We start from the raw sequence: 65,000 nt of genomic DNA on the forward strand, positions 1-65,000 counted from the left end.
ACAGAACGTGTGTGCTGCTTGTCCCCAGAACAAGGTATTGGTAGTCCATGACCAGATGGGGGACCTCACGGTGCTGGACCTAACCCACCCGGAGAAGGACACTCGGGACACTGCCACGGTCGTGCAACTCATCTGCAGAATTCCACCCACAGGCTATCTTAGCAATGTGGTCCAAGCTTGACCACCATGTTACTGGGTCACTGGACACGTGAAACAATGGGTTGATGTAGGTGTAGGGAAGGTGATGGTGGGGTGGTGTACACCTTGTTGTTGGTGGTGGTGATGACACGTAGATGTTGCTGGTACATACAGACACGCACACCCTTATCTGCAGATAGTTATAACAGGTGTGAGACGTTGTTACTCACGAGACACATTTGACGTTGTTACTGACAAGATGTGTTTTGTTGTTGTTGTTTTGTTATGAGATGTGTTTGAAGTGTTAGAACGTGTTCAAGTTTGTTAGATATTATAATATATATATATATATATATATATACACACATATATATATATACATATATATAAAACACCAAAAAATGTGAACTGAACAAACAATTAGGCATGGAGATGAAATGATTAACAAATAGTAAAGAGTGGTGACTCTCTCCATTCACAAGGTACACAACTTCAAGTCAGTGCTGCTTATGCTACCAGTTCAGCTAGCACACGGGTAAATAAAAGGTACATTGGAACAAACCCAGATACTTCCTCAAAAAGGAAGTGCCGGGCCTGTCCTTATACCGAACATCTGACATGTGCACACAGCAGCAAAGACAGCAGAAATGTGCAAACACAAATTAGCTTTTATTCAAGACTGGCATTGCCTCTTTAATCCTGAATAAACCGTCAGGGTTTGTTCCAATGTACCTTTTTATTTACTTGTGTGCAAGCTGAATTGGTAGCGTAAGCAGCACTGACTTGAAGTTGTGTACCTTGTGAATGGAGAGAGTTACCACTCTTTACTATTTGTTAACCAAAAAACGTGTTTAACGTTCTTAATTATGGGACGCGTTTAACGGTGTTAGTTATAGCATGTGTTTAGAGTTAGTAATGAGATGTGTTTAAGCATTGTTGGTTATAAGGCGTGTTTGACGTTAATAGACATGATACGTGTTTAACGTTGATAGTCAAAAGACGTGTCTGGCCAGCACAATCTGCTAGGGCTCTGAGCCATTCAGAAGTGAATTGAACTGGATATAATGAACTCATGATGATGATTACGGCGAGTACGATGAAGAAGATTATGCCGTTGATGATGAAAATGACGACCAGACAGTAGTGGTGATGATGAGGATTACGATAATAACGACTAAGAAGATAATGAGGAAAATCACGATAAAGCAGAAAATAACTAGTGATGATGACGGCGGTGACAATGATGATCACCATGACGAATATGATTATGTGTTGCACCAAGACCGTATCATCCAACAAGGAGAACACTGCTCTCTGATTGTCGCCCAGGTCATCTTGACGATGTACCGGGCAATCCATAAAGACTGGTTACTCGGCTCGGAGTATCACCCGAGTGCTTGTGGTTACAACAGTGGACGTGGCAATACCCTCAAAGGTGGGTGTATGCCCACAACGACAAGCGCTGAAGAAGAAATAATATCGAACAAGATAAGTAAAACACATTGATAGTCCGCATGTAAAAAGAAGAGTAAATTTCGAGTTTAGACTTCACTGTTTGGTGATAATAGTGATAGCATCCCACAATATAATATCAATATAAAATGTTGTTATGATGATTACTTTTACTATTATTGGAGAAGTTTAACAACCTATTAGCGTGTGATTAGTTTTGAACATGTACATCTATGAATGACAGCAGTGTTAAAAGTAATGACTAATGCATAGAGGAATAGAAAAAAAACAACCTGTGCTTTCAAGTTCACAATTCATAGTTTACCATCTGTATTTTCAACTAGAGAACAATGTGAACAATAATTATTTTGATTTTCACATGGCATTGCTGACGTTGATACATGAGTACATGTGATAAGTAACATTGCGAGAAACAAATAGTAAAGAGTGGTAACTCTCTCCACACACAAGGTACATAACTTCAAACCAATGCTGCTTACGCTACCAATTCAGCTAGCACACAGGTAAATAAAAGGTACGTTGGAACAAACCCAGACACTTCCACAAAAAAAGGAGGCGCCGGGCTTGCTCTTATACCGATCATTTGACATGTGCACACAGCAGCAATGACAGAAGAAATGTGCAAACACAAATTAGCTTTTATTCAAGACTGGCATAGCCTCTTTAATCCTGAACAAGCCACACAGAACACACGGACAATACCGAGAACAAACACATGGTTGCCTCGGTGGTTTTCAGTCAACTTGAAGTTAATAAACAATGAGGCCAGGAGGTGACATGATTATGATGATAATCATTTGATCTCCTGGCCTCATTGTTTATTAATATTAACATTGCGAGGTTTTGGCAAGAAGAAGCTGACACTCTTTCCAGCAAAAGAACATTGTGTAGATTACTAGTGCATGCCATCACTTTTTTTCGACAAGTGACATTACATTAATAGTTGCCGTTAAGAGAACATAACATTGAAAGCTGTCGTTATTAGAACACCATATTGATAGCTGTCGTTAACAGAACATCAAATTGATAACAATCGTTATTTCATAACTTTGACATTGACGACGTTTTGACTACATAAAATAAGTAACACAATGATAGCTTCAGGCACGAGCTGTCACACTTTTTTCTTTAAGAGGAACAACACAATTTTTTCTAAGACACTTTTGTGATGGGCAGGTGAGTGATCCCCCTTCCCTGGGCTTCCCTCCCCTGGCCACGTGAAGACGTCATGAGGATGATAACACAGATGAGAACTCTTCTCTGTTTGTTTCCCGAAGTCAGTTACTGCTTGTATTGTACCACGTAACTTGAGCACGTGTCACAAAAATACGCCCAGGTCACCCTTGGGCAGGAAGCTCAACCACATTTTTCCAATTGTTTCAAATGACGGACATGGACATAATGCATGTTTGCTGTTTCATATCGATGACATAATATGTCATCATTGTTTCATATGAAATCTCCATTTTGGTGTGTCATGTCAAAATACACACACACACACACACACACACACACACACACACACACACACACTTTACCAACTCCCCCACCTCAGTTTCACAGTCCCCCCCTCACCCCATTGAGGTTCTTTCCGGGGCCGTCTGATATCACTTAAAGTGGAAAGATGTTAAACTGACATTTCAGAACTCCCAAGAGGGAGACATTTTGACCGCTGAAAATGTCCGCAGGGGACATTATGAACAGTGGGAAAGTCCCCGGGGGACATTTCCAGCGATCAAATTGTCTTATGGGGACGTTTCCAGGTAGTTGACAATCTTGGATACTACACCGAGTGGCGATTGTGGAACTTATTTCTTTTTCAGGCTCAGTAGCCACAATCAGCATGCTGATCATTACTTTTATCTCATTCACACTGCTATTATGTAGGTTATACCCTTTTAAGCGATCCGATGAAATTTTGTTTTTACTGATATTTTGCTGTGATGAGAAGTTGGTAATGTTTCTCTGATTCTGCAGAATTCTGAAGAAAGAGAAACATCCGTAGGTGCTGGAGAGGACCCAGAGAAGCACCGTTGTCTCCACCCGCCCTTGGAACAATCCTGCACCACCCTTGGAGGCCTGCGTTGTGTTCACGATGGGGTCAGGCACGCACAGAACACTCCATTAAGAATTCAAGGGACATAACTGCTCCCGAACAGAGGCAAAAGAGACCACAGAATGCAACTCGCAACAGCCTTAAAAGACTGAAGTATCCCCATGGGTGTACCAGCCCGGCAGTCAGTGTTTCATGACTGCAGAGCCCACCGGCAAAAGACGCCACCCTCCAGCTGCTGAGCACACCCCACAGACCAAACTCAGTGCCCCCGCCCACAGACAGATGAAGACAGTGCCACTCCAGACACAGCCATACGGTCTTATGTGCCCTCAAGAGAGAATCCCAAGTTGTAGTCTTTCCCACTGTCAACAGGACTTTCCCTGTGGTCAGTGGGTCTTTCCTCACCGTCACTGGACCTTTCTTCAGGGTCAGCCTAGTCCAGGCAAAGAAGAAAGAGAAACACCCATAGGTGCTGGAGAGGACCCAGAGAAGCACTGTCTCCAACCGCCCTTGGAACAATCCTGCACCACTCTTGGAGGCCTGCGCCGGCTGTGTTCACTGTGGGTGCAGGCACGCACAGGACACTGACTCCATTAAGAATTCATGGGATATAACTGCTCCCGAACAGAGGCAAAAGAGACCACAGGATGCAACTCGCGACAGCCTTAAAATAAGTATCCCAATGGGTGTACCAGCCAGTATATGACTGCAGAGCCCACCGGCAAAAGACACCACCCTCCAGCTGCTGAGCACACCCCGGCCACAGACCAAACCGCTCCTGCCTGCAGACAGATGAAGACAGTGCCACTCCAGACACAACCATTCGGTCTTATGTGCCCTCAAGACAGAATCCAAAGTTGTAGTCTTTCCCACTGTCAACAGGACTTTCCCAGTGTTCAGTGGGTCTTTCCTCACCGTCACTGGACCTTTCTCTGCAGAATTCTGTAAATAGATAAAATAAACTTCGATTAAAAAAAAAAAATCGGGATTAACAGAAAGTGTTCAGTAGAAATACAATGTTTATTAAGATTAAGTAAATCTCAAACGAATTCAAGTGTAAATTGAATATCAGTCGTGACTAATTGACAATATAGAATTAATTGTCTTCAACAAAAGTTTGCGGAAATTACTTTTCGGAAATCATTATAGTTACGTCCCTTTGGTCAGCCATATTTGTCGTCGACTTACGTTTCGATTGACGGATGCACAGCCTGAAAGAATAAAATCATGCCGTCGATAGACGTTAATCCTCCACAGCAAACGGAAGAACCAAAAAATGAAGAAACAACAGCTCTTAGTAAACCTGCGATTGGGATAATTTATCCACCCCCGGAAGTAAGGAGTATCCTTTATCGTGATTTTTCAAACGTTGGTCAACCATGACGTCGGCACAGATGGTGAACGAGCAACTCAGTGATTTCAATTTTGCAATGGTAACGTGTAAAAGTTGTGTTAAAATGTTCATGGCGATTGTGCATTAGTTGTGATCAGAAGGTAGAAATATGAAAAAGGCTTGGCAAATCTGCCTGTATTATATGCCATGGCTGCGATACAGAAGACAATATAAACCAATGCAATACCTACGTTGTGTTTGTCAGTAGCAGTGAATGACTGAATAGGTTATCATCATCATTGTAAATGATTATTATTACATCCATAACATAATCTGATGATGACTTGTCAACTGTTGCAGCAACCCAAATCAGGGAACACATCTTCTGTAGATAGGAAGAGCAGGCTTTCAAAGTTTGAAGTAATTAATATCAGCACAGTCACTGAGTCAGGGACTGGAACAGCCTGCCAGCAGACACCGTCCTGTCCCCCCAGCCATGACACCTTTTCTTCAAAGGTGTCAGGCCTACACTAGACTCCCCCCTCGCCCCCCACCCCCCACACCCCCCGGCGCACTCCCTAAAAACGTCAATAATGATCAAAATGTTGACCATGGGTGTACATGGAAGAAGAAGAAGCAGCAGTTGACAATAATAAATATTTAAATGAGATGCCAGACAACTGGCAAGAGTACAAACGTGCTGATATGGAATATTCTAATATGTATTGAAATTTTGCATAAAGTTCACATGTACACATCATTGTCATATGCTAAGTTGCTATATGATTGTGAGACATGGACATTAATTTTTCATCTATTGTTTAATTAGTCTCTGAAATGTGACACCCCTCTCACACCCCCTCCAAGTCACACTCACAAAGAAAAAAAAAGAAAGTCAGAATCCCCTTTTTAAAATGGTTTTATTTAACCAGTCACAGAACTGATGCATGGAATGATGGATTAAATTACAATTGAACAAAGCACCATTATATATCATTATATGTGCATGCATATACATGTGTGAATGATTGCTTTGCTACACACCAAGATTACCAACATATTAAAGTACATATTATATAGGTAGCAGTGAGCTTTAAATATGTCATTTTTCTGTTTGTAGATTATTGAGATCCAACCCTGTTATAATTAAGTATAATCTCTGACTGTCCGTGTTTCTTGTATAACTGAAAAGTGTACATAATTTGCATAGGTATTTATTTTGTTCATAGGTTGATGTCAACATTACATGTATTTTTTTGTCTTTTCATGTGCAGATCCAGAAACACTTTTCTCCAGGGCTGTTTAGTAAGTTAGATAACTAATAAAATCAAATCTGTTTGAATTTTTGTTAATATATATCATATCTGTTTGTCATTGTCATTAGATTAATGCCTGACCAAATTATGGTGTTAAATGAGATGAGTGAGATAATTTCTCATGTATAGATTTGTGATAAGAGAGCTGTATTAGTGTGTCTGGACTGAAATGGGTGAAATTAAGATAAAAAACACTTAATAATTGAAATAGTATTTTGAAAAAATGAAAAAAAAAAAGTTTATCTTTAAATTCAGATTTGAATATCTGATATATTGGCCGTTGACAATAGATTGACTACTGTTATTTAGTACTTAACTACAAATTTAATTACTGCACTTTTTTGTTGCTGTTGATAGTCTTCTTAATTCGTGATACAGCAACTGAGCGATTGCCAGTTGCAAAGCCTCTGAGCTTCTTCAAGTTCTTGTCCTGATGCAAAGTCATTAATTGTCTGGAACTTTCCATATTATGATATCTACATAATATATCTACATAATGATATACCTGGTGCTTGTATTTTCGTCATGACTGATGCAGCTGCTTGTGCCTCACTGTTGGTGATATGTGTGTGAACCATTGACTTTTTTTATCATCTCTTTAACCTAGTCTTTTAGATATTGTCGACAAGACTGCCAGCTTTGTTGCCAGAAATGGGCCAGAGTTTGAACATCGTATCCGACAGAATGAAGTGAACAACCCCAAGTTCAACTTTCTGAACCCTGCTGATGCCTACCATGCTTACTATCAGCACAAGGTCAAAGAGTTCAAAGAGGGCAAAGGTCAGTTCTTGTAGACTTTTCATCACTTAGCTGTACATTTTTATTTCTCTAATTCTAAAACTGAAAGTAATTACTTGGAAATAATCCTGAATTGATGAATGTGTAAAATTGATGAATGTTATGACTGACAGTGAGTGGTAAAGGGGAAGAGAGGAGAAAGGAAATCAAAGTTGCTGTTTTTTTTTCTTTTTGTTTCTTCTGTTATACCTCTTTGTAGAACTTTTCCAACTCATGATTATCAATTCATTGTATTGAGCATTCTGTAAAGTGTAAGAAGCAAACAAGAAAAAAACAAACAATATCACAAGAAAACAACCACCATAGTACTTTTCCATTCTGTTTAGTATACAACTGGTGAGAGGAGGAAGAGCAGTATGTCATATTGGAATGGAGGAGAGGATATCCAATATGGTAGGCTTTACAGCCTCCATTTTTGCACTTCCCTGTCCAGGATGCTGAATAGCAAAAACTAAAATGCTTCATGAGCATTTTTCTTGGATTTTTTGTTTTGTTTTGGTCTCACATTGGATATGTTATATGATTTAAGTATTGCAAGGGATAGCAAACACTTCATTATTGAAAAATTGATGGATAGCACGGATGTTTCTGCTTGTCATGACCATATGTTGGTGGTCTAAGTCTATCACGACTGGAACAGAATAGACTGTTTAAGTTTCTGTGAATGTATATTCAATACAACTAAGCTTGGAAGACATGGAACACAATTTGAAGAGGTTTTTTTCCCCTATGTGATACTAATAGTACGATTTTTGGTGCAATATGCAGCATTTGAATAGATCTTCTAAAAGGCCCCAAAAGTCGCATTCTGTGACAAAGATGTTATGGATGCCATGATTGTGCGTTTGTCAAGGTCGTTTGTACTTGTAGTCAGAAAAACGAAACAACACAGAAATTTGATTCACGGTCTCACGTTATCTTCTGTTTCATGCTTTGGAGAATGGATAAATATGCATGTGCAGAGCACTCAACCATATTCGAGTCATTGCTTTTTTGATCTTGAATGAAACGAAGTGGGGTGAAGGTGTAAAATTGTGGAGACTAACCTTTTTTTTTGCTGAATACATTCTCTTAGGAACAGCAGCAAAGATCTATCTGCACTTCTCTTGATGGAATTTGAAGAATGCAACTTGAACTTTATTTTCAGGACTATTAGGTACTATGGTTGTTGTGCATGACATATGGAATATAGGATCAAAAACTGAAAAAGAAGAAAGGAATATGGAATATATTATTTTGTGACCCAGTGTTTACTGACTTTGGTGACAGATGAAGCTAGTAAATGTGCTTGTAAACTTCTTGAAATGTTTGTTGTTGGCGGTTGAAAAGTATGTATTTAATAATGTGTGATTCAGTTCCCCTCCCCCCCCCCCCCCCCCCCCCCCTTTTTTTTTTTTTCTTGAATTGTGTGTATGGAATAACTGCAAGTAATTGTTTGACTTCGGTTTAAGGCTTTTGTGGAATAGGGAAATGGTTTCCTTCTCTTTTCTCATGACCATTACATGATCATCACGTCTTAGGCAAATAAAACACTACATTTTGAAGAAATATTATGTATTCTGTTGTTTTATTTTTTATTTTTTTAAATTCACAGTTTAAAATATAGATTGTAAAACATACTCAAAATATATACAGAAACTCACAAGATTGATGCAACATCAATCAAGAGTTATCTTTGACTCAAATTCTGTGAAAACCTGCCATATTATCTTATTTTTCAATGTGAATTGCAAACAGAATTATAACTTGTACGCCTCTCTCTCTTTTTTTTCATTCAGGTCAAGAACCTTTGGCTCCTAAAGTGAGTATTGTTTTCTATACTTAGATTGACTGAGGGTGAGGGTGGAGGGGAGAGTGGACCGAGAGTTGGGAAAGAGATACTACAGTGTGTGTGTGTGTGTGTGTGTGTGTGTGTGTGTGTGTGTGTGTGATTGTGAAAGAGAGATTATACATGAAAATGACTAAGAATGTACATATATAAATTTCTCAAGTAAAACAAGTAGTTTGATAACTCTGCTTAGTTAAAAGCTGTTGTCAGTTGCAGTCAGGTTCTTTCTTTTTGTGTGTGTCAGAGTGTGTTGGGCACAAGTACCTGTTTGTTATTTTACTTCCACTGTGTGTGTGTGTTTCACTGTGTAAGTGTGTGTGATATGTGTGGCTGTATGTGTGTGCAGGCTCCATTTATTCTTCAGCGTCCCCAGCAGGAGCCGGTGAAGATTCCCGAAGTGTTCATCCCCAAAGACCCTCCTGCTGAGTTTGAGTTCATCGTGGACCCACCTTCCATTTCAGCCTATGAGTTGTCAGTGCTTGGGGACTCCTTTTTTTGTTGTTGTTTATATTAAGTGTTTTGTCAGAAAGTTCTTAGAAGATCGAGGAAAATCAATAAATTAAACGTGAATTACTCTTTTGCAATACACAAGCATTCATAGATACACACACACATATATGCACACCATAAGCACACGTGGTTAACACTCACTTTTAAACAAACTAATGCGTAGCATTTATGTTCAGTAGTGCATTGTCTTGGAAATTTACAGAACTAATTTAAAGAAACAAAAAGACTTTTGTCAAAAAGTACTTTCTTTTTTTTTTTATCACTGAGCAGTTCATCTGGAAGTGGTTAAGATGCTTGTGTGCCAATACAGAGTCTGTGATGGTCTGGGTTTGATACCCGCTCTCACCCTTTCTCTGAAGTTTGGAAAATCGAAATGAGCGTCTTGTCATTCAGATGAGATGATAAACAGAGGTCCTGTATGCAGCACGTACGCACTGAAAAGAAGAACACATGGATTCGAGAGTGTTGTCCTCTGGCAAACTGATTCTGTGGAAAAAATCCACTCTGATTGGTACACAAATATACATGCATGCACTCAAGGCCTGACAAAGCATGCTGGGTTATGCTGCTGGTCAGGTATCTGCCCAAAAGATGTGTGGTGTATATGGATTTGTCCGACTCAGTGATGCTTCCTTGAGAAACTGAAACTCAAGTTCAGCTTCAAGTTTGGAGATATTTTATCACACTCCATCCTAAATTTCCTGTTCTGGAGGGATTCGTTTTGCATGAAATGTCTGTATATGTTGCTGTTAAACAAAGAATGATGCAAGTGTCATCATGCTTAGAACAGGTGGAAGCAGTATTTGAACTTTAAGTGGAAATTACACATTCCAGTGTAGAGTGGATGATGGTTCAGCTCTCTGACTGTACACACTTGTTGCCCCTTGACTGTTGGTCACTATGAAAAAAACAACAAATAGAACATAGTGGTGGCTGTCAGTATAACAGTGAAATTACAGTAGGTGTGTCGTTACCTTCTGCTGAGATAGGGTGTGAATAGAACTGATGGCTAAACACTCCAGTTAGTCAACATTGTAGGTGAATGGTAAATGAATCAACCAAGAATGTTGAGTTAGTAAAAGCTGAGATCAACCGAAGGTGCTTCATGTCTTCTAACAATGCATTAAGCGTGAAACTCCTGCTTAGATGAAGGGAGGTAGTACTCGAGTCTGAATTGAAATAAAACGGCATATTTCGTGGCAGCTGACTATGGACTATTTACATCAGACCAACACATGACGTCTCCATCTTCTAAGCAGTGATCAAAACAGTGAGACAAAGGAGTATTGCCAACCTACATTGAAACCTGATCAAACTATTTTGCCTAAAATGACAAATGGGTTTTAGAAATGAGTGCAAGTCAATAATTTTATGAATGATGTAAGATTACAAGTATGCAGAATTATTGAAGAAAACCAGACTTACTGTGTGTGAAAAGTTATGTACAAAAAATAAGATTACAAATGTCAGTGATATATTAAAATTTTTTTTCCTGTTTTGTGAAAAGTTATGTACATGTATTATACAAGGTTACGAACATATTAATGTGACTTATAAAAATAAAAAGTCTTCCCTTTGTGTAAAGAGCTATGCTACACATTGTGTGTTCTCAGGGATGTGGTGAAGCTGACAGCTCAGTTTGTGGCCTGTAACAACATGTTATGTGAAAAGTTATGCACATGTATAAAGTTACAAACATATCAATGTGAATTACTTAAAAAAAAAAAGTCTCCCCGTTGTGTAAAGAACATGTTGTGTGTTTTCAGGGATGTGGTGAAGCTGACAGCTCAGTTTGTGGCCCGTAACGGGCGGCAGTTCCTGACGACAGTGATGCAGCGAGAACAGCGCAACTACCTGTTTGACTTCCTCCGTCCCCAGCACAGTCTGTTCAACTACTTCACCAAGCTGGTGGAGCAGTACACAAAGGTGGGCGGTGGTGTGTTTTGTGGACACTTAGAAAACTGGCAGAGTAGTCTCTCCTGTACTGGAGACAGCAAGTTTAAGAGTTATTTCATTAGTGTCAATTTGTATCATGTATATATATCTTATTAGTCTCTTCAACAACAGTTCTTTTAAAGCAAACAAAAACATTCAACATATTTCACATGACAAAAAGGTTATGATACAATCTTCCAAGGACAAGGGTCGGATTAAGCACCTTTTGAAAGCGGGTCATATGGGAATTCTGAATTGCTTTGATTCTGAATTGATTTTGCAACTTTGCCATGATTAACAAGATAAGTTTCATATGCAGAAACCACATATGATTGTGACTGATTGAATGCAGAACTATAAGTACCTTTTTAAATCCCAGACACACCAGCTAAATACATCTTTGGATACTTATGCACATTGGTTGAGACTTTGTTGTTGACAAAATGGATGGCCTTCTTCATTCTGTGTGCAGATTCTGATTCCACCCAAAAATCTGAAAGAGAAACTGGCAGCAGAGTCTCAGGGATACAAAAAGGTGAGTGCATCAGAGGGCTTCTGCCATTGTGTGTGTGTGTGTGATTGTGTGTTTATGTGTGTGTGTGTACATGTTTGTGATGAGTGTTTGCTGACTTTCAGTCATGTAGACAGTGATAACATTTTGTGTGACTTCATTATGATGGTAGGATACATCGTGTGCATGTACCCACATACACACACACATACACACACACATTTTACACACATTGCCGACACAATCAGACACAGTGACACACAGACACCAAACACAAACACACACACACACACACACACACACACACACACAGATTCAACACACAGATAAATGCACAGCCTAGCAATCACATATCCCTCTCTTACATATACATAGACAAGCGTACGCACACATACACCGCATGCACTAACACATGCCACACACACACACTCACACACATGCACAGGGACACGCATGCGGTGTGTGCGCGATCTCCATTTCTGTCAAGTCACTTTTCACAGCAGTCACTTTGTACTGAGCACTGAAGTGCAACACAAAAAAGCGTTAAGCTGGACGTACATCAGCTGATGATGTGGCAAGAATGAATGGTTGCAGTTAACACAATTGCCGTTGTTGAAGACACATGCTTACGTACGCGGGCATACACACACAGTCTCCCTCTTCCTCTCTCTCTTTCTTATACATACAGAATTGAATTTTAAACACACACACACACACACACACAGACAGACAGAGAGGCTTGCATTGAATACGGATGCATGCAGTGATGCACATATAAACTCTTTCTTTGCTCCCTCTCTCAGGTTCTCTCCCTCTCTTTTGTTATGGATATAGCATAACCAATCCAGTGATTCACCACTGCTGATGAACCTACTGTTTACTTTTTCAGATAAAATTTTCTGTTTTCGATGGCAGGGGAGCATTCCAAATGTCCAAGTGTAGAATTTTGGTTGCTTTATGGGTTCAAGTGGTTTTATTTATATTGTGTGTTAGCTTGTCATTTTCTTAACATATCAAAACCAGCAGAGATGCTGCCTGAGTGAAGGCAAGTGACAGTGAAGGTTATGATTCTGTTTGAACAGAGAGACTAACGGTGTGGCTGAGATAAAGTGATAGTTGACAATGAGAAATAATGATAGTTCATGTACAGTGGAAACCAAGAGCAGGCTGACAGAGCAAGGAAAGTCTTTGACTTTATAAGGCATTAACATTGTCCCTGTGTTTGTTTTCTTGTGCATGCATGTGTGATTGTTGAAGTTATTCATAATTGAACATGGGGACCCTTAAAAATCCTGGAAGGACCCCCCAAACTTACACAGACAGTCCATGGGACCCTTACATTTGATCTTAATGGGAAACACTGGTAACAAAAGAAATCTTTTATAAACTCACTTGAGATGATGGGGCCCAAGCGGTAAGTATGTTATTCAAACGTAATTTTAGATAGAAAATTTCCTATAAACTCACTTGAGATGATGGGGCTCCAGCTGAGGCCCTACTGCTTACAACTGTTTCAGTTGAAGGAGCCTGGTTGGGGCTTTAAAAAGTTTTGAATCTTTGGAGTTTCTGATTGGCACTTAATTTGCATCATGACTTTATGAGCTAAGAATATATGATAACTGACCGTTCCTCTCTCCACTGTGACCAATGAATATTGAGTGTGTTGCTGTGCTTGCAAGCAGGAGAGTTATTTTCTGGCTGACTGGTTTATGTGAACAGTGCGTGTCAACAGTATCATCTGACCCAGTTTCTTCTCAGTCATAAGGCAGACAACAGAATTAGATGAAGGGGCCCTATCGTGGCTATATAACGTTCTGAATTCAATCTGTTTCAAACTCTTTGCGCCTTCATGGCTTCATTTACAAGTCATCAGTGTGTGCAAATTTTGAACAAAAATTATGGATACCTTTCATCATCTCTCTGGATGATAGCATTAGACGGGAAGACATTGTGTATTTTGTCGCCAACCAACTTGTTAAGTTACTGATCAGTTTGGAAATTTTCAGTTCATTTGTTTTTTTTTGGCAAATTTATTTCGTCTGTGTGGAAAGTCAGAGGAAAGAACTGGCAGAACTGAGTTAGTGTGTGATTTCCGGAAAGAAATTGGGTAGTGGGCTGAGGGAACTTTGATAGATTCATTGGAAAGTTGTAGTATTTAAGCCCATGGTCTGCCATGATAAGAACATTTTAGTCACTGCTTCAGGAAAACTGTACACTGTAAATATTGCCATGAGGTTTTCAAATAGATTGATAGAAAATCATGGTCAAGTATGTTCTCCAGTGTGACTCAACAGCATTGTCATTCTCCTCCAAAACAGGCCATTTTGTAATAACGTGTCAAAAGTGTTCCTGAGAATGCTTCATGGACTGAAGCCAGTTAATGTTAATGACAAATGTGAAAATTTAAACTTTTTTTGTTTTGTTTTGTTTTTGTTGTGCAAGTGGTGTGTTGCAGTGTTTGCATATTCTTTTTCTTCCTCGTTTGTGGGCTGCAACTCCCACATTCACTCGTATGTACACGAGTGGACTTTTACTTGTATGACTTTTTATCCTGCAGTGTTGGCAGCCATACTCCGTTTTTGGGGTGTGTACATGCTGGGTGTTTTCTTGTTTCCATAACCCACCGAACGCTGACATTGATTACAGGATCTTTAATGTGCATATTTGATCTTCTGCTTGTGTATACACATGAAGGGGGTTCAGGCAATAGCAGGTCTGCACATATGTTGACCTGGGAGATTAGAAAAACCTCCACCCTTTACCCACCAGGCGCCGTTACCGAGATTTGAACCTGGGACCCTCAGCTTGAAAGTCCAGCGCTTTAACCACTCGGCTGTTGCGCCCGTCTCTTTGCATTTTAACATTAAACATGTTGGTGCAAAAAAGGTATTTGGCAGCAGCAGCAGATAAATTAATACTGTGGTATGTGTGTGTCAGGTTCTCAACGATATCAATTATAGGGTGGAATGGCTCAAGTTCCAAGACCGGGAGAAGAAGAAGGAAGAGGATGCTGCTGAAAGGGAGAGAGGTAGGCTGTGTGTCAGTGTGAACATAGTTTTTGTGGGGGTAAAAAAGGTAAAAAAAAAAAAAAAGAAAAAAGAAAAAGAAGACTTGTCTAGAAATCTGTGGTTTGGAACAAATGACATTGATTTTATCATGTTTTGATATGAATGTGTGAAATGAGTTACGTCCAGATTGAAATGTGAATGAAATGTTGTTTCTGTTATTGTCTGCCATTGATTCTGTGTGTTGACAATGGTGGTATGTGTTGAACAGTGGTGTGTGTTGGCAATGATGGTATGTGTTGAACAGTGGTGTGTGTTGACAATGGTGGTATGTGTTGAACAGTGGTGTGTGTTGACAATGGTGGTATGTGTCGAACAGTTGTGTGTGTTGACAATGATGGTATGTGTTGAACAGTGGTGTGTGTTGACAATGGTGGTATGTGTCGAACAGTGGTGTGTGTTGACAATGGTGGTATGTGTTGAACAGTGGTGTGTGTTGACAGTGGTGGTATGTGTTGAACAGTGGTGTGTGTTGACAATGGTGGTATGTGTTGAACAGTGGTGTGTGTTGACAATGGTGGTATGTGTTGAACAGTGGTGTGTGTTGACAGTGGTGGTATGTGTTAAACAGTGGTGTGTGTTGACAATGGTGGTACGTATTGAACAGTGGTGTGTGTTGGCAATGATGGTATGTGTTGAACAGTGGTGTGTGTTGACAGAGGTGGTATGTGTTGAACAGTGGTGTGTGTTGACAGAGGTGGTATGTGTTGAAAAGTGGTGTGTGTTGGCAATGGTGGTATGTGTTGAACAGTGGTGTGTGTTGACAGTGGTATGTGTTGAACAGTGGTGTGTGTTGACAATGGTGGTATGTGTCAAACAGTGGTGTGTGTTGACAATGGTGGTATGTGTTGAACAGTGGTGTGTGTTGACAGTATGTGTTGAACAGTGGTGTGTGTTGACAATGGTGGTATGTGTTGAACAGTGGTGTGTGTTGACAATGGTGGTATGTGTTGAACAGTGGTGTGTGTTGACAATGGTGGTATGTGTTGAACAGTGGTGTGTGTTGACAATGGTGGTATGTGTTGAACAGTTGTGTGTTTTGACAGTGGTGGTATGTTTTGAACAGTGGTGTGTGTTGACAATGGTGGTTGTGTTGAACAGTGGTGTGTGTTGACAATGGTGGTATGTGTTGAACAGTGGTGTGTGTTGACAATGGTGGTATGTGTTGAACAGTGGTGTGTGTTGACAATGGTGGTATGTGTTGAACAGTGGTGTGTGTTGACAGTGGTATGTGTTGAACAGTGGTATGTGTTGAACAGTGGTGTGTGTTGACAATGGTGGTATGTGTTGAACAGTGGTGTGTGTTGACAGTGGTGGTATGTGTTGAACAGTGGCCTATGCACAGATCGACTGGCACGACTTTGTGGTGGTGGAGACTGTGGACTTCCAACAGAATGAAACAGGTGGGTGTTATTTCAATCTCTTCTTGACACTCTTCTGATGAGGATGTTACTGTGTCTGCGTTGATTTGTCCTGTGTTGTCAGCACTGATTTTCTCTTTTCTTCTTTTTTTTTGGTCATAAAAATGTGTGTGATAGAAAATGAGCAGCTAGGTTCAAAGTATGTTTTCGCTTTTCTTTGCAAAAAAAGAAAGGTGTAAGTGTAGGCTTCACTGAAAACAGATTGAGGGAGGAGTGTGCATGCATATTTAAGCATACATGTATGAGTGTGTGTGTGTGTGTGTGTGTGTGTGTGTGCATGGTGTATTATGTGTGTGTTTGTGTGTGTGTGTGTGTGTACAGTTTTTATTTATTTATTTATTTTTTCGTGTGTATATGCATGTTGCTTTGTGATTGTGACTATCATTCTGTATTTTATTTAGCAAAATCAGAGAGAACTTTTATTTGTTTCCTTGTCTTTGTTTACTTCTGGTAGTATGTCATGTTGGTTGTTGCTTGTGGGTTTAAAAAAAATTTTTTTGTTTGTTTGTCACTATTTATTTTAAATAGGAATACGGATAAAGGTTGCTCTTCTATATATGTATGTGTATTGAACAACAGGGTTCAGGTTTTGAGTCCTTCTTCTGTTCTGCACCAGGTGTTCTTTGGCCATCCTCTTTTGCACCTGCCCTCTTATATATTTTTTTTCTTTCCTTTTTTTTCATTGTCAAGCATATATATTCAAATAATGCTCATTTACATATGCACATCTACACATACACATACATTGTCAAACACATGTATTCACACAATGCTCATTTGCACATGCAAATGCACTGTCTAAATCATGTGTCCATACAGTGCACCATTGCTAATTGTGGAAGGAAGGAAGGTTGTTGTTTGTGTTGTGATGGTGTGTAGTTTTTATTAGTATTGTTATTCTCATCACTGGTATTTTATTATTGCCTTACTCTCCTTGAGTGTTAGAGCAACAGGGTAGTCTTGCTATTGTGTTTGTAGTAATATTTTGTTGGTATGTGTGGATGCTTGCTTGTGTGTGTGTATGTGTTAGGGTCATTGTGTGTGTGTGTAAGGGAAAGGGGGTGGGGTGGGGGGAGCATGTGAGAGCATGCAAGAACCATCATTGTTTTCTGTGGTTTTTAGATGTGGAGTGTCTGACCAAATTCTGCTGTTTGAGGCCAGTAAAGAGATGAAGTCTTGACCTGTGACGACGCAGCAATGGTTATATCTTTTGCTGTGACTGTGTGATGCAGTGTGATAGAATTGCGCTATGTGACGGTCGCATTAGCCGATTGGTTAAAGTGTTGGACTTTCAATCTTAGGGTCCTGGGTTCGAATCTAGGTAACGGTGCCTGGTGGGTAAAGGGTGAAGATTTTTCTGATCTCCCAGGTAAACATATATGCAGACCTGCTAGTGCCTGAACCCCCTTTGTGTGTGTACACAAGCAGAAGATCAAATATGCATGTTAAAGATCCTGTAATCTGTGTCAGCGTTCAATGGGTTATGGAAACAAGAACATAAGGTATACGCAGTATGCACACCCCTGAAAACGGAGTATGGCTGCTTACATGGCGGGGTAAATAAACAAAATGGTCATACACATAAAATGTTACATGTCTGTCCGAGTGTGTACGTGTGTCTGAAATCTAATTGAATAACACAGGAAACGAATGATGAATGCCCAATGGCAGCCGTCTTGTCGGCTCTACCCAGGTAGGCAGCCTGTTGTTTGTGGATTGCTTAGAGCTTGGTCTCTGACCGAGGATAGGCGCTATATAATTATCCATATCAGATTAAAAAAAAAAAAGAGACAAAGTCTTGACGTATGACAGTGCTGCAGTGGTAACATCTTTGTTGTGACTGTGTGATGCAGGGAACCTGCCCCCGCCCACCACGCCGGACGAAGTGGGGGCCCGCATGCTGAACCAGGAGCGCTACGAGCGAGGAGAGATAGCGGTGAGTCAGCTGACTGATGGTCCTCGGCCTGTATCACTGATGTTGTGTGTGTGTGTGTGTGTGTGTGTGTGTGTGTGTGTGTGTGTGTGTGTGTGTGTTAGTGATTGTGCGCATGCACAGGAACTGGTACATGTATGTATGTATGTATGTGTGTGTATATATATATATATATATATATATATATATATATATATATATATATATATATATATATATATGTGTGTGTGTGTGTGTGTGTGTGTCTAAAGTCTGACTGTGTATATGATTTTCTGATTCATGTTTGCACCTTTTATGTACTGTCCTCCCCCAGTATTCCTTGTGATCCTGGTACACTTGGTAAAAGACGCATCAAATTGAAAGTTAAAGGCTGAACCACTGAGCCGTGGTGTGCCTGTCATGTCAGTGTTCGGCGATGTGGTGTTGCAGATTGATGACGCTGTGTTGTGCCTGTCATGTCAGTGTTTGGCGATGTGGTGTTGCAGATTGATGACGCTGTGTTGTGCCTGTCATGTCAGTGTTCGGCGATGTGTTGTTGCAGATTGATGACGCTGTGTTGTGCCTGTCATGTCAGTGTTCGGCGATGTGGTGTTGCAGATTGATGATGCTGTGTTGTGCCTGTCATGTCAGTGTTCGGCGATGTGTTGTTGCAGATTGATGATGCTGTGTTGTGCCTGTCATATCGGTGTTCGGCGATGTGTTGTTGCAGATTGATGACGCTGTGTTGTGCCTGTCATGTCAGTGTTTGGTGATGTGTTGTTGCAGATTGATGACGCTGTGTTGTGCCTGTCATGTCAGTGTTCGGCGATGTGTTGTTGCAGATTGATGATGCTGTGTTGTGCCTTTCATGTCAGTGTTCGGTGATGTGTTGTTGCAGATTGATGACGCTGTGTTGTGCCTGTCATGTCAGTGTTCAGCGATGTGGTGTTGCAGATTGATGACACTGTGTTGTGCCTGTCATTTCAGTGTTTGGCAGTGTGGCGTTGCAGATTGATGACGCTGTGTTGTGCCTGTCATGTCAGTGTTCGGCGATGTGGTGTTGCAGATTGATGACGCTGTGTTGTGCCTGTCATGTCAGTGTTCGGCGATGTGGTGTTGCAGATTGATGACGCTGTGCTGTGCCTGTAATGTCAGTGTTTGGCGATGTGGCGTTGCAGATTGATGATGCTGTGTTGTGCCTGTCATGTCAGTGTTCGGCGATGTGGTGTTGCAGATTGATGATGCTGTGTTGTGCCTGTCATGTCAGTGTTTAGCGATGTGTTGTTGCAGATTGATGACGCTGTGTTGTGCCTGTCATGTCAGTGTTTGGCGATGTGTTGTTGCAGATTGATGACGCTGTGGAGATGGAGGTGGAATCGGACGAGGAGCCAGAGGAAGAGGAAGAGGAGGAGGAGGAGGAGAGCGAGGAGGAGAAGGAGGGACCCATGGTGCCCCCACTGCCCCCTCCCCCCAAACCCGCCCAGCCTCTGGAGGACAGAGAGCCCCAGGTAATCTTGAACACGTCCTTCAGGAAAGGGGGTTCCATTCATTGATTGGTTGATTGAAATTTCCATGTTTCAGTTTCAGTTTCTCAAAGAGGTGTCACTGCGTTTGGACAAATCCATGCATGCGCTACACCACATCTACAAGCAGCATAACCCAACATGCTTAGTCAAGCCTTGAGTGCATGCATAATATAGTTGTGTGCCTATCAGCTTGGATTTTTCTACAGAATTTTGCCAGAGGACAACACTCTAGTTGCCATGGGTTCTTTTTCAGAGTGTCAAGCGCGTGTTGCACACGGGACCTTGGTTTAACATCTCATCGGAATGACTAGACGCTCAGTTTGATTTTTCGGTCAGACTTGGGAGTAAGGGTGAGAACGCGAGATTTGAATCCAGATCCTCACAGACTCTGTATTGCCAGATGGCATCTTAATCATTCTTCCTTCCACCTTCCTCCATTTCCATGTAAAACTAGAAAATATCATAAAAGTGACCATTGTCATACGTGGAGATTTTTTCGTCTGCTTGATCTAGACGATTCTGCCGACAGGGATTCTGATGACTCTTTCACTCCAAGAAAGTGAATATAAAGCTGTAAAGAGTGATGAAGAAGATGGGTGTGGAAACTGTGTCAGTGTCAGATTTTGCTGTTGTCACAATGTGTACAAATGAGCAGACTGAATGAGGTAGGGTCAGTGTACAGCACTCGTCCCATACTCTAAATCATTCCCAGTTTCCCAAAACTGTTGGCTACAAACCATTCGTGCACTAAACTTAAAAAGAGCACAGCTAAACTCGGCATCCTTTTTTCATTCAGTACACAAAATTCATTGATGACTGGACTCCTTTGAGGACTTATTATTATTATTATTATTATTATTATTATTAATTTTCTTTTACAAATTGTGGTTTTCTTGCAATTGCTTGGCAGCAGGCTTTGGCTGGCAGGCAGAGAAGGTTGAGGCACAGCCAGACACAATAGTGATAATAAGCTTGTAATGCACATATTTTATAAGCTCCATGTGTGTGTGTGTGTGTGTGTGTGTGTGCGTGCGTGCGCACGCGTGCCTGAATTGTGGATGTATACATTTGAAAGAAAAAGTCTTCTAATTTATTTTTTGTTTTTTGTGGTTCCTGTTGTGGTTTTGTTGTTGTTTCTTCCTGTTGTCCTTATCATGAAGATAATGGAAACCAGTATTGTAAATGAGGGTGGATTACGTTGTTACATTCATTGTCTATCTGATCAGGACATGGACGAGGACTCCGACGAGGAAGACAGGCCGCCCATCCCTCCACCTCCCCCACGACCCAAGGTGGCCCCTCCTCCCGCACCTCCCCCACCCCCACCCCCTCCCCCCACAGAGGCCCCACCCCTTCCCCCTACCCCCGACCAGGTGGTCATCCGAAAAGACTACAATCCTAAAGGTGGGTGTGTTTTGTCAGGATGATGATTTGTTTTGTGTGTGTGTGTGTGTTGTCAGGATGAGGATGTGTGTTATGTGTTGTGTGTGTTGTCAGGATAGTGATGTATTGTGTGTGTATTGTCAGAATGGTGATATGCGTTGTGTATGTTGTCAGGATGATGATGATGATGATGTGTGTGTGTGTTGTCAGGACAATGATGTGTGTTGTGTGTGTGTGTTGTCAGGATGGTGATGTGGGTTGTGTGTGTGTGTTTGTGTTGTCAGGATGGTGATGTGTGTGTGTTGTCAGGACGATGATATGTGTTGTGTGTGTTGTCAGGATGGTGATGTGTGTTAGGTGTGTGTGTTGTCAGGACGATGATGTGTGTTGTGTGTGTTGTCAGGATGATGATGATGATGCTTGTGTTGTCAGGATGATGTGTGTTGTGTGTGTTGTCAGGATGATGATATGTTTTGTGTGTGTTGTCAGGATGATGATGATGATGTTGATGTGTGTTGTCAGGATGATGTGTGCTGTGTGTGTTGTCAGGATGATGATGATGATGATGTGTGTGTTGTCAGGATGATGATGTGTGTTGTGTGTGTTGTCACGATGATTATGTGTTGTGTGTGTTATCAGAACGATGATTATGTGTTGTGTGTGATGTCAAGATGATGATATGTGTTGTGTGTGTTGTCAGGATGATGATGATGATGTGTGTGTTGTTAGGATGGTGATGTGTTTGTGTGTGTGTGTGTTGTCAGGATGATGATATGTTGTATGTGTGTGTTGTCATGGCGGTAATATATGTTGTGTGTGTTGTCAGGATGATGATGATGATGATGTGTGTGTTGTCAGGATGGTGATGTGTTTTGTGCGTTTGTTGTCATGATGGTGATGTGTTGATGTGTTTTGTGCGTTTGTTGTCAGGATGGTGATGTGTTGTGTGCGTTTGTTGTCAGGATGATGATGTGTGTTGTGTGTGTTGTCAGGATGATTATGGTGATGATGATGATGTGTGTGTGTGTGTGTTGTCAGGATGGTGATGTGTGTCAGTGTGTTGTCAGGATGATGATTATGTGTGTGTGTTGTCAGGATGATAATGTGTGTTGTGTGTGTTGTGAGGATGATTATGTGTTGTGTGTTTTGTCAGGATGATTATGTGTTGTGTGTGTTATCAGAATGATGTGTGTTGTATGTGTTGTCAGGACAATGATGTGTGTTGTGTGAGTGGTCAGGATGATTATGTGTTGTGTGTGTTGTCAGGATGATGATATGTTGTGGGTGTGTGTTGTCAGGATATGATGTGTGTGTTGTCGGGATGATGATGTATGATATGTATGTGTTTGTGTTGTCAGTACGATGATGTGTTTTGTGTTGTGTGTATGTTTGTTGTCAGGACGATGATGTGTTGTGTGTGTTGTTAGGATGATGATGTGTGTTATGTATGTGTATGTGTTGTCATGACAATGACGTGTGTTCTGTGTTGTCAGCCAAGGCTGTGGGTCAGGACGAGGCCCCCGACCAGTACATGATTTCGCCCATCACCAAGGAGAAGATCCCCGCCAACAAGGTGCAAGAACACATGAGGATAGGTGGGTACCCACTGTCTGCTTCGTCCCTTTGTGTCTGTCAATGTGGGATCAGAGGGTGGTTTATGGGGGGGGTGTGTGTGTTGCACAGTGGCATGTGAGGATGTTGTGGCTGATGGGCGCGGTTTATTACGTATGACAGAGAGCCAGTATGAGGTGGAAAGAGTCAGCAAGATGTATACCAATACATTACACAAAGAGAGAAAGGAGGAGGAGAGAGAGAAAGACAGAGTGAGTGATCATCATCCTTTGGGTCATAAATTCGTACTTATACCAGATAATTACAGGATTGAATGTTTAAGTCACTCTTGGAGACAGAGAGGATTTATTTAGAGAGAGGGAGGAGGGGAGGAGAGATGATTCCAAGTGCAAAAGTTTTCTGCCAGAATATTGTAGGGATGGATGTAAAAGTCACAGGAAGAGGACAGAGTGAGGGGGGGTGGGATGGGGTGTAGGGAAAGATAGAGGGAATGTAATTATACATGTGTATTTGTGCATTTCATATTTACTTTCACTGTGGGATGATGCTCACAGATTTGTTAGGAAAAAAAAAGGAGTGAATTGTTATTTGCATGGGAGTTAGAATTCTCTTTTCTCTGACATTTTTTTTTTTTTTTGCTGCCTCATCATCTGCGCTGTTTCAGTAGCATTACTTCCATGCCACTCATTTCGAGTGCCCCATACACAGCCACACCTGCGTTCGTCTGTCGCGGTCCCAGTGACAGTGTTTTTAAGAGAGAGAGAAAAAAAGAGTTAATGATTATTTGCACAGGAGATAGAATTTTCTTTTCTCTGATGGTGGTGTTCATGCCCTGATGAACTGTGACCATTGTGTGCCGATATCTGATGATGGCTGTCAGGACTGCTGTTTTCTCTGAACACTGTGTGCAGATATCTGATGATGGCTGTCAGGACTGCTGTTTTCTCTGAACACTGTGTGCTGATATCTGATGATGATTGTCAGGACTGCTGTTTTCTCTGAACACTGTGTGCTGATATCTGATGATGATTGTCAGGACTGCTGTTTTTTCTGAACACTGTGTGCTGATATCTGATGATGGTTGTCAGGACTGCTGTTTTCTCTGAACACTGTGTGCTGATATCTGATGATGGCTGTCAGGACTGCTGTTTTCTCTGAACACTGTGTGCTGATATCTGATGATGGCTGTCAGGACTGCTGTTTTCTCTGAACACTGTGTGCTGATATCTGATGATGGCTGTCAGGACTGCTGTTTTCTCTGACGGGTTTGTCAGGACGATGATGTGCGCTGACTGTGAGAACCGATTTTCCATGCTGTAGGAAGGAAGGGGGGTGTTGAATTCTCTGCTGCATGTGTGATGGTGGTGGTGCGCATGTGTGACCCCAGAGTCTGAAGTGTGAGGCTGTGTTGCAGGCCTGCTGGACCCCAAGTGGATGGAGGAGAGGCAGCGGTCCATCGCCGAGCGGCAGGACCAGGAGGAGGTTCTGGCAGCTGGCTCCGACATTGACGTCAGTCTCAAACAGCTTGCTGAGCGACGTACAGACATCTTCGGTATTGGCACTGAGGAAACTCAGATTGGTAAAAAGGTGAGGGGGTGAACAGGTGGTGTGTCTGAGGTCAGACTGGTGAAGAAGAGTGATGAACTGTGTGTGTGTGTGTGTGTGTGTGTGTGTGTGCGTGCGTGTGTGTGATGTCAGATGGGTGAAGAAGAGTGATGAAGTGTGTGTGTGTGTGTATGTGTGTGTTTGTGTGTGTGTTTGTGTGTGTATTTTCAGATGAGTGAAGAAGAGTGATGAAGTGTGTGTGTGTGTGAGTGTGTGTGATGTCAGATTGGTAAAGAAGAGTGATGAAGTTGTGTGTGCGTGTTTGTGTGTGTGTGTGTGTGTGTGTGTGTTAACAAATGGGTGAAGAAGAGTGATGAAGTGTGTGTGATGTCAGATTGGTAAAGAAGAGTGATGAAGTGTGTGTGATGTCAGATTGGTAAAGAAGAGTGATAAAGTGTGTGTGATGTCAGATTGGTAAAGAAGAGTGATGAAGTGTGTGTGATGTCAGATTGGTAAAGAAGAGTGATGAAGTGTGTGTGATGTCAGATTGATAAAGAAGAGTGATGAAGTGTGTGTGATATCAGATTGGTGAAGAAGAGTGTTGAAGTGTATGTGATGTCAGATTGATAAAGAAGAGTGATGAAGTGTGTGTGATGTCAGATTGATAAAGAAGAGTAATGAAGTGTGTGTGATGTCAGATTGATAAAGAAGAGTGATGAAGTGTGTGTGATGTCAGATTGGTAAAGAAGAGTGATGAAGTGTGTGTGATGTCAGATTGATAAAGAAGAGTGATGAAGTGTGTGTGATGTCAGATTGATAAAGAAGAGTGATGAAGTGTGTGTGATGTCAGATTGATAAAGAAGAGTGATGAAGTGTGTGTGATGTCAGATTGATAAAGAAGAGTGATGAAGTGTGTGTGATGTCAGATTGATAAAGAAGAGTGATGAAGTGTGTGTGATTGATAAAGAAGAGTGATGAAGTGTGTGAGACTGGTAAAGAAGAGTGATGAAGTGTGTGATGTCAGATTGGTAAAGAAGAGTGATGAAGTGTGTGTGATGTCAGATTGATAAAGAAGAGTGATGAAGTGTGTGTGATGTCAGATTGATAAAGAAGAGTGATGAAGTGTGTGTGATGTCAGATTGGTAAAGAAGAGTGATGAAGTGTGTGTGATGTCAGATTGGTAAAGAAGAGTGATGAAGTGTGTGATGTCAGATTGGTAAAGAAGAGTGATGAAGTGTGTGATGTCAGATTGGTGAAGAAGAGTGATGAAGTGTGTGATGTCAGATTGGTAAAGAAGAGTGATGAAGTGTGTGATGTCAGATTGGTGAAGAAGAGTGATGAAGTGTGTGATGTCAGATTGGTAAAGAAGAGTGATGAAGTGTGTGATGTCAGATTGGTAAAGAAGAGTGATGAAGTGTGTGTGATGTCAGATTGGTAAAGAAGAGTGATGAAGTGTGTGTGATGTCAGGTGGGTAAAGAAGAGTGATGAAGTGTGTGTGATGTCAGATTGGTAAAGAAGAGTGATGAAGTGTGTGTGATGTCAGATTGGTAAAGAAGAGTGATGAAGTGTGTGTGATGTCAGATTGGTAAAGAAGAGTGATGAAGTGTGTGTGATGTCAGATTGGTAAAGAAGAGTGATGAAGTGTGTGTGATGTCAGATTGGTAAAGAAGAGTGATGAAGTGTGTGTGATGTCAGATTGGTAAAGAAGAGTGATGAAGTGTGTGTGATGTCAGGTGGGTAAAGAAGAGTGATGAAGTGTGTGTGTGTGTGTGTGAGTGTGATATCAGATGGGTAAAGAAGAGTGATGAAGTGTGTGTGATGTCAGATTGGTAAAGAAGAGTGATGAAGTGTGTGTGATGTCAGATTGGTAAAGAAGAGTGATGAAGTGTGTGTGTGTGTGTGTGTGTGTGATATCAGATGGGTAAAGAAGAGTGATGAAGTGTGTGTGTGTGTGTGTGTGTGTGATATCAGATGGGTAAAGAAGAGTGATGAAGTATGTGTGTTGTCAGATTGGTAAAGAAGTTTGATTTAGAATTGAAGAATATAATGCATATATTAACATTAAATATGCCACTTTCTCTGCAAGATGGCTGCCTTACAAATTATTGATCAGGAATTAATAGTCACCTGTTCATGATCAACAATAATTAACCACCCTTATTTTTATTTATGTTTGATATGCGTAGGAAATAGAGTGTGATGTTCACTTACTGTGAACATACTTTAAGGTCCTTGACAGTTTTTATTTCTCGTACAGGTTGTATAGGATCTTGAGAAATGAATGGCAACAGTCTATGATAATAACCAACCTATATATAGCTGCTTGGCTGTTTCTGTCTGTTAATCTGTTTATCCATGTTTTTTTTTCTCTCGTTTTTTTCTTCTTTTCTTTTTAACTGTCCTTTTAGTCATTGTTGTAAGATGTTGTCCTATTGAAATGGAATTTAAAAAAAATGTCAAAAAACCAAAACCAAACCAAAAAAAACTGTGTGATGTCAGATCGGCGAGGAAGAAAAGCGGGCGACCAAAGTGCCGGTGATGTGGGACGGCCACACGGCCTCCATGGAGAAAGTGTCGCAGAGGGCACGGGAAAACATTTCTATTGAGGAGCAGATCCTCACCATCCACAAGACCAAGGGGCTGCTGTGAGTCTCTGCTTCTTCTGTCTGTCAAATGAATGGTGAATGATACGGATACTTATATAGCACCTATCCTGGGTCGGAGACCAAGCTGTAGGCACTTACAAACATGGGGTCATTTGCACAACAAGCTGCCTATGTGGGTAGAGTCGTCTGACAGCTGCCATTTGGGCACTTATCATTCGTTTCTTGTGTCATTCAGTCAGGTTTCGGTTAGTTACACATATACACTCACAGACAGACATGTAACATGTTTAAAATAGATTTTGTTCATAAAAAGGACAAATTAAAATTTTTTTTTTTTAAACTTGCTTAAACAAGCAGAAGATATGTGAAAGAAAACATGGGTAATGTGGGAGAGGGAGAGAAGCATAATTCCTAAACTGTCATTATCGTCAGAAACATATTGGGAATAAATTACTAGTCAGAAACAACATTAAGAATGAATTAAAATGTATTCAGGTTATTCATGAGATGTTCTTTAATACAGGCAGATTTTGTTCTGAATTTTAAAAGTAGATAACATCACATTCCACAAGCATCATCCTGAATAAATAAGGCTGCTTTGGGCAGTGTCCATCTGATGAACGAGAAGTAGTAAAGATTGACTGTTGGAAGTGGTACCATAATCTAAATCTAGTGGATTTAGGATTGGGTTGGTTAAAAAGTTGTTTCTAAAAGGAGGAGCAGCAGTACCAGAAATCATTTTAAACATAGGAAAAGCCTTGTTTTGTAAGCTTTGACTTCAGTGGAAAGATGTGTAAATTTGTGTCGAAAGATATTGATAAAGATGATGATTTGGAAAGAATGAATTTTGTGGCTGGCCTATTCAGGCTCAAAAGTGGTTTGAGAACATTGTGACTTGCTGAATCCAAGGAGGGAGAGGTTTGGGGGTGGGAGGGGTGGCAGGCTGGAGGATTTAGGTACACTTGCAACAGGTCTTGAATAATACTTGTTGGAAATCGTAGACACTGTAAGTGACAGAGAGAGAGAGAGAGAGAGAGAGAGAGAGAGAGAGGTTGAGAACCATCAGGATTCTCACCCCATCTCTAATGAAGCTGAATCTGTGTGACGATGCTTGCTGCAGGCCAGATGAGGAGAAGGAGAAGATCGGGCCGGCCATGCCGAAATCCTCCCCGGCACCCCCTCCTCCACCTCCTGTTTCAGTGGCTCCCCCTGCCCCTCCACCGCCGGTGTCCAAGCCGGCCCCCCCTCCACCCCCTGGCCCCCCCATGGCCCGGCCTCCAATGCCCCACATGCAAATGGCCCGCCCCCCGATGGGTCTGCCGGGAATGCTGATGATGCAGGGACCACCCATGGGACACCCCATGTCCATGAACATGATGGGTCAGTGAACTGTGTGTGTGTGTGGGGGTGTGTGTGTGAGGGGGTGGGGGGGGTTGTAGTGGTGTGTGTGTGGATGTGTGTGTGTGTGTTTGCTTCTTCTTTTAGTCTGATTACTGGTCTTCTGTGATCCTTCATTTCTGTTCTGTTCTTACTTATTTTAAATTTTAATGTTTACCTCTTAGTCTAATTGATTTACTGTTTTTATTTTCTAGAATTTTGGGTCCATGTGTAGATCAGGCATCTGTTTTGTTTGTATATATCTTTTTTTGTTAGGATTACCGATGTGGTCTAGTGTATATGTTTTTTTTATTTTTTTTTTGTGGTGTAGTATGTCTGTGTGTATATATATACTAGAGAGATATATATAGATATGTGTATCTTTCTTTGACAACTCAATTATAAACTGAAACTCCTTTTTCTTTTCATAAAAAAGATGTTGTGATCTTATTTTGTTCGTGGAATTCAGCATGTCATGATGTGTATACATGTACATCGATCTATTTCTATCTTATTTTTCTCTCAGTTTGTTTTGTGTTATATTTTTATCTTCATGAAATTGAGATTAGTATAGTTTCAACACCACAAGCAAAACAGAAATAATAGCAATGAACAGTCTTTTGTTTGGGCAACGCATCAGTGATTCATGTGTTAATCATTAATGCATGACTTGTCTGATATGCTCATGTCTGCTGACACCAGTTATATTGTTCTGTTCAGGGTTCAGTTACAAACCCTGTCAGGTCTCTACCAGTGAGAAATAAATCGCTCTTGCATGCATGCTTGCCCACATGTACACTCACAGCTTTCTGAACTTGGTTTCATGTGAGAAGTATCTCAGTCACAGGCTGATTTTTCGTCACAAGTTTCTCTTCAGCTGGTCTCAACAGTTCTCACTGGATTGGGGGGGGGGGGGGGGGGATGTCATACACAGCAACAGAAGATTTGGAGTCTGGAGACTGAGAAGTAACAGTTTCAGTGCACAGTTGGTTTTAGAAAACATTGCTTTGGGTCAGTTGGGTTAGTTACTTTCGGTATATATATATATATATGTATATATATATTTTTTTTTCTACAATCAAGAGACAATGCAACAGAGTTGATACTGATGACTATGTCTTACTTCCACACTTCTTTAGCAGTAGCACCACTAAACCTTGCCCTTTGTAGACTACTGCTGTCTTCTACTTTGATAACTACATTTTTGTCATTTTTTTTTTTTATCTCTGTGGGGATGCTGTGGGCTCTGGCAGTTGTAATAAACAGTATTCCCACATTCAGTGAAGTGTGTGCTAGAAATTTGCTCTTCTCTATCACTCTCTTTATGTCTGGTTTTATCCATTTTTTATGTTTGTGATCAGGTTACTTAAAAAGAAAAAAAAAGTAAGAAAAAAGCATTGATAGAATGATGACAGTATTGTTGATGTTTTAGGTTTATATGTATAAATCTGTGTACTTGTGTGTAGTTTTCTTTTGTAGTTAAAAAAAAAAAGTTTAGGGTTGAACTGGATCAATATTGACCATGCTTTCAGCTCTGCTATGTGGCTGTGCCATGTGGCCCTGCTATACGGCTCTGCTATGTGACCCTGCTACATGGCCCTGCTATGTGACCCTGCTATATGGCACTCCTATGTGGCCCTGCTATGTGGCCCTGCTATATGGCACTACTATGTGGCCCTGCTATATGGCACTACTATGTGGCCCTGCTATATGGCACTACTATGTGGCCCTGCTATATGGCACTACTATGTGGCCCTACTGTATGGCACTACTATGTAGCCCTGCTGTATGGCACCACTATGTGGCCCTGCTATATGGCACTACTTTGTGGCCCTGCTATATGGCACTACTATGTAGCCCTGCTATATGGCACTACTATGTGGCCCTGCTATATGGCACTACTATGTGGCCCTGCTATATGGCCGTGCTATATGGCAATACTATGTGGCCCTGCTATATGGCACTACTATGTGGCCCTGCTATATGGCTCTGCTATGTGGCCCTGCTATATGGCCCTGCTATGTGGCCTGCTCTGCTCTGGCTCTGCTATATGGCACTACTATGTGGCCCTGCTATATGGCACTACTATGTGGCCCTGCTATGTGGCCCTGCTATATGGCACTACTATGTGGCCCTGCTATATGGCCCTGCTATATGGCACTACTATGTGGCCCTGCTATATGGCACTACTATGTGGCCCTGCTATATGGCTGTGCTATATGGCACTACTATGTGGCTCTGCTATATGGCTCTGCTATGTGGCTCTGCTCTGCTCTGGCTCTGCTATATGGCACTACTATGTGGCCCTGCTATATTGCCCTGTCTCCACTTTCTCTTGCTTTCTATTGACATGTGTTTAAAGGTTTGTCCCTCAGCACTCTGAATCAGTCATGCCTGTGTGTGAATGACTGGTGTGTGAAGCGCTTTGATTTGTCTCAGCACAAGACTCGGCGCTGTATGAATGCCATGATTATGAACTGTGCCTGTTTGCCCCCAGGCATGCGGCCTCACATGGGCATGCAGCAGCAGATGGGGGGCATGGGCATGGGGGGTCCCCCTGGCCCTTCCCAGCACCCCGGCCCCGGCATGTCTCAGGATGAACCCCCCAGCAAGAAGCAGAAGACGGAGGACAATCTCATCCCAGAGGACATCTTCCTGCAGAAAAACAAGGTCTGTGGGGGCTGGGTGTGTCTGGGTGTGGGGTGTGAGCATGTGTTTTGTTGTTTTTTTTTGGTGTGTGTGTGCTTTTTGATGTGTTTGTGTGTGTGTGTGTGTGTGTGTGCTTTTTGATGTGTGCGTGTGTTTGTGTGTGTGTGTGTTTTCTTTGTATATGTGTGTGTGGGTTTTATTTTTGTGTGTATGTGTGTGTGTGTGTGTGTGTGTGTGTGTGTGTGTGTGTTTTCTGTATTCAGTGTATGTGTGCGTGTGTGTTTTTGTGTGCGAGTGCGCATGAGCGTGTACATCTTCAAGAGTGGATAAACTATTTTTCTCTTAAGGTCCTTTAGGCCTTGTCTTGACAGCTAGACAACAACGCAGGTCATGCTGAAGTCAGTGTAACGAGGATGTTTATGTACAGACAAAACTGATATGACAATAAAGATGATACCGTGATTAAGATGATGCAGGATAGAATGATGAACCTCATGAAGACAACATGCTGATGAAGATGTTATAAAAAGCATATGATAATGACGATGAAGATGGTACAGAGGTGAAAATTACATTCATTGATATACTGATAATCATGAATCAGTGATGAAGTTGATGAACAATAGAATCATGAAGATGATACAATAATGAAAGTGACAGAAAGACTGAGATGATAGAATGATGAAGTATATGACAGAATGTTGAAGACGATAGGAAAATGAAGATGCTGTATGATAGAATGATGAATATGATTTATGATAGAATGAACTTTTGATGAAGATGACATGATACAGTGACAAAGATGATACAGTGTCAAAGATGATAAAGTGATAAAGAAGACGATATAGTGATAAAGATTATATACTGTGATAAAGATGATAACAGTTATAAAGAGGATAACAGTGATGAACAGGATAACTGTGGTAAAGATGACACAGTGATGAAGACGATACAGTGACAAAGACGATAACAGCGATAAAGACATAACTGCGATGAAGACGATGAGTCATAAAGATGATACAGTGACAAAGGCAATACAGTGATAAAGAAGACGATACCATAGTAACGATTATACAGCAATAAAGATGATGCAGTTAAGAAGACAATGAAAGTGAAGAAGATGATACAGTGATAAGGACGATAACAGTGATGACGACAACACATCAGTGAAGCCAACCCACTGTGGCTGTGCAGGGCCCCGTCAGTGTGAAGGTGATGGTGCCCAACGTGTCGGACAAGCCCGAATGGAAGCTGAACGGACAGACCCTGGAGTTCACGCTGCCCCTCACAGACACGGTCAGTGCTTGTTTCACTCAGTATGTCTCACGGTCAGTGCTTGTGTTCTCACTCAGTATGTCTCATGGTCATTGATTGTCTCACTCAGTATGTCTCACGGTCAGTGCTTGTCTCACTCAGTATGTCTCACGGTCAGTGATTGTCTCACTCAGTATGTCTCACGGTCAGTGCTTGTCTCACTCAGTATATCTCATGGTCAGTGATTGTCTCACTCAGTATGTCTCACGGTCAGTGATTGTTTCACTCAGTATGTCTCACGGTCAGTGCTTGTGTTCTCACTCAGTATGTCTCATGGTCAGTGCTTGTGTTCTCACTCAGTATGTCTCACGGTCAGTGCTTGTCTCACTCAGTATGTCTCATGGTCAGTGCTTGTCTCACTCAGTATGTCTCACGGTCAGTGCTTGTCTCACTCAGTATGTCTCATGGTCAGGGTTTGTTTCACTCAGTATGTCTCACGGTCAGTGCTTGTCTCACTCAGTATGTCTCACGGTCAGTGCTTGTGTTCTCACTCAGTATGTCTCATGGTCAGTGCTTGTGTTCTCACTCAGTATGTCTCACGGTCAGTGCTTGTGTTCTCACTCAGTATGTCTCACGGTCAGTGCTTGTCTCACTCAGTATGTCTCATGGTCAGTGCTTGTCTCACTCAGTATGTCTCACGGTCAGGGTTTGTCTCACTCAGTATGTCTCACGGTCAGTGCTTGTCTCACTCAGTATGTCTCACGGTCAGTGCTTATGTTCTCAATCAGTATGTCTCACTGTCAGTGCTTGTCTCACTCAGTATGTCTCACGGTCAGTGCTTGTCTCACTCAGTATGTCTCACGGTCAGTGCTTGTGTTCTCACTCAGTATGTCTCACGGTCAGTGCTTGTCTCACTCAGTATGTCTCACGGTCAGTGCTTGTGTTCTCACTCAGTATGTCTCACGGTCAGTGCTTGTCTCACTCAGTATGTACCATGGTCGGTGCTTGTTTCACTCAGTATGTCTCATGGTCAGTGCTTGTTTCACTCAGTATGTCTCACGGTCAGTGCTTGTCTCACTCAGTATGTCTCACGGTCAGTGCTTGTCTCACTCAGTATGTCTCACGGTCAGTGCTGATCTCATTCAGTATGCCTCACAGTCAGTGTTTGTCTCGTACAGTATGTCTCACGGTCAGTGCTTGCCTCACTTTGTATATCTCATGGTCAGTGCTTGTCTCATGCAGTATGTCTCATAGTCACTTCATTCTTAAACTTGGACATAACGCTTACTTTGGTTTTGTTGCACTGCTCTCATTTTCATAATGACCTACTTCTGAAAACCAAATTTGTAATTAAATTTATTTATTGATTTAAAATTTGTAAGTGATTTTTTTCTAAAATGCCTGTGTAAATATAGAATATATATATGCAATTAGGTAACAAAAATATTTGTATATATATGTTCTATATTTACAAATGCGTAATGTCATGTGACTGGAGGCATTAACTGGAGATTATTGTTGTTTTCTTTTAATTTATTGTGTAGATATGTAATAAATAATTTTAGAAAGTTTCATGTTTTTTTTCCGTTATTGTTGTAAAGCACTTGAGTCTGTTATTGTGCGAAAGGGCTGTGTCAGTTGTGAACGGCGATGACGACGATGGCTTGTTTGTGTTTGTCCAGATCTCTGTGCTGAAGGCTAAGCTGAACGAGGCACTGGGAATGCCAGCAGGGAAACAGAAACTGCAGTACGAGGTGAGTCACTCTGGTCTGACTGTTGGTCCTCTATTGGGGTGCCCTCTTCACTCTTCATTTCTTCTCTTCTTGTTCGTTTGTGGACTGCAACTCTCACATTCTCTTGTGTGTACATGAGTGGGCTCTTACGTGTATGACCGTTTTTACCCTGCCATGTAGGCAGCCATTCTCTGTTTTCGGGGTATGCATGCTGGGTATGTTCTTGTTTCCATAACCCACTGAACTCTGACATGGATTACAGGATCTTTAACATGCGTATTTGATCTTCTGCTTCTGTATACACACGAAGGGGGTTCAGGCACAAGCAGGTCTGCACATGTTATAATCTCCACCCTTTATCCACTAGGCGTCATTACCAAGATTTGAACCCAGGACTGTCAGAATAAAAATCCAACACTTTAACCACTTGGCTACTGCGCCCGTCATTCTTCATTTCAAACACATACATATGTCTTCATGCATGGGCATGTACCCGCACAGAGAAATAAAATCAAGAGGTTATCAGGAGAGAACAGAAGACGGCTAAATCCTTTTGAATGTCTCTCTTTCTCTCTCTCCCTCTGAAATACACACACGTACACACACACTATCTCTCTGTCCCCATCTCTGTCTCAAACACACACATTAAGAGATAAATCTGATTGCAAGTGTTTTGATTTAAAAAGATGCAGTGTTTCTGCATGCAATTTTTGACATTATACAGGTTTATTTTATTCTTTAAGGTGTCTTGCTGTAGTGCATGTTCTTGAAGCTCTGTGTGCTTTGATCCTTTCACTTCTGACCGTGAATATATCCGCAGTTTAGGGGAAACTCATTATCAGGTGTCCAGCCACTCATTTGCATACACTTCCTTGCAAATGGTGACTGCCATGATGAGTGTTCAAAGCAATTTCTCAGCATGTTTTGGCTCAATTTTTTTTCATGCATTTTTTTTTTTTTTTTTCATTTTGTAAAGCAGAAAGCTGTTGAGCGTGTCAACATGGCTGACAGAATATACGGTACAGAGGAGGTGGCAAGAATTTCGTTTGATTTTCTGCGCAGTGTCAACAATAGCAATTAGGAAAACGTGATAGAAAACAAAAGTAATGTTTTTGATCAACTGAAGTGATTCTGGTTATCCTGATGATTACGTGCTACAAGGCACATCAACAGGGAGGGGGCAGGGTCATGTCAGAAGTGGGTGTAGAAAACCCCCACAAAAGTTTAGCTTGAAACCTTCATTTGGGGGTTGTCATGTTCTGTGAAACCCTCTAGATGAAAGCTTCAAGCCAAAATATTGTTTACAGTGAGCTTTTGTGTTGTAATATTGTGTGATAGTGTTTGTGATTTGTGGATGTTTGGGTGGGAGGGTGTGTGTGTGGGGTTAGTGACTGATTATGTATAATGTTTATGTTTAAAACAACATGATTGTGTAGGAAACAACATAATAGCACTTTGTGTAAGTGACTGATTATGTATAGTGTTTATGTTTAAAACAACATGATTGTGGAGGAAATAACATTATAGCACTTTGTTACGTCTGATACATTTTCTAATATTTTAGCACCATTTCCACCCAAAAGATAAAGAAGAAATGTAATTTTTTGTCAAAATATTGTGTGTCTTAAAAGAAAAAGAAAAAAGTTAAGAGTTATTTCATCCTGCCAACATAGAAGCAATGATAATTTTATTCTCCATTCATTTTCCTTCAATAAAACATAATTTTACATACTTTTGAGCATAATTTTATTTTGCGATTTTTTTTAAATGTCATTTTTTTAGAGGTTGGTGATTATTTGGAGAAGTCACAGTTTGTGAGATGAAATGGTTAAAGGTTATTGTGTGCCTTGTGGATCTGAGTGATGCTGACAAAGACCAGTTAGTAATATAAGATTAAAGTGTGAGCACACACACACACACACACCTCCAAATTTGGTGATTGGAGTGAATAAGCAATGGGGCATTTCAATATTCAAAGAACATTTCCAGGGTTAAATAAAGGGACATAATTTTGTGCAGGAGCTTGTTTGATTAGAGTTCCTCCCCTTAGACCAAGTCGTTTGGGATGTCTGCAGCATGATGGGCAAATTTCACACAAGTTCAACGGTTTCCACTCAGAACTTGCTCCACATTTCAGTGGAAATTTCAGTTACAGTCTGTTGTGAGGTGACAGATTCAGTCTGAAACAGGAAGGAGGAATGTAAAAAGGTCAGGATAGGTAGTGTAACCTTGTGTCCTGACTAAACCTTGTTAGAACTACAGAAAAACAGGTAAGTTTTTTGTTTCGGTTTAATTTGAATGTAAAAAATCTTTTCTTTGTTGTTTGGTACTTGTGTGTAAGTTGCACAGATGAGCAAGTAAACTGCTAAGATCAGTTGTGAGGGAGTGGGATCATTCAAGGCCATAACTATGACCATGTAGCATTCTTGTATGCTGTGTATGCGTGCAGGGCATTTTCGTCAAAGACTCAAACACGTTGGCCTTCTACAACTTCATGATGGGGGCCACTGTGCAGCTTCAGATGAAGGAGAGAGGAGGCAGAAAGAAGTAACACTTGGGTGCCCTCAGCCTCTGTTAGGGGGGAGAGAGAGAGAGAGAGAGAGAGAGAGGACATTTGTACCAAGCTACAGGGGACAGACTGCAGATTTCTCATTTTCCCCACTAGTTTCATGGGGGAGTGGGGAGAAACAAGAAAAAAAAAATTTGAGTAAAGAAGAAAAGACTGACTTCAGAAGATGACAGATGGTGAGTGACAGCTTTTTGTGTTCAGTGACTGTTACTGAGGAAAAGTGGTGGTGTGCTTGTTCAGATGGTTTTTTTTCTGTTTAAGGCACTGTCAAGAGTAATTCTCTGCATCAGAAAGAAAAACTTTGGACTTTTTTTTTTGTACATTGTATGTGTAAGAGTGCCCAGCCCCAAATAAAAAGTCAGAACAAGCCACGTTTGCATTACCCATTTATTTCAACATGTGAAGAGACAGCAACACACAGGTATGTTTTATGTACACATTGATAACTGGCCAGCTTCACACCATATACACTGGTTCTGACGCACCAAGAAAACATGTCATCACTATGTACACGACTGAGTGCTTCAGTTATTAGTTCACTGGATGTTTGGGACACCAACTGGACGTTTTCTGTTCAACAGACATAACATTGTTAAAAGAGCCAATAAAGAACCAAACCAGTGTCAAACACAGGGGTAAGGATGTAATGCATATTGCTAAGAACAGACCCATTGCTTTCATCTTGGACTGGTCAACAGTGGCAGGACTTCGGCACTGAAATGAAGGGGGAGACCAACAGTTTGACAAAATACCTAGTAACTCTAAAAACTGCAAAAAAAAAATGTGCTGAGATATTTGTTCCAATCGATTTCCTTAGAAAAATCAACAAAACCAACCACCTCATAAAGCGATTCAAACAATCTCCATTTTAATTTCAAAGAGGTGTCAAAGCATACAAATCCAGTACTAAAAAATTAAAACGATCTCCATTTTAGTTTCAAAGAGGTGTTAGAGCGTACAGAGACCCATATAAGCTACATTTACTAAATGAAAAAAAATGCAGATGCCTGCATTCCAAACACCAGTGACAAAAGCAAACTTGGGTGAGAATACTTGACATAACATTCCAAAGACAACAAAATAATGGGTAAGAATACTTCACAGTTCAAGGAGCAAGAAAATATAATAGAGGGTAAGAATAGTTGACAAATCAGTCAAAGCAACAGGTAAACGTAACAGCTGGAAAGAATAGGCCGACAACATACCAAAGCAACAGGAATACATCAACAGTTGGAACACATGCCATCTTGTTCTGGACTGCTACCTTATTGCACTGGAACCACATTCCAACAGACAAAATGAACAGACAGAACGAGTCCTTCCCAATAGAAACCAAAAGCAACCCTCCTGCCCCCATCACACACAACATGTCACAGTTAGGGGAGGAATGAGACTGAGGCTAAATATGGACAATGGGGAATTCCTGAAATGATGGATGAAGAGAACGGGGCAACATATACGTGTTAGTATGCCGGATACAGTAGTGCTGAAATGGGGATGGGCAACACACAAAACCCCAAAGAAACATGATCACTCTTCTCCCGTTCCCAAGGCCTCACATACAGTCATTTACTCTGACATATATACACCAGACCCACATGTATCTTAGCAGTTTGATCGGCTGCACCAGCACCTAAAAGTGTACTGAAAGCTGATGCACAATTGTAACTCGGTATCTGAAACGGCAGAATTAATGTGTAACAATGACAGTAATTATGTCAGAAGTAATAGAAATTCCTGATGCTTTCGTGGCAATGTTAAGGATGAGGTGTTCTATATATATATATATATATTATCTGAAAAAAAAAAAAGGCTTATCATACAGTCAAGGAGTAAGGTGAGCAAATTGGCAGCCTTAATAATTTAAACAACAACAAACAAACGAAAATAAAAACCAAGGGAACAACAAACAAACAAAAATAAAAACCAACAACAAACTCTCCCATGACCCATCCACATGCTCATCTGAGGGTTTTCAAGACACCAAGATACACCAGGAAGAGAACACTGAATTAAAACCAAAAGTGAAAGCTAACATTGGAAGCAGAAAAATGGAATTAAAACCAACAGACTTTTACAGTGACTTAGGCAAACAAAGCGCTCTAGTTCAAACAAAGCAATACCATGATAGTAAGTGGGAATCAAGCCTGTGATCGTTTAATAAATGGCACAAAGCTGATAAAGAATTTGATAAGGAAACAAATCAGGAGTATGTTATGTGTGTATCCACTTTCGGAGCAATAAAACAAAGAAATAAGGTAAAATCCACCAATGTAAACGAGGTAAAAATGTCCCTGAAAGGAAATCAGGCGTGTCATTAGCTTGGTGCTTTAAAAGTAAATTACTTAACAAGCAGTGAACCATTCCCACCAGGACACAGAACAAACTGACCAGAATGAACCGTTCCCACCAGGACACAGAACTGTAACTGACCAGAATGAGCCGTTCCCACCAGGACACACAACTGTAACTGACCAGAATGAACCGTTCCCACCAGGACACAGAACTGTAACTGACCAGAATCAACCATTCCCACCAGGACACAGAACTGTACCTGACCAGAATGAACCGTTCCCACCAGGACACAGAACTGTAACTGACCAGAATGAGCCGTTCCCACCAGGACACACAACTGTAACTGACCAGAATGAACCGTTCCCACCAGGACACAGAACTGTAACTGACCAGAATGAACCGTTCCCACCAGCACACAGAACTGTAACTGACCAGAATGAACCATTCCCACCAGGACACAGAACTGTAACTGACCAGAATGAACCGTTCCCACCAGGACACAGAACTGTAACTGACCAGAATGAGCCGTTCACACCAGGACACACAACTGTAACTGACCAGAATGAACCGTTCCCACCAGGAGACAGAACTGTAACTGACCAGAATGAACCGTTCCCACCAGGACACAGAACAAACTGACCAGAATGAACCGTTCCCACCAGGAGACAGAACTGTAACTGACCAGAATGAGCCGTTCCCACCAGGACACAGAACAAACTGACCAGAATGAACCGTTCCCACCAGGAGACAGAACTGTAACTGACCAGAATGAACCGTTCCCACCAGGACACAGAACTGTAACTGACCAGAGTGAACCGTTCCCACCAGGACACAGAACTGTACCTGACCAGAATGAACCGTTCCCACCAGGAGACACAACTGTAACTGACCAGAATGAACCGTTCCCACCAGGACACACAACTGTACCTGACCAGAATGAACCGTTCCCACCAGGACACACAACTGTAACTGACCAGAATGAGCTGTTCCCACCAGGACACACAACTGTAACTGACCAGAATGAACCGTTCCCACCAGGACACAGAACTGTAACTGACCAGAATGAACCGTTCCCACCAGCACACAGAACTGTAACTGACCAGAATGAACCGTTCCCACCAGGACACACAACTGTAACTGACCAGAGTGAACCGTTCCCACCAGGACACACAACTGTAACTGACCAGAATGAACCGTTCCCACCAGCACACAGAACTGTAACTGACCAGAATCAACCGTTCCCACCAGGACACAGAACTGTAACTGACCAGAATGAACCGTTCCCACCAGGACACAGAACTGTAACTGACCAGAATGAACCGTTCCCACCAGGACACAGAACTGTAACTGACCAGAATGAACCATTCCCACCAGGACACAGAACTGAGCTGACTTATTCTTGTTGCTTATAGTCCAGCTAACTGCACAGGGCCATATCTGGACTGTCAGCTGCATCAACACAAAACTGTCACATCTACAAAAAAAAAAAACCCCACTAAGACAAACCCACAACATACAAACTAAGCTGACTAACCAGAATTAACAAGTGACAGTGACTCGCTGAAGAACAGACGACTCCATCAGAGCTGTGCACAACCCACCACCAGATGGCCTGCAAGTCGGGCCACTCTGGGCCAAAGTGGTCTCTATGGGGGGGAGGGAGTACGCTCACTTCCTCTAGCTCAGTGACTTGTTAGTAAGGGGCTTAGTAGGTGGGTGTCTTCAGTTTGTTAAATCAGAACAGGCGCTACAAACCACCACCAAAGGGACTAGGCAGCTGTGCAGGGTCTCCTCTGGTGTGTGACCTGGTGACCTAACATCAGTGGTTCCCTATGGACTGCTGGTGCCGAGATTGCAAGAGACGAACTTTGATGTGGCTGTACATAGGGGACTGGGAATGTGTGGTGTGGGAGCAGTACCACTGAATCGGTGCAGATGATGGGGCAGCAAGAACAAAAACAACAAAAAGGCCTGCAAGTTGTTAAGGTGCAGAGGAACATACAATTATTCACAAACACCAATTACATCAATTTGTTGCTTAACCCTGTGAGGAACATACCCACAATAATTCACAAACACCAATTTGTTGCTCAACCAACAACCCTCTGAGGAACATACAATTATTCACAAACACCAACCGTGTTGCTGAACCCTCTGAGGAACACACATACAATTATTCACAAACGCCAACCTTGTTGCTAAACCCTCTGAGGAACATACCCACAATTACTCACAAACATCAACTTTGTTGCTGAACCCTCTCCGTTCAAGAGACAAAAGATACGATGATGACAGCATTTAACTGCTTTTTGACATCACTTGTTAATTGCTAATTGTTGCTTGTCCAGTTGACAGCACAGGCCCATATCAGGACTGTCAAACCATACAAAAGCTCAACCATGTCAACACAAAACTGTCACATACACAAACAGAGTTCATGACACATTATCCTCACCATTTATCTCCTGATGGTAAATAAGATTACGCCGTGCTGAGGAGGCCAAATAAAAAATACATAAAAATGGCCATAAATTATTGGAAAATAACTGCAGAATGGACAGCTCATGCCCATCCCAGTGTTTACAATTTCACTACCTTATCGCCAGAGCAAAACAGTACAGGTAGTACATCACAGACTGTGGAAAAGAGAAAAAAAAAGTGTCCAGGCTTGGTTGAAAAAAGAAAGGGGAATGGACTGGGAAGGCAGAGAAAGGTGACAACAGTGAAAGAAGAAAAAAGACAGAAACAAAGCGACAGAAAAGAGGAAATATCTAGCGCAGAATTCCCAGAAGGCAGGGATGCTATTTATATCAAAAGACCCCTTGCATGCCCATGGGGGATGCTGACATCAGTGACATTTTACAAGCTGAAAGTTCTCACATCTAAGAGGTGGATGAAGACAAAGATTACTGCAGCACTTCTGATGACAGAAGTTACATAGCTGGGCCATTCAAACACTCACTGGATATCAGATGGGAAAGGGAGAAAACTGACTCCGTCCTGAATGAGTTAAAGCCCAGCCTGCCACAGGGGGTCCATGTTCAGGGCCGAAAAACTGTGAAGTGACCCAACACAACCTGAAAACAACCACAGCACCCACGCCTTGGAAGAGAAAATCAGACACAAGTAGTCTATTTCATACTTCAATATGCCTACCATGTGCCCCTGAAATTCCCATAAATTTTCACCTGAGGATTAAAGAAAATACTATCCTGAATGTAAACTTGATTTTAAACACAATACGCAGAAATATGTGTAAAAGGTATGCAAAAAAACAACAACAAACCCACACCAAGAAGCAACAACAACAACAGTGGGCAACTTTCATGTCCTCGGCCCCAAGAGGAAGATAACACAGCAAGAATGTCCAATCCATAAGTCCAGAAAAAGACAAGACTTCTAAAAAAAACCAACCAACCCATAAAACATGACAAAGTAAAGTAGAAAAAAAGGTATTATCCATCAGCAAAAGAAATAAATCTTTTATGTTACCATCTCTTTGACAACTGGTTCAGTCAGGTATCCGTATGATAAAAGTAAAGTTTGTGTTAGCATCATAATGCATTTTTGGAACTGCACATATTCCTCCAGTTAAAAAAGTGAGCAACAAAGTGAAGCCATTTAGAGTACCCCCCCCCCCCCCTCCCCCATTTATTTATAGTCATTTTTTTCACCTCATATTTTCAATGTCTATCCAAAACGCCTTGGGATTAAATAACTGTCACAAAAAGGTGACATTTTTCATGCTGTTTAAATAATGTCATTAGAAAAAAATCACACGGAAAGATGGTTTCAATGGACTGATTAACTGAAATGTCATCAAGATCTACTTTCGCACTTGTTACAAAAACAAAACCAAAAGAAACACACATGAAACCCAACATTTTGAAAACGTACTTCCCAGGCATGTCAGAATTCACTCAGTCAGACCCAGTGCTGAAACAATAATAAAATAAGCAACAAACTTAAGAATATCAAGAAAAGTCCGAAGTATAAAAAAAAACCCATAACAGCAGCACACATGAAATCCATTTCAATCTGGATTTGCATGTAGGAACAGAACGCACCCCCCAACCCCCACCCCCCTCCGCCCCCTCCCCCACAAAAAACAATGTCGATTGTGTTCAGTACAGACCACTGCACAGCCAAATATTAAACTTGCACAAAATAGCAAACAAAACGACAAAAACAAAACAAAACGAAAAAGAGAAAAACTGGAAAAAAAAAAGAAAAAAGAAGTCATTCATATGAAACCGCGGAAACGAAGTCGGCAAAAATTTCACTAAATTTTAATAACAGTTCAGTATATAAGTAACTGCAAGATGAGTTAAAAAAAAAAAAAAAAAATAAAAAAAAATAAAGTGGTAGTTATTTTGTGACAGTTATCTTCTTGTTACTTTCTAAAAAACATCACTAACTGGTTTCTTCTTTGCAAAACACCCACAGGCAACACTTTATTTGGAACTGTACAGACTGAGACTGGCTTTGCAAGAAAACTGGGTGACGGTGACATCATCAACATTATCATCATCCTTATCAGCATTGCTGTTCAAGGGTACAATTATCACCATCGTCATCATCATCATCACTATCACCATCACCACCATCCTTATCAGCATTGCTGCTTAAGGGTACAATTATCACCATCATCATCATCATCACTATCACCATCACCACCATCCTTATCAGCATTGCTGCTTAAGGGTACAACCATCACCATCATCATCATCAGCATTGTTGTTCAAGGGTACAAATATCACTATCATCATCATCATCAGTGGAGTGATGGCCTAGAGGTAACGCGTCCGCCTAGGAAGCGAGAGAGAATCTGAGCGCGCTGGTTCGAATCATGACTCAGCTGCCGATATTTTTCCCCCCTCCACTAGACCTTGAGTGGTGGTCTGGACGCTAGTCTTTCGGATGAGACGATAAACCGAGGTCCCGTGTGCAGCATGCACTTAGCGCACGTAAAAGAACCCACGGCAACAAAAGGGTTGTTCCTGACAAAATTCTGTAGAAAAATCCACTTCGATAGGAAAAACAAATAAAACTGCATGCAGGAAAAAAAAAAAAAGAAAAAAAAAAGGGTGGCGCTGTAGTATAGCGACGCGCTCTCTCTGGGGAGAGCAGCCCGAATTTCACATAGAGAAATCTGTTGTGATAAAAAGAAATACAAATACAAATCACCATCACCACCATCCTCATCAGCATTGCTGCTCAAGGGTACAATCATCACCATCACTATCACCACCATCACTCAGTGCTTACACTCCGGTCAACCACTCAGAACCTGGGTGGTGATGCAGTTATCAACATCATCAGCATCATCACTATCCTCCTCCTCCTCACCACTACTATCACCATCATCATCACCATCATCATCACTGCTTACAGTCCGGTCGACCAACCCAGAACCAAGAGTTTGGTGGCAGATACTGGTGAAACACCAATGTTATCCATGTATCAGTTCATTTGCGTAAACATACATAACTAGTAACCTTAGTAACCTTGGTTGCAACTGAGGCACCACCTTTTTTTTTTCTTTTCTTTTTTTTTTTACTTGGTAATCCAAGAACCAGTATGATATTGATGTTAACAAACAGACAGCATAAAAGTATTACACTACAGCTTGACATGGAAGCAGTTATTCGATGGAATGAAATATTGGCGACTCTACAGTTAGGATATTACTGGACTGGAAGGCAGTTGGAGTGTGTGTGTGGCTGCCTATCAACAGGACTGCGTTTGAAAGTATGTAACAGGCTGGTCAGCCATCAGAGTTTTTAAAATTATATATATATATATATATATAATATATTCTTATTTATTTATTTATTTAACTTCTGCTCCTTTATCTAATACTCTCTGTTATGTAATATCAAGCTACACACACACACACACACACACACACAGGGAAACAAATTAGCAATTGGTTGTTACACAAAAGAAATGTGACAGGCGCTACAATCAACACCAAGTAAAATAATATGAACAAAAATGCATAAAGACACATCATGCAATCAAATAAACACGCATGAGTGTGTAATTAAGAAAATACAGCAAGGCTGAAAAGAAAAACATCCCAATCCCACACTTTCTGTTCTGTCCCTTTAATAATTCATTTTATTCTTTTTTTTTTTCTTTTTTTTGACAGAGTCAAGTTGAGATTTGATTTTCCCTCCATTTGCAAATACAAATCATTTTCAGAGCTAGTGCCAAGTTGGACTTTTTACACACATATGCTGTCAGACAATTGATTGCTTTATCGGTGAGCACACATGCACTTGAGGCAATCATTACAAAATAGGTTTCAGCATGTATGAGATTCATGAGAGAAGGCTTTGATTTCCAAAGGATCTTCTCCTGCTTCCTAATTCACACTCCTCCAAAAGCATGGATGAAATGAATACATAAATATAATTGCACTCCTGCTAAAAGAACAATTACAAATGTATTGACAAGTCAATGAACAATAAATACTTAATATAGAGGTTAACAAACAATAAATAGTAATAACATGAATAGTTAATTAACCTTTAAAAAAAAAAAAGTATGTACATATGCATTCATAACCATTGGGTGGTGGGTGCTCAGAAACGGCTACATTTGAGTGTGCACACATGCATTCAGATTCACCTCCTGTTTTTTGTGCTGATCAGTTTCATGTGTGTGTGTGCATGCGCCTCACACACACACACACACACACACATACATGCACACACGCACGCACACACACACACACACCCGGATGTGCAGATTGTGCTACAACTTCCATTTGTACACACTCTTGCCTTCTGACCTGTGTTTTTCTTCCATATTTGATACCAGCACAGTAGCAGTCAAAGCAGAGGAGCAGCCACAGCACACAGTATATTTTGACAACTGGGCATGTAAGTTTACATCATGTCCACTGTTCGTTCGTTTATTTATTTATAGTCTGTTCATCTAAGATGTCCATTGTGTACACACGTTTGGTAAACTTGACTATATGACTAATGTCAGAGTGTTCAATCCTTATGTAAAAACAGACACCATGTCAAAGTCTGTTAAGTCCTGCAAGTATACACCATGTCAAAATCTGTTCAGTCCTGTAAGTAAATATACTTGTGTACACCATGTCAAAGTCTGTTCAGTCCAGTATGTAAAGATACTTGTGTACATCATGTCACAGTCTGTTCAGTCCTATAAGTAAACATACCTGTGTACACCATGTCCAAGTCTGTTCAGTCCTGTAAGTAATCATACCTATGTACACCATGTCCAAGTCTGTTCAGTCCAGTATGTAAACATACCTGTGTACACCATGTCCAAGTCTGTTCAGTCCTGTAAGTAAACATACCTGTGTACACAATGTCCAAGTCTGTTCAGTCCAGTATGAAAACATACCTGTGTACACCATGTCCAAGTCTGTTCAGTCCAGTATGAAAACATACCTGTGTACACCATGTCCAAGTCTGTTCAGTCCAGAATGAAAACATACCTGTGTACACCACGTCCAAGTCTGTTCAGTCCAGAAATGTAAATATACCTGTGTATACCATGTCCAAGTCTGTTCAGTCCTATAAGTAAACATACCTGTGTACACCATGTCCAAGTCTGTTCAGTCCTGTAAGTAAACATACCTGTGTACACCATGTCCAGGTCTGTTCAGTCCTATAAGTAAACATACCTGTGTACACCATGTCCAAGTCTGTTCAGTCCTGTAAGTAAACATACCTGTGTACACCATGTCCAAGTCTGTTCAGTCCTGTAAGTAAACATACCTGTGTACACAATGTCTAAGTCTGTTCAGTCCTATAAGTAAACATACCTGTGTACACCATGTCCAAGTCTGTTCAGTCCTGTAAGTAAACATACCTGTGTACACCATGTCCAAGTCTGTTCAGTCCTATAAGTAAACATACCTGTGTACACAATGTCCAAGTCTGTTCAGTCCTGTAAGTAAACATACCTGTGTACACCATGTCCAAGTCTGTTCAGTCCTATAAGTAAACATACCTGTGTACACAATGTCCAAGTCTGTTCAGTCCTGTAAGTAAACATACCTGTGTACACCATGTCCAAGTCTGTTCAGTCCTGTAAGTAAACATACCTGTGTACACCATTTCCAAGTCTGTTCAGTCCTATAAGTAAACATACCTGTGTACACCATGTCCAAGTCTGTTCAGTCCTGTAAGTAAACATACCTGTGTACACCATGTCCAAGTCTGTTCAGTCCAAGCAGAAATACGTGTGCACATCATGTCAATGTCTGTTCAGTCCTGTAAGTAAAACATTTGTGTATGTCATTTGTAAATAAAATAAATCAAGCAAGGGCGTAGCTAATTTTGAGAAAGGAACACACAGACTGGAGGAAAGAGAATATAAATCCAAATATGAATGATCTATTGAGGCTAAGGTCTGGAAACATATACTGACAGGGCTTGAGTAAACAATAGCCAAACTTTAATCAAAACTCAGAAAGGAAACTGTTAATAAAGCAGAGAGAACACACAGAGAGAGAGAGAGAGAGAGAGAGAGAGAGAGACAGAGACAGAGAGAAACAAAGTACAAAATTAAAAATAAAAAAAATATTTGTACATGTGTTTTTGTTAATTGCTGTCAGTAAAAACATAGTGTATATAGGTAAAAATCTATTCAAGATAGCAGATGATGTTGAGAGAGGGAAAGAGCACACAAAAAAAGCATCAAATTAAAAAAAAAAAAAATCCAGCAGTTCAGTTCAAGAACACCCCCCCTGCCCCCACCCCCACCCCCCCAAAAACCAACCATCTTTTAAAATTATGAACAAAATTTTGGCAGACAATCCTGTGATGCTTTATTTTCAGCCGGTGCCTCAGGATGCCAATCTTGACTTCCACTGTCTTTGATCCATAGTGGCCACAGCTTTCCCCAGTTATTTCCTCACTTACAGGATGGGAGACAATTCTGCCCCACCCACAGACACTCTCACCATGTCTGTGAAATCCACAGGCATTAAATCAGTGGGATGGTTTGCTCTGGGTACACGCAAAATAGGTTGGTTTGCTCTGGGTTCACACAAAATGCATCTTGCAGACTGCACATGGTGTTCAGCTTCTGAAAGATTGCTTTTTGTGGCCCACTTAGAAGACTGAATTGTAAATAATGAGAGCCGATGATTAGCAGTCGATAGTAACAGGCATTTATAAAGTAGCGCTGGTTAAAAAGATCAACTGATGGATCAAATAATGCACATATGGGCCAATAATGGATCAAATAAACACAGACAATGCAGTCAACTTTATCTGTGAAGTAGCTGTAATAGACAGATAATACAATGAACAGAACATTGACAAAATCAACAAACGATGTATTTGCCTGACTGAGAAGAAATACCTTCTCACACATTACCCCTCCACCACCCTACTATCTCTCAACACCGTATTATCATCATTATTATTATTATCATTATTTTGTTTGTTTCATACCAGTCAGCCAAGGTTCTTAGGAATCCAACACCTTTCAACTCCCCCCCCACTCCCTCCTACCTCCGCAAAACACGAACACAGTTTTTTTTTTCTCCCAAGCACACAACCAACGGGGCTTAGTTTAATTCCGCCACGACCTGACGATTCGCCATACTGCAAGTCCTGTGATTGGTTTCACGACAAATAAATTGAGTTCTGACTTCACTGTCCATCGCTTTACCACGCTGTCCTGCACACACGAGGGGCGACAACTACAAACCAGGTTTCAACATGTATGAGATTCATGAGACAAAGTTTCTGGTTTCGAATTAATCTCGCTCCCTAATTCACGTCCACCCCCCCACCTCCCACCCATCTCCCCGACCCCAAGGAAAAAAAAAAGAAAAAAAGAAAAAAAAAGAAGACACGAATAAGGTCTGGCCAAAGAAAAGAAAACAAAACAAACAAAAAACAACCGACTTCCGACAGCGACATACGCACAGGCAAGCCTTAATGAACGATAAACAGATAACCTGCAAACTTCACACACACACACACACACACACACACACAAAGAAGAAAAAAACCCCAACAACCAGAAGTTAAGAACCATTACGTAAAAGCAGGTATGTATACAGTCCCCGGCGATGCATCTCTGGCTTTGATTAAAAGCAAACATTTTTAGAGCACACATCAAGTCCGTAGCTTTGACACGGCACGTGCACACACAGGAGTGGATTAACACAACCACATTTCAGCATGTATGAGATTCATGAAAGGCTCCGAGAAAAAAACAATTAATCTTAGCGCTCTTAATTGGAAAAAAAAAAAAAAAAAAAAAAAAAAAAATCAGTCTTTTCTCCCTCTCTCTCTCTTTTGCCCTGCCCATCTCATGCTCTTTCCGTCGTCCTAGCCTAGTACATGACTTCTGTCCAAAGATGACTGCGCAGAATGAACATCTACCTATTTACCTACCTGCCTATCTATAATATATATTTTGAAAGCATCCACAATACGTTTTATCAACGTCACTTTAATATTTTACAAAAATGTCTTCTGAATTCTTACACCGGTTTTAGCAGGACCCCCCTCCCCCCACCACCCCCTCCACTACCTCTTCCCCTCCCCCCCTCTTTTCCCAGGCCCCGAGTTCATTTGTCCTAAAACGGTGAAACGACGAACATCTATAGGTGAATAATTACACCTTTCTCCAAAACACCCACCAGCCATTCAGGCATTAACTCACCCAGTACGGCCAGTCCTCTCTTCTCCTCTACACAGACCCCTCGGATGTCCAGTGGGTGTCTGAATGACCCAACCTTTAGCTTCCGTCGTCAGAATTGTGGTATTCTTTGTCAACATTTACGTCTTCAGTATAAGAGCCTTCCGCTTGCAATATTTTGATCGTAATTGGGGTGAAACGCTGTTAACGTCGTCTCTTTCGCCGTTCGTATGGAAAGAATTAACATGTGAATGTATGTCCCACGTTCCACGTTATAGTGATAGTTCCACGTTCTGCATCAGACACCAACACTCGGGATGATGCAGGAGGGTAGTGGTCAATTTCAACGTTCCCTGTCTGTACCCTCCACCCCACCCCCGCCACCCCTTTCCCCCCTTAGGCCAAATGGGTGGGCTGAATCTGAGACTGAATCAAGGTACATGTTGGTGAGCATGCAGTTGTTATTGCCGGAATGCGTAACAGCCACCGAACACTTTTCTCTGTCTGTGTTTTGAGCCACAAAATTCTTTATTGTGCCATCATTTCCATAACCGCGTGCACGTAGGCCTACACACACACACACTCTCTCTCTCTCTCCCCTCTTCTTTGTCTACCAGCCTGTCGAAAGGTATCTTTACGTTTGTTGCACGAATGGTTACACACTTAAAAACAATTCTTTTGTTTCATTATAATTTATATGTTTTCGTGGTTAACAAATCTCTTCGTAACCCGGTGTATGCACAGGCATATAATATGTTGAAAGCATGGCTTAGATTTGTCCCCATAGTCTTTTTGTGCAGTCAACACTACATAGCCTACTGATAGCATGGAAAAGAAAGCAATGGAAATGATTCTATTCAGTTTCTGTACATTTTGTGATGCAGGCATGGGTTAAGCTTCTGTGAAATGCCAAACAAAATAATGCATATTCAAACCCATTCAAAAATATATCCACAAATTTATGATATATACCAGAACAGTTACCCGTGACTGAATGATTCTTTTGAATAAATCGCCATCAGTCTTGTGATTTGATAGTCGCATTGTGCTGTGCTGTGTCAGTTGTCCTGTGCTCTCTCTGTGTGTTCGTCTTCAGTTTAACGTCTTTCCACTTGAAGTGATATAAGACGGAAAAAACAACAACAAAAAACAAAAACAAAAAAAAACCCCGTGGGGGTAGGGGTTGTGGGAGGGGGGTGGGGGTAAAAGTGTGTGTATGTGTGGAGGGTGAATAGGGAGAGACAACGCTAGGGAAAATGGAAACGTTATAAACGCCAACATCAAACAACTATAACAAATATCCTATTGGACTACGCAGCAAACCTCCTGCAACCGCAGATAACATATTGGAATTGTTAATAACACATTCAAAAGAACTTTTGGTGAAGTGTGTGTGTGTGTGTGTGTGTGTGTGTGTGTGTGTGTGTGTGTGCGCGCGCGCGCGTCTGTGTGTACGTGCGTGCATGTGTGTGCGTGAGTGTATGTGTGTGTGTGTGTGTGTGATTTATGTGTGTGCATGTGAATGTGCGTGCGTGCGTGCGTGCGCGCGCGCCGTGTGTGTGTGTGTGTGCGCGCGCCAAAGGACAAATGCTCCCAACCACCGCCACGGCCAAAGGCAAAGGACCATTTCTTCCAGCTACAAAACACAGCAAAAGGAAACTACAACCACAAACACGGCAAAAGGAAAAAGGACATAGGACCATTCCTTCTACCCACGAACACCAACAAAGTCCTGAGACAACACTCACCACAAGTTGGCTTTCCAGCCCCCCCCCCCCTCCCCAACCACTTATCCCCAGACTGGCAATTATCTGCACCGTCTCTGCACACTCAAGCAGCCAGAAACACCATGTCACATTGCAGCATGCATGAGATTCATGGGAACAAGGCACCAGGACTTTTGAGTCAACCTTTCTCACTCCCCGGTATTTCGCCACCCCCCAAATGCATGAACAGCATGAATAACGCCAGTCCTGCCCACAGCACTTGTCACTGACCAGCTGCACGAAGAGCAACAACTGAAGCATGCAGCTGTGACCAACAGACAGATTGTCTGTTGCACGCATAAAACGGAGAAAAAGCTACAGTGCAGTTCTGGAGGATGGTTCACTTGAAATGGCTATGGGATTTCGTTATGACCCCCCCACGGCTAGTTTTTCCCCCATCACACACAAACTCAATGGAAACAGACTTTTGTCTAAGCGGTTCTCCCATCAACACCCATTCACAAACATCAGCAAATACATACGCACAATTAGTAAAAATGACGTGGGGAAAGTACAGTATGAATAGTTTTTGTCTGTATCAATTCCCATTATCAAAAATAGACAACAAATCGTGTGGAAGGGGAGGGGGTAGGGGTAGGGGTGGGGGTGGGGGGGGGGATGGGAGAGGTTTGTGAGTGTGTGGGCAAGGTATATGTGGGTGGGTGAGTGTAAGAGTTTTTGTATGTGTCTGCGCAGCTTAAAACGATAAGCATTCTGGTGTCATATTAGCTAACATTAAACACAAAATGATACTGAAATTAAACTGACGAAATTAAAAAGTAAAACAAACAAAAAAAACAACACCACAAAACAAACCCAGATGACTGAAACAAATGAAAATTAGCCTTTAGATAATGAAATACTTCTGGGAAAAAAAAAGTTTGAAAATGACTGAAAATAAATCAGTGATTAATAAATGACTAAAGAAATAAATAAACGAGTAAATTATAAATAAATAAATAAATATCCAAATCCAACCCCAGACAGTTCAGTTACTCAAGGAGGCGTCACTGCGCTCGGACAAATCCATATACAGGGACTACAGGAAAATTTACCTTCTTTCCCCGCACTACCAGTTGCCTGAGGCAATATCAGCCGGCTCGGCGGAGAGACTCCAATGCTCCTTCTGCCCCCACCCCACCCCTCTCCCACAACACAACAGCAAACCGGAACCTTTGTAAATGCCAGAATCTTCAACTTGATGAAGGCGGGCAGATACGAAACAAGTAGACATAATAAATACACTGCACCACATCTGCTGAGAAGATGCCCGACCAGCGGCGTAACCCAACGCGTCAGGACAAGAACGAAAAGTTCTCTCATCATAACCACCGACCACATTCTATCACGGGAACTGTCACTTTCACCACAGCCAAAAATGGAAATCACCGTGTTCTCTCTTTCCACTACAGACAGTAACAAAGTTACCTCACAACTTTCACTTCGCACGGACTGTCCATTTCTTTATCACGATGCGCGCGCACACAAAGGGCGACTTCCGCAAAAGCTGGTTTCAGCAGGTATGAGGTTCATGAGAGGAAGCTCTTTCCGAATTATTCCTCTCCATCTCTCTTATCTCACCTGCCACAGGATCCAATAGCTGCACGATTACATGAATTACTGAGGGTCAGTGAACTTGCACCAGTTACATATTAACCGACAAATAACCAGCTACGTACTTTTGAAATCGCAGACGCACTGACACAAGCTATTAATTAACTCACTCAGTACGGCCAGTCCTCTCTTCTCCTCTACACAGACCCCTCGGATGTCCAGTGGGTGTCTATGACCCAACCTAAAGCTTCCGTCGTCAGAATTGTGGTATTCTTTGTCAACATTCACCTCTTCAGTGTAAGAGCCTTCCGCTTGTAATATTTTGATGGTTGTAATTGGGGTGAAACGCTGTTAACGTCGTCTCTTTCGCCGTTCGTATGGAGAGAGTTAAAAGCACCATCAAAGTCGTTACGCTGGGTGTGTGGAACTGAAATGATTGACCATCACTGTTTGCCCAGATCAGAATCCCCTGTCCTTCGTTGTGCTGAAGACTTATTGTCATTATTTTCACTTTAATAATAATTATTATTATCATCATTACTATCATCATTATCAGTAGTAGTAGTAGAAGTAGTAGCAGTAGTAGTATTACTAGTAGCAGTTTTAATTGTTTTACACTGAGGTGAAAGCGATGGATTTCAGTCATAGCCGGCCGGCCACAGTATCAGAACACATATGGATATTTGACTAAGATGTCAAACTGATATGGTTGGTTCCACTTTTCTTTCTATTCTATAAAACAACAACAAACAACGAATAACAGTATGCCAATAAGAATTGATTTTTAAATAGCTGTCTGAAAGACAATGACGCCGGTCCCTCATTAGTTTTCAATACACACATGGCGACCAGTGAACACTGAAGAAAGCGTGATTCTTGTTAGGGAGGGGGAGAAAACCTCTTCACAACCTCTGTCAAAACTTCTCTTTCCGAATGTTGTTCAGCTCACAGCAACAACAAATCCTAAAATTCACGAACATCACGATAAGTTATTCGGGGGGGGGGGGGGGGGGGGGGACACAAACAACAGGTCTCACAGGTGCTTGGAGGCGACACAAAATACAGGCTGTTTGTCAAAGAAACGAAGTATGTCGTTTCGTTTCAGCTGTTTGCCTCTCAATTTGTGTTTAAATAATTTTTAGTTTCTGTTTTACGGACGGGGATGGGAAGGAAGGAAGCAGTTTGATACAGTTTTCTGTTTGTTACACTGTCAGACCACCACACTCTCAGTCCTCTGCTGAACTATGAATGGGACTGGGAAATTGGGGAGAGAAGGTCGGCTCTGCACGCACACACACACACACACACACTTCAAAAAGACTTTTACAGTTTCAACTCGTTGTTCCCCTCACCCCCCCCAGCCTACACTTCACAAGTCTAGGGTTCTGCACCTGTCTGTCTTTTAGCTCCTCATGAATATTCATTCATTCATTCATTCTTCTTCTTCTGCGTTCATGGGCTGCAACTCCCACGTTCACTCGTATGTACACGAGTGGGCTTTTACGTGTATGACCGTTTTTACCCCGCCATGTCGGCCGGGCAGCCATACTCCGCTTTTGGGGGTGTGCATGCTGGGTATGTTCTTGTTTCCATAACCCACCAATCGCTGACATGGATTACAAGATCTTTAATGTGCATATTTGATCTTCTGCTTGCGTAAACACACGAAGGGGGTTCAGGTACCAGCAGGTCTGCACATATGTTGACCTAGGAGATCGGAAAAATCTCCACCCTTTCACCCACCAGGCGCCGTTTTTGAGATTCGAACCCGGGATCCTCAGATTGAAAGTCCAACGCTTTAACCACTCTGCTGTTGCGCCCGTCGAATATTCATTAAAACCTCCTGGGACAAAGCGCATGCTTTTTTTTGGTGTTAGACCTCACCAATGGAATACTGACACCATTGCACAGTTTGCTTTTGCATCCACGCCTTCCAAAACAGCAGCAAGAACAACAACAACAACACTTAAAACACCGAGGGAAAACAAACAGACAAACAAAAAACCCCAGCGAAACAGTTCACAGCAAAAATGAAAATTAATACCTTCCTTGCTACAAATCAACCATCTGTCTCCCGGCCCATCCCTTCCCACCCCATCTCCCTGCCACCCCTTTCCTCATATTACCTCCACCCCTTCTACACACACACACACACACACACACACACACACACACACCCCTACAAACGACCAGACATCAACAATGAAGGATAACAAGGCCGTAAGGCCGTTGGCAACAAAACATTTCTCAGCTTCTTTTGCTCTGATTGCGTAATGGATGGAGGAACACTACCGCGACCTTTCCAAACACAACACACACACACACCCATTCACCGAGAAGAAGCAAAACAAGAACCGAGTTGACAGCAAACACCTTCCCTGAACCTCGCTTAGCCACCTTGCCCCCACCACTCCCCTCCCCACCCGCCCTGCACCCCGACTGAAAAAGACAAAAGGACAGAGGCCTCCAACAAGGAAGTCTAACAAGGTCGTTAGCACACCATTGCCATCTTTCTGCAGAAAAGGGACGAGGCAAAACATGTTGCTGTTTGCTGATGTGTCTGGATGGGGGAAGCGTGGGTGACGACCATACAGTGTCGGCCATAGTTATAGTCGTGAAGAAAACAAACAAACAAAAAACGGTGAGAAATGAAAAAGTGACAAACTGCATACACATTCACGCTCGCGCGCACGCACACACACACACACACACATAATTATACAGACAAAAGAACACACACACACACATAATTATACAGACAAAAGAACACACACACACACACACAAACACACACGCACAGAGGCAGACACACACACAGGGAAACAGAAACACACAAACAAACAAAGAAAAAACAAACAAACAAAAAATAAAACGCACCTGGCAATTTTGTTTTCTTGATAATAATGTGACACACGACAGTTCGATTCTAGTCATTAAAACAGTAAAACAGTACAATACAATATAATACAATACAATGCACACTACAGTTACAACTCTGAACCACACTGTTCCCCTCTCACGCCGCTTCACACACACAAAGGGCCAGAACTGCTGTAGAAAATGTGACACCCCCCCCCTGACGACAGCATGAGGAGAGTTTGTCAAAACTGCCACACATTGAACACAAACTGCCCAGCTTTCCAGTGTCACCAGCAGACAGAATCAACAGGACAGTGACCCACGTACCTTCAGACACACTCTGAACACTCACCAGCAAGAGACAGGTGCCCACACACGACTATCCGTTCCGTACGGCTGAGTCGGATTTCCCGAACCTCATGCGAACAGATGCGTGCAGTGTTGCACGATTCAATCGAACTGAGTTAGGCTGCCTACATGGCGGGGTAATAGTATCAGTAACTCAAGAAGGCGTCACTGTGTTCGGACAAATCCATATACGCTACAAGCAAACGGTTACATACGCAAAAAGTTTCGTCTCTGCGTGAGTGTGTGTGTGTGTGTGTGTGTGTGTGTGTGTGTGTGTGTGTGCGTGACTGAAACTCGACTGAACGACACTGGTAACGAATAATGAGCGTCAAAAGGCCAGCTCTCTACCCAGGTAGGCAGCCTGTTGGTGAAATGTTTGAAAAGCGCCCGGAGCTTGGTCTCTGACCGAGGATAGGCGCTTTCTGAATGTCCGTGTCACCATCATGATGGGATTCATTTATTTGAAACAGACCACAGATTTTGGACAGGACTGGTTGAAACGGGACTCCGTCAGCAAGGTGTAAACGTTTTAAGCGGAGCACGATCTGTTCAAGATTACGGCAATCCGCCTGAACCACAGTGGAAGGACACAGTGGGCACCTCACCTCAACTATACTACCTGAAAAGTTCACAGTTCGCAGTCCTGGTCACGTCAAAGCTCGGCAAAGTGTTCTTCTTCCAGTATTAATCAGACGTACATATGTACATAAAAAACCCAAAACGTTTTCAGTAAAAATCTTCCTTCGTGTTGTAAAAAAAAAGGTATGTAACGATCTAAAAAAAAACCACACCAAAAAACAAAAAAACACAAAAGCAAAAAAAAAAAAAAAAAAAAAAAAAAAGATCCCCCATTTCCCCCCCAAAGAAGAAAAACGAACAGAAAAAAACAGCATGTCATGACAAAGTTTCGCAGTGACACTGTGAGACAAGTGACTGGCAGGACTTCCATATCAGCCCCCAAGTCCGGAAAAAAAGAAAGAAAGGTCGTTGACAAATTTTTCTCAGTTATATTGAGTAGTAGACATATCCCCCCCCCCCCGCACCCCCCCCCCCCCAACCAAAAAAAAAAAAAAAAAAATTCAATCGGTGTCATAGACAGCTATGCCCAGTTGCGGACCAGTCTCCCATTGCCTAAAAGAAAGAGACAAAATGGAAAAAAAAAAAAAAAAAAAAAATCGTCGTTGGCGAAGAAGTAGTTAGAAGTCGTACAAAAAGATGTCCAGCGGCACGTGATGTGTCGCTACGCAAGATTAAAAAAAAAAAGAAGAAAAAAAAGGAAAACAGAATAAAAACGGTTCCCCTAACGTCATACAATAGTGATGGCGTTGTTTGCAGAACTGCCCCCGTCCCTGTTCTGGGGTGGGGGGGGACCCCCTGACTTGTGGATCACCTTGTACAGCCCTGTGTCTGCTGCCTCGCTGCCGGCGGGTCCCCCCCGCATGGCGGCCACGCCCCCCAGACCACCCCCAACCCCCAGGCGCGTTCCCCGACTGGCGGCGCCGACGTTGTTGCTGAAAGTGTTCAGGGGGAGGAGCGGGGGAGGAGGGTAGGGGGGAAGGGAGGAGGTAGAGTTGCAGGATGGGGCCGGGGGGTAGGCGTGGGGGGGATAGGAGGGCCGGTGGAGCGGGGACGTGGTGTGGGTGGGGACGGGGGCGTAGCTGTAGCTGCTGGCGGCAGTGGGTGTGTGTGGGGTGTGGGGTGTGTGGGCGGGGGACCTGGACAGGGTACCGCTCGGCGCCTTCCTCTGGCCCGCCTCCTCCTCCTCCTCCTCCTCTTCCCCCCCACCACCACCACCGACCCCTCTCATCATCATCATCATTCCCCCCGTGTAGCTGGCGCCGCCCCCTCCTCCTCCCCCTCCACCCTGGGAGGACATGAGGGAGTCAGTCTCGGGGTCAAGGTCGCCACACGTCCTGCGCGCCTCCCGCTCCAGTTTGCGGCTCAGCTTGGCCTCGTCCTGGTCCTCCTCATCCACCCCCGCCCCCTGGCCTCCCGTCCCCCTGCCCCCCGCTCCCCCCCGCCCCTCCTCGCGCAGTTTCCGGATTCGCACGCGCTGGTAATAGACGGCGGCGAAGATGAGGAGGTTGAGGAAGAGCAGTGTGCAGCCCACCGCCACCGTGATGCTCAGAGAGTTGGTGAACCCCATCCCTCCTCCTCCCCCCACCACCCCGGCCTCCCCTCCCCGACCCGTCTCCCCACCACCACCCACCCTCCCCGCCGGCACCGTGCTCCCGGCCTCCCCCTCCGACGTCACCGAGTCTCCGCCCGCCACGTCATCGGAGGTGGTGTCGTCATCGCCGTCATCATCTTCATCGTCATCGCGGCGCACGCTGCCGTGGCTTCGGGGGTCGTATCGCTCCCCGCTGGGCGGCGCCCCGTTATGGTCCTCCCCCATCCACAGGGAGGTGGTGGGGGCGTTGTCCGGGGGGTAGGCCAGGGTGGGGGACAGGGGCGGCGTGGGGGGCGGGGAGGGGAAAGCGGCGCCCAGGGATGGCAGGAGGCGGTGGAAGTCGTCGAAGGTGGAGCGGTTGTCGTGGTGGTTGAGGAGGTGGGAGGCGGGGTCCGAACCGTCGGCCACGTTGATCTTGGGGATGAGGTCCAGCCACAGGGCCAGCTTCTGGCCGCGGTAGTGGTGTCGGACTGCAGGCCTCCGACCTGGGGACACACACACACACACACACACACACACACACACACACACACACACACACACAGAGTTAACATCGTCACATCAGCATGTAGGATAGTATGATAACCAGTCGTGTCCGACTATGACCATCAGAACAGCAGAGGACGCAACTGCTGTCCCAAATATCTGGGCTAGAGTTTGATTATAGTGGGGGTAAGGGTGTCTTGCCCAAGTTACACCTCCACTCTCTGGGCCAAGAGGGTTTTAGAACAGTCGGCGTTGGGATGGTCCCCAAAGGCCAACTAGCCCTCAAGGCTGCGCGCAAACATCTTTGTAATCTTGCCTTCTAGTTTGTGAGTCATAGCCCTTCACAAAAGAATAAGCTGTAAATGATTTCCCACTGCAATGGAGAAACCAATGAGCATACAGCTCTCACTTTGCTGTTGGCCCAACTGTGATAAAAACTTAGCATTCGGTTCAAATCAGCATAGACTGACATTAGCACACAGTCAGGCCAACAGCACAGTGAGAGCTGAATGGTCAATCGTTTCTCAGCTGCAGTGGTAATTAATTTATTTACAGCTTAGTCTTTTATGAAGTGGTATGACTCGCAAACTAGAAGACAAGGTTTCGCGGTCTCTTAGTGCTGCAGCCTTGGGGGCTAGCTGGCTGGCCTTTGGGAACCATCCTAAGGCCGACTGCCCTAAAGCTCTCTTCGCCGACAGAGTGGGGATGTAACATCGGCAAGACATTCTCCGCTTTAACCAGATTCTTTGCCAGATAATTGAAACTAAAGTTGCCTTCCCACTTTCATAGACCGACACTGCTGACTATCATACACATTGTCACATCATTAGGAACACGTGACACCCCCACCCCCACCCCTGCCCCGTTCCAGGACTCAGCCCCTCCAACGGGGAAATCCTGACAACGCCAGCACCCCAGCACTGAACTACCTGGTCTCCACGATGCCAGGCAGCAGGGGGCTCAACTCAGAAGAAAGGTCACAGTAAAAAAAAAAAAAAAAAAATGATGATGATATGGATACTATAAGTACAGCGCCTTTCCTCGGTTAGTCCAAGCGGTAAGCGTTTTACAGACACCGAGCCATTTGCACAAGCTGCCCACTTAGGTAGAGCCGAGAGAGAGCTGCCTGCAGGCACTTGTCATTCGTTCCTCTCTCTCTCTCTCTCTCTCTCTCACACACACACACAAGCCAACCAACAAACAAGGCAGAGGGGAAAGATAGGAACTGACTCATCTGCATGTACTGCTGCGTGGTCTTGTCGTACTTGGGCCAGCGGAGCCCCATGAAGCGGTTGTGAACCTTGCCCCCGTGGATGGAGCTCTGGTTGCGGGGCATGTTGGGATTGCTGTGGACACACACACAGGGCACTGAGGGTAAGGATTGCTGTGGACACACAGGGCACTGATGGTAAGGATTGCTGTGGACACACAGGGCACTGAGGGTAAGGATTGCTGTGGACACACAGGGCACTGAGGGTAAGGATTGCTGTGGGCACACACAGGGCACTGAGGGTAAGGATTGCTGTGGACACACACAGGGCACTGAGGGTAAGGATTGCTGTGGACACACAGGGCACTGAGGGTAAGGATTGCTGTGGACACACACAGGGCACTGAGGGTAAGGATTGCTGTGGACACACACAGGGCACTGAGGATAAGGATTGCTGTGGACACACACAGGGCACTGAGGGTAAGGATTGCTGTGGACACACAGAGGGCACTGAGGGTAAGGATTGCTGTGGACACACACAGGGCACTGAGGGTAAGGATTGCTGTGGACACACAGAGGGCACTGATGGTAAGGATTGCTGTGGAAACACACAGGGCACAAAGGGTAAGGATTGCTGTAGAAACACAGGGCACTGAGGGTAAGGATTGCTGTGGACACACAGGGCACTGAGGGTAAGGATTGCTGTGGGCACACACAGGGCACTGAGGGTAAGGATTGCTGTGGACACACACAGGGCACTGAGGGTAAGGATTGCTGTGGACACACAGGGCACTGAGGGTAAGGATTGCTGTGGACACACACAGGGCACTGAGGATAAGGATTGCTGTGGACACACACAGGGCACTGAGGGTAAGGATCGCTGTGGGCACACACAAGGCACTGAGGGTAAGGATTGCTGTGGGCACACACAGGGCACTGAGGATAAGGATTACTGTGGACACACAGAGGGCACTGAGTGTGTTGCTGCTGCCATGTTCACGGAAGCATGGTCATCAGCATACATCATTCTGATGATGATGATGATGATGACAATAATGATGGTGATGACGATAATAACGATGATGATGATGATGATGATGATGATGATGATGATAAATAACAATGATGATGACGATGATTACAACAACAAGAACAACAACAGCAACAATATTGATAATAATGGTGATGATGATGATGATGGGTTGGTGGTGATGGTAGTGGTGGTGACGACGATGATGATGATGATGATGATGACGACGACGACGACAACAACAGCAACATTTTAAAAAACAAAAAGAAGACACTACTACCACCACTACTGCTGCTGCTGCTGATAAATATCACGATAATAATAGTATCAGAAACAATATAAGAATAATGACAATATTCATGATGATAATATACTCATCGTGCTTGATTAATCTTGCACAACATACTTCAGAACGCAGCACACGCTGTTCCCACAACCCAGGCACCATCACCTCACACTCACAAACATCGACTCTCTCTCTCTCTCTCTCACACGACAGAAAATTGGTTCCGAGGAAGCTAAGAAAGGAGTTACGGAGGCGACATAGGGAACTCCACACTGAAGTAGAGCAGCAGTTTCAGACAGGGGAGAATGGTAGATGCATGGGATGGGGAGGGGTTAACTCTCTCCATACGAATGGCGAAAGAGACGACGTTAACAGCGTTTCATCCCAATTACCATCATCAAAATATTGCAAGCGGAACGCTCTAATACTGAAGAGGTGAATGTTGACAAAGAAAACCATAATTCTGACGACGGAATCTAAAGGTTGGGTCATTGAGACACCCACTGGACATCCGAGGGGTCTGTGTAGAGGAGAAGAGAGGGCTGGCCGTACTGAGTGAGTTAAAAGCGCTCACTGGAGAAATGGAAAAAAAAAAAAGAAAAAGAAAGAAAACAGTCGCTTTCAAACGAAAAGCGCAGAAAATCAGCTGATGGGTGATTTATATTGTAAGTTTGAAAGGATTGATGTGGGAGCAGAAGTGGATGGTGTGACGTCACAGCTACAGGTACAAATCAGAGACAGAACCGTTGTGTAAGTGGATAGTGTGACGTCACAGTTACAGGGACAAATCAGAGACAGGAACGCTGTGTAAGTGGATAGTGTGACGTCACAGCTACAGGGATAAATCAGACAGAACCGTTGTGTAAGTGGATAGTGTGACGTCACAGCTACAGGGATAGATCAGAGAATCGTTAAGTGGACAGTGTGACGTCACAGCTACAGGGATAAATCAGACAGAACCGTTGTGTAAGTGGATAGTGTGACGTCACAGCTACAGGGACAATGCAGAGATAGAACCGTTGTGTAAGTGGATAGTGTGACGTCACAGCTACAGGGACAATGCAGAGACAGAACCGTTGTGTAAGTGGATAGTGTGACGTCACAGCTACAGGGACAATGCAGAGATAGAACCGTTGTGTAAGTGGATAGTGTGACGTCGCAGCTACAGGGACAATGCAGAGATAGAACCGTTGTGTAAGTGGATAGTGTGACGTCACAGCTACAGGGACAATGCAGAGACAGAACCGTTGTGTAAGTGGATAGTGTGACGTCACAGCTACAGGGACAATGCAGAGATAGAACCGTTGTGTAAGTGGATAGTGTGACGTCACAGCTACAGGGACAATGCAGAGATAGAACCGTTGTGTAAGTGGATAGTGTGACGTCACAGTTACAGGGACAATGCAGAGACAGAACCGTTCTGTAAGTGGATAGTGTGACGTCATAGCTACAGGGACAATGCAGAGATAGAACCGTTGTGTAAGTGGATAGTGTGACGTCACAGCTACAGGGACAATGCAGAGATAGAACCGTTGTGTAAGTGGATAGTGTGACGTCACAGTTACAGGGACAATGCAGAGACAGAACCGTTGTGTAAGTGGATAGTGTGCCGTCATAGCTACAGGGACAACGCAGAGACAGAACCGTTGTGTAAGTGGATAGTGTGACGTCACAGTTACAGGGACAATGCAGAGACAGAACCGTTGTGTAAGTGGATAGTGTGACGTCACAGCTACAGGGACAATGCAGAGATAGAACCGTTGTGTAAGTGGATAGTGTGACGTCGCAGCTACAGGGACAATGCAGAGATAGAACCGTTGTGTAAGTGGATAGTGTGACGTCACAGCTACAGGGACAATGCAGAGATAGAACCGTTGTGTAAGTGGATAGTGTGACGTCACAGCTACAGGGACAATGCAGAGACAGAACCGTTGTGTAAGTGGATAGTGTGACGTCACAGCTACAGGGACAATGCAGAGATAGAACCGTTGTGTAAGTGGATAGTGTGACGTCACAGCTACAGGGACAATGCAGAGATAGAACCGTTGTGTAAGTGGATAGTGTGACGTCACAGTTACAGGGACAATGCAGAGACAGAACCGTTGTGTAAGTGGATAGTGTGACGTCATAGCTACAGGGACAATGCAGAGATAGAACCGTTGTGTAAGTGGATAGTGTGACGTCACAGCTACAGGGACAATGCAGAGATAGAACCGTTGTGTAAGTGGATAGTGTGACGTCACAGTTACAGGGACAATGCAGAGACAGAACCGTTGTGTAAGTGGATAGTGTGACGTCATAGCTACAGGGACAACGCAGAGATAGAACCGTTGTGTAAGTGGATAGTGTGACGTCACAGCTACAGGGACAATGCAGAGATAGAACCGTTGTGTAAGTGGATAGTGTGACGTCACAGTTACAGGGACAACGCAGAGACAGAACCGTTGTGTAAGTGGATAGTGTGACGTCACAGCTACAGGGACAACGCAGAGACAGAACCGTTGTGTAAGTGGATAGTGTGACGTCACAGCTACAGGGACAATGCAGAGATAGAACCGTTGGTCAGGGCTTTCATGCCCTTAGCCTCCCACCTCCCCCAGCTTCCCACCCTCCTCTCCATCTTATGTCAAAGAATTTTTTTTTTTTAAAATTTTTTTTTTACAGTCCAAAAAGTTGCCTTTCGTCTCCCTACTGTGTGACAATTACTGCCCAGGCATTGTATGACTGATGTCCTGATTTGTGGCCCTGACACCGTGCCCTCTATGTTCATGTGGCCATTTTCTTCTACCCCGCTGTGCCACGCCCCCCTCCCCCGCACTGCCCCATCACTCACCTCCCCCCCCCCCCCCACCCCGACACTTTCTCCTTCAATTCGCCGTCCGGAAGCCAGAGAAAGTTGGACAGATTGTCAGGGCACGTAACTCTGTCTGTCTGGGGGGGGGCGGGGGGGGGGGGGGGGGGGGGGGGACAAGCAGACATTGTCACATTTGTCTGGAGGGGGATGGGGAAAACATTGCCAAATTTGTCTGCAGAAGGAAAAAAAAAAAGCCTCTGAAAAGTTATGTTAGGAAGACAAAACGGTCGTCTGGCCTGAGTGGGGTAGGCCTGGAAAAGCAGAAAAAAGTCTCTCTCTCTCTCTCTCTCTCTCTCTCTCTCTCTCTCTCTCTCTCTCTGTGGCAGTTTGTCCACAATATGATATTCTAAGAAAGAAATACTTATTCAAGCGTATGCAAAATTTCATGGATTCCCCTATTACCCCACTTGCTTCAAAACGTCAACAGCATTTTGAGAAGAGGTGTGGCGATGTTTATTTCTTATACGTTACAACAGAGAGCGGAAAGCTCTCAGTCTTCAATGAAAGTCATGTTTCTAAATTGCCTTCAGCGTGTTCAGTTGTTATTCAGTTTGGTTATTGTATGAGTTTATTCTTTGTAAATTTTGTCGTTCATCTAACTCAAGGTTTGGTTTTCATAATTGTGTGTGTGTGTGTGTGTGTGTGTGTGTGTGTGTGTGTGTGTGTGTGTGTGTGTGTGTGTGTGTTTGTGTACAACACGTGCAGCCATATGCATACAGGTCGGTGACCTTACACAAAAATTCTTGCGGTCTTGCGTTCTCTCTCTCCCTCTCTCCATCTCTCCCCTTCTCTCCCCCCTCCATCTCTCCCCCTCTCCCTCTTTCCATCTCTACCACTCTCCATCTCTCCCTCTGTCCCTCTCTCCATCTCCCCACCTCTCCCTCTCTTCCCCTCTCTCCCCTGCGTGAACTCCCCTCCTGCCCACCCCCCTGAAGGTAACGAGGCTTGCAGGCTTCGTGTCCCTTAAAGGGTGTATCACGT

General features: G+C 42.9%; 2 protein-coding genes across 2 annotated transcripts in view; one reads left to right on the top strand and one right to left on the bottom strand.

Moving 5' to 3' along the window:
* The first annotated feature begins 4,816 nt into the window (after positions 1-4,816).
* Positions 4,817-36,880, top strand: LOC143289193 (splicing factor 3A subunit 1-like). The gene is made up of 19 exons (XM_076598126.1): positions 4,817-5,009; positions 6,932-7,096; positions 8,893-8,915; positions 9,289-9,413; positions 11,219-11,378; positions 11,860-11,922; positions 14,836-14,926; positions 16,295-16,366; positions 18,238-18,320; positions 19,643-19,804; positions 21,049-21,226; positions 22,699-22,800; positions 24,192-24,364; positions 26,823-26,968; positions 28,050-28,309; positions 30,804-30,976; positions 32,150-32,251; positions 33,892-33,963; positions 36,392-36,880. The coding sequence occupies exons 1-19, from the start codon at positions 4,895-4,897 to the stop codon at positions 36,491-36,493; spliced, it is 2,367 nt and encodes a 788-aa protein (XP_076454241.1). The 5' UTR covers positions 4,817-4,894; the 3' UTR covers positions 36,494-36,880.
* A 20,409-nt stretch (positions 36,881-57,289) lies between these two features.
* The window catches only part of LOC143288734 (neuroligin-2-like), a 521,679-nt gene continuing 513,968 nt past the window's right edge, over positions 57,290-65,000 (bottom strand). Inside the window, exons 8-10 of the mRNA XM_076597360.1 lie at positions 59,870-59,985; positions 57,858-58,638; positions 57,290-57,650 (exon numbers count right to left, since the gene is read on the bottom strand). Of these exons, the coding sequence (XP_076453475.1) occupies positions 57,290-57,650; positions 57,858-58,638; positions 59,870-59,985 (1,258 nt within the window). The remainder of the gene's footprint in view (positions 57,651-57,857; positions 58,639-59,869; positions 59,986-65,000) is intronic.

The sequence above is a fragment of the Babylonia areolata genome, chromosome 13 (genome assembly GCF_041734735.1).
Source record: "Babylonia areolata isolate BAREFJ2019XMU chromosome 13, ASM4173473v1, whole genome shotgun sequence".
In the NCBI taxonomy this organism is placed as follows: Eukaryota; Metazoa; Mollusca; class Gastropoda; order Neogastropoda; family Buccinidae; genus Babylonia; species Babylonia areolata.

Coding starts and splice junctions, on each gene's coding strand:
- LOC143289193 (XM_076598126.1), top strand. CDS start 4,895: ATGCCGTCGATAGACGTTAATCCTCCACAGCAAACGGAAGAACCAAAA. Junction 8,916..9,288: donor AAGAACCTTTGGCTCCTAAA/GTGAGTATTGTT, acceptor ATGTGTGTGCAG/GCTCCATTTATTCTTCAGCG. Junction 24,365..26,822: donor AAACTCAGATTGGTAAAAAG/GTGAGGGGGTGA, acceptor GTGTGATGTCAG/ATCGGCGAGGAAGAAAAGCG.